The sequence below is a fragment of the Sturnus vulgaris genome, unplaced genomic scaffold, assembly GCF_052056855.1.
Source record: "Sturnus vulgaris isolate bStuVul1 unplaced genomic scaffold, bStuVul1.hap1 Scaffold_1136, whole genome shotgun sequence".
Lineage (NCBI taxonomy): Eukaryota > Metazoa > Chordata > Aves > Passeriformes > Sturnidae > Sturnus > Sturnus vulgaris.
The window spans coordinates 37,600-89,683 of NW_028276042.1; the positions used below are offsets into that span (position 1 = coordinate 37,600).

General features: G+C 54.8%; 2 protein-coding genes across 2 annotated transcripts; one reads left to right on the plus strand and one right to left on the minus strand.

The window, feature by feature from the left end:
• Window positions 1-1,300: 1,300 nt before the first annotated feature.
• LOC148219449 (cleavage and polyadenylation specificity factor subunit 1-like) lies at window positions 1,301-42,322 on the plus strand. The gene is made up of 37 exons (XM_088157575.1): window positions 1,301-1,497; window positions 1,645-1,672; window positions 6,750-6,883; window positions 9,610-9,690; window positions 10,752-10,903; window positions 10,991-11,137; window positions 11,794-11,933; window positions 15,574-15,684; window positions 16,194-16,287; window positions 17,123-17,210; window positions 17,305-17,430; window positions 18,266-18,317; window positions 19,143-19,237; window positions 19,633-19,707; window positions 20,638-20,718; window positions 22,247-22,336; window positions 22,419-22,535; window positions 23,442-23,583; window positions 24,652-24,830; window positions 25,815-25,945; window positions 27,411-27,582; window positions 28,973-29,170; window positions 30,117-30,206; window positions 30,311-30,496; window positions 31,905-32,057; window positions 32,717-32,833; window positions 33,759-33,849; window positions 34,604-34,688; window positions 35,383-35,524; window positions 36,289-36,441; window positions 37,512-37,688; window positions 38,934-39,000; window positions 40,200-40,247; window positions 40,352-40,507; window positions 40,805-40,934; window positions 41,496-41,634; window positions 42,029-42,322. The coding sequence occupies exons 1-37, from the start codon at window positions 1,354-1,356 to the stop codon at window positions 42,074-42,076; spliced, it is 4,359 nt and encodes a 1,452-aa protein (XP_088013701.1). The 5' UTR covers window positions 1,301-1,353; the 3' UTR covers window positions 42,077-42,322.
• A 3,744-nt stretch (window positions 42,323-46,066) lies between these two features.
• Window positions 46,067-49,794, minus strand: LOC148219450 (putative aarF domain-containing protein kinase 5; the record flags this gene model as incomplete). The annotated part of the gene is made up of 3 exons (XM_088157579.1): window positions 46,067-46,182; window positions 48,088-48,179; window positions 49,715-49,794. Coding segments are annotated over 3 exons (288 nt in total), but the record flags the coding sequence as incomplete, so codon positions are not given.
• Window positions 49,795-52,084: the final 2,290 nt, after the last annotated feature.

Consider the following 52,084-nt stretch of genomic DNA (forward strand, 5'->3'; position numbering starts at 1 on the left):
ACCTATGGGGTCCAGCCCAATTTAGGGGGTCCACGACCCCTCCAGACCCTCCCCATGGGGTCCAACCCCTTTTAGGGGCGTCCAGAACCCCCCGTCCCCCTCCAAACCCCCCCAAATCCCCCCAAAATGGGGGTGGGTTTTTTGGGGGGATCCTCCGGGGTCCCCGGTTCGAGTCCCGGCTCCGCTGGAGGACCCAGCGTCTCTATGGTCGGTGCGGGAGCGGCCGGAGCGGCCCCAGGAGCGCCGCTCTGGCGCCACTTCCGGCCACACTTCCGGCATCTCTGTGGCAGCGGCGGCGGCGGCGGCGGGAGCGGGCTTGGCGCGCGTGGGAGCGGTGAGGGGAGCGGGCGCGGATTTGGGGGGTTTTGGGGGGTTTTGGGGGATTTTTCGGGGGTTTAGCGGGGTTTTGGAGGATGAGGGGACGTCAAGGAGGAGATTTGAGGGGTTTGTAGGGGTGGAGGAGGCGGTGGAGGGAGATGGGGAGTTGAGGGATCTTGAGGGGAGTTTTGAGGGGTCCGTGAGGGGCAACTGGGGGAAGACTGAGGGGGGAAAGTTTGGGGGCTGGGGGGGTTGAAGGAAAATTTGGGGGGACTGAGAGGGGAGGTTTGGGGGGTAGTTTAGGAGGGTCGAGGGGTTCTTTGTGAGGAAATTTAGGGTTCATAAGGGGATAATTGAGGTTGAGGGGCTTTGAGGGGTCCGAGGGAAATTTGGGAGATCCGTGAGGGGAAAAGGGGGGGGAGACTGAGGGAAGGATGTTTGAGGGGGTCCCGTGAGGGACTCTGGGGGGGCTGAGGGGAAATTTCGGGGGTTTATGAGGAGAAAATGGGGGGAGCGAGAGGAGAGATTTGGGGGGGTCCTGTGAGGGGGTCTGAGGGGAAATTTGGGGGGTCCATGAGGGGAAAATGGGGGGAACTGAATGGGGGGATATGAGGGGGTCCCGTGAGGGGCACTGGGGGGGTCTGAGGGGAAATTTGGGGGGTCCATGAGGGAGAAATGGGGGGAGACTGAGGGGGAATCCTTTGGGGGGTCTGAGGGGAAATTTGGGGGGTCCATGAGGGGGAAAAGGGGGGGGAAACTGAGGGGGGATGTTTGAGGGGGTCCCATGAGGGGCTCTGGGGGGTCTGAGGGGAAATTTGGGGAGTCCATGAGGGGAAAATGGGATGGACTGAGGGGAGCGGTTTGGGGGGAAATTTGGGATATTCCCCCTTTTCCTCCCAATTTTCTCCAATTTTCCTTTTTTCCCCCCCATTTTCTCACCGCTCTCTCTCTCTCTCTCTCTCTCCCCAGCCCCCCACCCCCCAGAAGACCCCCCCAGGACCCCAAATTCGGGGTGATCATTTTTTGGGGGACCCCATGTACGCCGTGTACAAACAAACCCACCCCCCCACGGGGTTGGAATTTTCCCTTTATTGTCATTTTTTTTCGGCGGCCGAGAGGAACCTGGTGGTGGCCGGCACCTCCCAACTCTTCGTTTATCGCCTCAACCACGACCCCGAGGTGACCCCACAAAAAAAAAAAAAAAACCCCCACAACCCCCCCAAAAAAACCCCACAAAAAAAAACCCCCCAAATTTAGGGGAAATTTGGGGATTTTTATTGATTTTTTTCCTTATGGGAATTTTATCGATTTTTTTTTTTTTTGCAGGCACCGGGAAAAGGTGACAGGAATGGGGGTGAGTGAGGCTCTTTTTGGGATTTTTTGGGGATTTTTTTGAGGGGTTTTGGGGTTTTGTTTTTTTTTTTGAGGGGGGGTTGGGAATTTTTTTTTGGGGGGATTTTGAGTGGGGGCAGAACAAAGAATCAGGAGTGAGCAGGAAAATCCCAACCCATGGGGGATTCTCAATCTCAGGGGGCAGAGTTTTAAGAAAACCCCAAGAAAATCACAAAGAATCACCCCAAAAATCCCCCCCCAAAATCTCAAAAAACTAAAAAAAAAAAATTCCCCAAAAAGCCCAGTAAAAACTTCAAGAAATCCTCCCCAGAAAATCCCAAAAACCCTGAAAAATCCCCAAAATCCCCAAAAAAATCCCAACTAGACCTTGAGAAAAATCCCCAAAAAATCCCCTCAACCGCCCCCCAAAAAAATCTTAAATATCATCCCAGAAAAATCCTCGAAAAAACTCCCAAAATTAAAAAAAAAAAAAATTCCCCCAACCCCCCAAAATTTAAAAAAATTAAAAAAAACTTCAAAAAGCTCCTAAAAAAAATCCTCAAAACCCACAAAAAATTCCCAAAAATCCTCAAAAGACCCCAAAAAGTTCCCTAAAAAACCCCGCAAGACCCCCCCAAAAATCCCCACAAAACTCCCCCAAAAAACCCCAGATAACCACAAAAACGTCCAAGGTAATAATAATAAAAAAAACCCAACAAAAATCCTGAAAAATCCCGAAAAATCCCCAAAAAATCCCCAAAAAGTCCCGAAAAAAATACCCAAAAAATCCCCTAAAAAAACGGAAAAATTTTAAGAAAATTTCCAGAAAATTCCCAAAAAATCTCCGAAAAATCCCAAAAGATTCCCCCCAAAAATCTCCGAAAAACCCCAAAAGATCCCCCAAGAAATCCCCAAAATTTCCAAGAGAATCCCCCCAAAAATCCCAAAAAATCCACAAAAAATCAACAAAAAGCCCTGAAAAATTTAAAAAAAAATTCCAAAAAAATCCCCCAAAAAATCCCCCAAAATCCTTCAAAAATCAACAAAAAACCCTGAAAAAAATAAAAAAAAATTCCCAAAAGTAAAAAAAAAATCATCAAAATTCCCCAAAAAATCTCGGAAAAATTCCCTAAAAAAACCTGAAAAATTTTAAGAGAATTTCCAAAAAATTCCCAAAAAATCTCCGAAAATCCCCCAAAAAATCCCCCAAAAAATCCACAAAAAATCCCAAAAAATCCGCAAAAAATCAACAAAAAACCCTGAAAAATTTTAAAAAAATTTCCAAAAAATCACCAAAAAAATCCCGAAAAATCCCAAAAAATCCCCCAAAAAACCAACAAAAAATCTCCAAAGATCCCCCAAGAAATCCCAAAAAATCCCAAGAAAATCAACAAAAAACCCTGAAAAAATTTAAAAAAAATTCCAAAAAATCCCCAAAAAAATCCCCAAAAATCCTTCAAAAATCTCTGAAAAATCCCCAAAAATCCACAAAAAGTTCACAAAAATTCACAAAAAATCCACAAAAAATCAACAAAAAACCCTGCAAAAATTTAAAATATTTCCTAAAAATCACCAAAAAAATCCCAAAAAATCTCCCAAAAATTTCTGAAAAATCCCAGAAAAAATCCCCAAAAATCTCTGAAAAATCCAAAAAGATCCCCCAAGAAATAAAAAAAAAATCCCAAAAGATCTGCAAAAAATCAACAAAAAACCCTGAAAAAATTTAAAAAAAATTCCAAAATATCACCAAAAAAAATTCCCAAAAAATCTCCGAAAAATCCCCAAAAAATCTCCCAAATATTTCTGAAAAAATCCCACCAAAAAATCCCAAAATATCTCTGAAAAATCCCCTAAAAAATCCACAAAAAATCCCCAGAGATCCCCCAAAAATCCCAAAAAATCTGCAAAAAATCAACAAAAAACCCTGAAAAAATTAAAAAAAATTTCTCAAAAATCACCAAAAAAATCCACAAAAATCCTTCAAAAATCTCTGAAAAATCCCAAAAAATCCCTAAAAAAATCCACAAAAATCCCAAAAAATCCACAAAAAAATCAACAAAAAACCCTGAAAAAATTAAAAAAAAATCCAAAAAATCACCAAAAAAATCCCCAAAAATCTCCGAAAAACGCCAAAAAATCCCTAAAAAATCTCCAAAAAAACCCCAAAAATTCCCCCAAATCCCCCAAATTCCCATTTTTTTTTCCCCCAGAGGGCAAAGGGCAGCGGGAGAAGCTGGAGCTGGTGGCCTCCTTCTCGTTTTTTGGCAATGTCATGTCCCAAAAAATCCCCTAAAATCTCTGAAAAATCCCAATAAATCCCCAAAAAATTCACAAAAAATTCCACAAAAAATCCACAAAATACCCTGAAAAAATTAAAAAAAAAATTTCCAAAAAATCACCAAAAAAATTCCCCAAAAAACTCCGAAAAATCCCAATAAATCCCAAAAAATTTCTGAAAAATCTCACAAAAATTCCCAAAAAATCTCCGAAAAATCCAAAAAGATCCCCCAAGAAATCCCCAAAAAATCCGCAAGAAATCAACAAAATAAACCCTGAAAAAATTAAAAAAATGCAAAAAATCACAAAAAAATCCCCCAAAAAATCCGAAAAATCCCCCAAAAATTCCCCAGATATTTCCGAAAAATCCCACCAAAAAATCCCAAAAAATCTCTGAAAAATCCCCTAAAAAATCCACAAAAAATCCCCAAAGATCCCCCAAGAAATCCCAAAAAAATCCGCAAAAAATCAACAAAAAACCCTGAAAAAATTAAAAAAAATTTCTCAAAAATCACCAAAAAAATCCCCAAAAATCCTTCAAAAATCTCTGAAAAATCCCAAAAAATCCCAAAAAATCCCTAAAAAAATTCCCAAAAAATCCACAAAAAATCAACAAAAAACCCTGCAAAAATTTAAAATATTTCCGAAAAATCACCAAAAAAATCCCAAAAAATCTCCCAAAAATTTCTGAAAAATCCCAGAAAAAATCCCCAAAAATCTCTGAAAAATCCAAAAAGATCCCCCAAGAAATAAAAAAAAATATCCCAAAAGATCTGCAAAAAATCCACAAAAAACCCTGAAAAAATAAAAAAAAAATTCCGAAAAATCACCAAAAAAATCCCAAAAAATCTCCGAAAAATCCCCAAAAAAATCCCCCAAATATTTCCGAAAAATCCCACAAAAAAATCCCAAAATATCTCTGAAAAATCCCCCAAAAACCCACAAAAAATCCCCAAAGATCCCCCAAGAAATCCCAAAAAAATCCGCAAAAAATCCACAAAAAATTCCACAAAAAATCCACAAAATACCCTGAAAAAATTAAAAAAAAAATTTCCAAAAAATCACCAAAAAAATTCCCCAAAAAACTCCGAAAAATCCCAATAAATCCCAAAAAATTTCTGAAAAATCTCACAAAAATTCCCAAAAAATCTCCGAAAAATCCCAAAATATCCCCCAAAAAATCCCAAAAGATCCCCCAAAAATCCCAAAAAATCCGCGAAAAATCAACAAAAAACCCTGAAAAAATTTTTAAAAAATTCCGAAAAATCCCCAAAAAAATCCCCAAAAATCCTTCAAAAATCTCTGAAAAATCCCAAAAAATCCCTAAAAAAATCCACAAAAATTCCCAAAAAATCCACAAAAAATCAACAAAAAACCCTGAAAGAATTTTAAAAAAAAAAATCCAAAAAATCACCAAAAAAATCCCCAAAAATCTCCGAAAAACGCCAAAAAATCCCTAAAAAATCTCCGAAAAATCCCCAAAAATTCCCCCAAATCCCCCAAATTCCCATTTTTTTTTCCCCCAGAGGGCAAAGGGCAGCGGGAGAAGCTGGAGCTGGTGGCCTCCTTCTCGTTTTTTGGCAATGTCATGTCCCAAAAAATCCCCTAAAATCTCTGAAAAATCCCAATAAATCCCCAAAAAATTCACAAAAAAATCCACAAAAAATCCACAAAATACCTTGAAAAAATTTTTTAAAAAATTCCAAAAAATCACCAAAAAAATTCCCCAAAAAACTCCGAAAAATCCCAATAAATCCCAAAAAATTTCTGAAAAATCTCACAAAAATTCCCAAAAAATCTCTGAAAAATCCCAAAATATCCCCCAAAAAATCCCAAAAGATCCCCCAAAAATCCCAAAAAATCCGCGAAAAATCAACAAAAAACCCTGAAAAAATTTTTAAAAAATTCCGAAAAATCCCCAAAAAAATCCCCAAAAATCCTTCAAAAATCTCTGAAAAATCCCAAAAAATCCCTAAAAAAATCCACAAAAATTCCCAAAAAATCCACAAAAAATCAACAAAAAACCCTGAAAGAATTTAAAAAAAAAATCCAAAAAATCACCAAAAAAATCCCAAAAAATCTCCGAAAAACGCCAAAAAATCCCTAAAAAATCTCCGAAAAATCCCCAAAAATTCCCCCAAATCCCCCAAATTCCCATTTTTTTTTCCCCCAGAGGGCAAAGGGCAGCGGGAGAAGCTGGAGCTGGTGGCCTCCTTCTCGTTTTTTGGCCATGTCATGTCCCAAAAAATCCCCTAAAATCTCTGAAAAATCCCAATAAATCCCCAAAAAATTCACAAAAAATTCCACAAAAAATCCACAAAATACCCTGAAAAAATTAAAAAAAAAAATTTCCAAAAAATCACCAAAAAAATTCCCCAAAAAACTCCGAAAAATCCCAATAAATCCCAAAAAATTTCTGAAAAATCTCACAAAAATTCCCAAAAAATCTCTGAAAAATCCCAAAATATCCCCCAAAAATTCCCAAAAGATCCCCCAAGAAATCCCAAAAAAATCCGCGAAAAATCAACAAAAAACCCTGAAAAACTTTTTAAAAAATTCCGAAAAATCCCCAAAAAAATCCCCAAAAATCCTTCAAAAATCTCTGAAAAATCCCAAAAAATCCCTAAAAAATCCACAAAAATCCCAAAAAATCCACAAAAAAATCAACAAAAAACCCTGCAAAAATTTTAAAAAAATTCCAAAAAATCACCAAAAAAAATCCCAAAAAATCTCCGAAAAACGCCAAAAAATCCCTAAAAAATCTCCGAAAAAACCCCAAAAATTCCCCCAAATCCCCCAAATTCCCATTTTTTTTCCCCCAGAGGGCAAAGGGCAGCGGGAGAAGCTGGAGCTGGTGGCCTCCTTCTCGTTTTTTGGCAATGTCATGTCCATGGCCAGTGTCCAGCTGGCCGGGGCCAAGAGGGACGCGCTGCTGCTCAGCTTCAAGGACGCCAAGGTGGGGGATTCTGGGGTGCCAGGGGGGGAATTTGGGGGTGCCATTGATCATTTTGGGGTGCCAGGGGGGATTTTGGGGTGCCAGGGAGGGAATTTTGGGGTTCCATTGATCATTTTGGGGTTCCATTGATCGTTTTTGGGTGTCATTGATCATTTTGGGGTGACAGGGGGGATTTTGGGGTGCCATTGATCATTTTGGGGTGCCAGGGGGATTTTGGGGTGCTAGGGAGGGAATTTTGGGGTGTCAGGGAGGGATTTTGGGGTTCCATTGATCATTTTAGGGTGCCATTGATCATTTTGGGGTGCCAGGGAGGGAATTTTGGGGTGCCATTGATAATTTTGGGGTGCCAGGGGGGGATTTGGGGGTTCCATTGATCATTTTGGGGTTCCATTGATCATTTTGGGGTGCCAGGGAGGGAATTTTGGGGTGCCAGGGGGGGATTTTGGGGTGCCAGGGGGGAATTTTGGGGTGTCAGGGAGGGAATTTTGGGGTGCCGGGGGGGAATTTGGGGGTTCCATTGATCATTTTGGGGTGCCATTGATCATTTCGGGGTGCCAGGGGGGAATTTTGGGGTGTCAGGGAGGGAATTTTGGGGTTCCATTGGTCATTTTGGGGTGCCAGGGGGGGATTTTGGGGTGCCAGGGAGGGAATTTTGGGGTGTCAGGGAGGGAATTTTGGGGTGCCAGGGGGGGAATTTGGGGTGCCATTGATCATTTTGGGGTGCCAGGGGGGGATTTTGGGGTGCCAGGGAGGGAATTTTGGGGTGCCAGGGGGGGATTTTGGGGTGCCAGGGAGGGAATTTTGGGGTGCCGGGGGGGGAATTTGGGGTGCCATTGATCATTTTGGGGTGCCAGGGGGGGAATTTTGGGTTTCCATTGATCATTTTGGGGTGCCAGGGGGGAATTTTGGGGTGTCAGGGAGGGAATTTTGGGGTGCCAGGGGGAATTTTGGGGTGTCAGGGGGGAATTTTGGGGTGTCATTGATCATTTTGGGGTGCCAGGGAGGGAATTTTGGGGTGCCGGGGGGGAATTTGGGGTGCCATTGATCATTTTGGGGTGCCAGGGGGGGAATTTTGGGGTGTCAGGGAGGGAATTTTGGGGTGCCAGGGGGAATTTTGGGGTGTCAGGGGGGAATTTTGGGGTGTCAGGGAGGGAATTTTGGGGTGTCAGGGAGGGAATTTGGGGGTGCCATTGATCATTTTGGGGTGCCAGGGGGGGAATTTTGGGTTCCATTGGTCATTTTGGGGTGCCAGGGAGGGAATTTTGGGGTGCCAGGGGGGGAATTTTGGGGTTCCATTGATCATTTTGGGGTGCCAGGGGGGGATTTTGGGGTGCCAGGGGGGAATTTTGGGGTGTCAGGGAGGGAATTTGGGGGTGCCATTGATCATTTTGGGGTTCCATTGATCATTTTGGGGTGCCAGGGGGGGATTTTGGGGTGCCAGGGGGGGATTTTGGGGTTCCATTGATCATTTTGGGGTGCCAGGGGGGGATTTCGGGGTGCCAGGGAGGGAATTTTGGGGTGCCAGGGGGAATTTTGGGGTGCCAGGGGGGGAATTTGGGGGTTCCATTGATCATTTTGGGGTTCCATTGATCATTTTGGGGTTCCATTGATCATTTTGGGGTGCCGGGGGGGATTTTGGGGTGCCAGGGAGGGAATTTTGGGGTGCCAGGGGGGGATTTTGGGGTGTCAGGGAGGGAATTTTGGGGTGCCAGGGGGGAATTTGGGGTTCCATTGATCATTTTGGGGTGCCAGGGGGGATTTTGGGGTGCCAGGGAGGGAATTTTGGGGTTCCAGGGGGGGATTTTGGGGTGTGCCATTGATCATTTTAGGGTGCCATTGATCATTTTGGGGTGACAGGGGGGATTTTGGGGTTCCATTGATCATTTTGGGGTGTCATGGGGGGATTTTGGGGTGCCCGGGGGGGATTTTGGGGTGCCATTGATAATTTTGGGGTGCCATTGATAATTTTGGGGTCTCATTGATAATTTTGGGGTGCCATTGATCATTTTTGGGGTGTCATTGATCATTTTTGGGGTGCTGTTCCCACAGCTCTCGGTGGTGGAGTACGACCCCATTTTGGGTTTCCATTGATAATTTTGGGGTCTCATTGATAATTTTGGGGTTCCATTGATCACTTTGGGGTTCCATTGATAATTTTGGGGTTCCATTGATCACTTTGGGGTTCCATTGATAATTTTGGGGTTCCATTGATCACTTTGGGGTGCTGTTCATGATTTTGGGGTGTCATTGATAATTTTGGGGTTCCATTGATAATTTTGGGGTGTCATTGATCATTTTGGGGTGCCATTGATAATTTTGGGGTGTCATTGATCATTTTTGGGGTGCTGTTCCCACAGCTCTCGGTGGTGGAGTACGACCCCATTTTGGGTTTCCATTGATAATTTTGGGTTTCCATTGATAATTTTTGGATTTCCATTGATCACTTTGGGGTTCCATTGATCATTTTGGGTTTCCATTGATAATTTTGGGGTTCCATTGATCACTTTGGGGTGCTGTTCATGATTTTGGGGTGTCATTGATAATTTTGGGGTTCCATTGATAATTTTGGGGTGTCATTGATCATTTTGGGGTTCCATTGATAATTTTGGGGTGTCATTGATCATTTTGGGGTTCCATTGATAATTTTGGGGTGCCATTGATCATTTTGGGGTGCCATTGATAATTTTGGGGTGCCATTGATCATTTTTGGGGTGCTGTTCCCACAGCTCTCGGTGGTGGAGTACGACCCCGGCACTCACGACCTCAAGACTCTGTCCCTGCACTACTTCGAGGAGCCCGAGCTGAGGGTGGGGCCTGACCCCCAAAATCCCTGAATTTCACCCCAAAATGGAGTCTGGGGTTATCCTAAATCCCTGAGTTATCCCTGACCCCCAAAATCCCTGATTTTCACCCCAAAATGGGGTTTGGGGTTCCCTCAGATCCTAAAATCCCTGAATTTCACCTCAGAATGGGGTTTGGGGTTCCCTCAGATCCCTGGCCCCCAAAATCCCTGAATTTCACCCCAAAATGGGGTTTGGGGATCCCCCAGAATCCCCAAATGCCTGATTTTCTCCCAAAATGGAGTTTGGGGTTCTCCCAAATGCCTGAGTTATCCCAGAATCCCCCAAAATCCCTGAATTTCACCCCAAAATGGGGTTTGGGAATCTTCCAGATCCCTGAGTTATTGCAGAATCCCCAAAATCCTTGATTTTCACCCCAAAATGGGGTTTGGGGATCCCCCAGATCCCAAAATCCCTGAATTTCACCCCAAAATGGGGTTTGGGGTTCCCTGGAGACCCCAACCACCCCAAATCCCCATTTTTTTTTTAGGATGCCTTCGTTCAGAACGTGCACACACCCAGGTGTGGATGGGATCCTTGTGGGATCCATCCTTTTGGGATCACTCTGGGATGGATTTTGGGATTCCCCAGACCCCAGAGTTATCCCAACCACCCCAAATTTCCATTTTTTTAGGATGGCTTCGTTCAGAACCTGCACACACCCCGGGGTTTGAGTGGGACCCTTGTGGGATCCATCCCTCTGGGGTCACTCTGGGATGGATTTTGGGGTTCCCCAGAGCCCAGAGTTCCCCCAAATCCCCATTTTTTTTTAGGATGGCTTCGTCCAGAACGTGCACACACCCCGGGTCCGGGTGGGATCCATCCCTTTGGGGTCACTCTGGGATCGATTTTGGGGTTCCCTGGAGACCCCAACCACCCCAAATCCCCATTTTTTTTTTTAGGATGGCTTCGTCCAGAACGTGCACACACCCGGGTCCGGGTGGGATCCATCCCTCTGGGGTCACTCTGGGATGGATTTTGGGGTTCCCTGGAGACCCCAACCACCCCAAATCCCCATTTTTTTTTAGGATGGCTTCGTCCAGAACGTGCACACGCCGCGGGTGCGGGTGGATCCCGACGGGCGCTGCGCGGTGATGTTGATTTACGGCACCCGCCTGGTGGTGCTGCCCTTCCGGCGCGACTCCCTGGCCGACGAGCACGAGGGGCTGGTGGGAGAGGGGTGAGAGACCCCCCCAAAACCTTCCCTGAACCCCCCAAAAAATCGGGGATCTCCTCCCCTTGAACTCCACCCCCCTCATCCCCGCAGGCAGAAGTCGAGTTTCCTGCCCAGCTACATCATCGACGTCAGGGAGCTGGACGAGAAACTGCTCAACATCATCGACATGCAGTTCCTGCATGGCTACTACGAGCCCACCCTGCTCATCCTCTTCGAGCCCAACCAGACCTGGCCCGGGTCAGTGGTGGGGTTTGGGGGAGATTTGGGGGGGTTTCAGTGGGATTTGGGGGGGTTTCAGGGGGTTTTGGGGTGTCTAGAGGGAATTTGGGGGAGTTTTGGGGGGATTTGAGGTGGTTTCAGTGGGATTTGGGGGAGGTTTGGGGGGGTTTGGGGGGACATTTGGGGGATTTTGGGGGTCCAGGGACAGGGACAGGCTGGGGGACGCTGCCCAGTTTGGGGTGACAGGGACCTTTGGGGACACAGGGACAGGGTCACTCTGTCACCCCCCAGGTGACATTGGGGTGTCCCCACAGGAGGGTGGCAGTGCGACAGGACACCTGTGGGTGTCAGGGTGTGTCTGTCACCCCCCAGGTGACACAGAGGTGACGCTGATGTCCCCACAGGAGGGTGGCAGTGTGACAGGACACCTGTGGGTGTCAGGGTGTGTCTGTCACCCCCCAGGTGACCCCCAGGTGACGCTGATGTCCCCACAGGAGGGTGGCAGTGTGACAGGACACCTGTGGGTGTCAGGGTGTGTCTGTCACCCCCCAGGTGACACTGATGTCCCCACAGGAGGGTGGCAGTGCGACAGGACACCTGTGGGTGTCAGGGTGTGTCTGTCACCCCCCAGGTGACACAGAGGTGACACAGAGGTGACACTGATGTCCCCACAGGAGGGTGGCAGTGCGACAGGACACGTGCAGCATCGTGGCCATCTCGCTGAACATCCTGCAGCGCGTACACCCGGTGATCTGGTCACTGAGCTCGCTGCCCTTCGACTGTACCCAGGCTCTGCCTGTGCCCAAACCCATCGGTGAGTGACGGTGACAGTGACACAGTGACACAGTGACAGTGACACAGTGACACAGTGACACAGTGACAGTGACACAGTGACAGTGACACAGTGACAGTGACACAGTGACAGTGACACAGTGACACAGTGACACAGTGACAGTGACACAGTGACACAGTGACACAGTGACAGTGACAGCGACACAGTGACACAGTGACAGTGACACAGTGACAGTGACAGCGACACAGTGACACAGTGACAGTGACACAGTGACAGTGACACAGTGACAGTGACACAGTGACACAGTGACAGTGACACAGTGACACAGTGACAGTGACACAGTGACAGTGACAGTGACAGTGACACAGTGACAGTGACACAGTGACACAGTGACAGTGACACAGTGACACAGTGACAGTGACAGTGACACAGTGACAGTGACACAGTGACACAGTGACACAGTGACAGTGACACAGTGACAGTGACAGGGTCACTGAGCTCGCTGCCCTTCGACTGTACCCAGGCTCTGCCTGTGCCCAAACCCATCGGTGAGTGACGGTGACACAGTGACAGTGACACAGTGACAGTGACACAGTGACACAGTGACACAGTGACAGTGACAGCGACACAGTGACACAGTGACAGTGACACAGTGACAGTGACAGCGACACAGTGACACAGTGACAGTGACACAGTGACAGTGACACAGTGACAGTGACACAGTGACACAGTGACAGTGACACAGTGACACAGTGACAGTGACACAGTGACAGTGACAGTGACAGTGACACAGTGACAGTGACACAGTGACACAGTGACAGTGACACAGTGACACAGTGACAGTGACAGTGACACAGTGACAGTGACACAGTGACACAGTGACACAGTGACAGTGACACAGTGACAGTGACACAGTGACACAGTGACACAGTGACAGTGACACAGTGACAGTGACAGGGTCACTGAGCTCGCTGCCCTTCGACTGTACCCAGGCTCTGCCTGTGCCCAAACCCATCGGTGAGTGACGGTGACACAGTGACAGTGACACAGTGACAGTGACACAGTGACACAGTGACAGTGACACAGTGACACACTGACAGTGACACAGTGACAGTGACACAGTGACACAGTGACAGTGACACAGTGACAGTGACAGTGACAGTGACACAGTGACACAGTGACAGTGACACAGTGACAGTGACACAGTGACAGTGACACAGTGACAGTGACACAGTGACACAGTGACACAGTGACACAGTGACACAGTGACACAGTGACAGTGACACAGTGACAGTGACACAGTGACACAGTGACAGTGACACAGTGACACAGTGACAGTGACAGTGACACAGTGACAGTGACACAGTGACACAGTGACACAGTGACAGTGACACAGTGACAGTGACAGGGTCACTGAGCTCGCTGCCCTTCGACTGTACCCAGGCTCTGCCTGTGCCCAAACCCATCGGTGAGTGACGGTGACACAGTGACAGTGACACAGTGACAGTGACACAGTGACAGTGACACAGTGACACAGTGACACAGTGACACAGTGACAGTGACACAGTGACACAGTGACAGTGACACAGTGACACACTGACAGTGACACAGTGACAGTGACACAGTGACACAGTGACAGTGACACAGTGACACAGTGACAGTGACACAGTGACAGTGACAGTGACAGTGACACAGTGACAGTGACACAGTGACACAGTGACACAGTGACACAGTGACAGTGACACAGTGACAGTGACACAGTGACACAGTGACAGTGACACAGTGACACAGTGACAGTGACACAGTGACAGTGACAGTGACAGTGACACAGTGACACAGTGACACAGTGACAGTGACACAGTGACACAGTGACAGTGACAGTGACACAGTGACAGTGACACAGTGACACAGTGACACAGTGACAGTGACACAGTGACAGTGACAGGGTCACTGAGCTCGCTGCCCTTCGACTGTACCCAGGCTCTGCCTGTGCCCAAACCCATCGGTGAGTGACGGTGACACAGTGACAGTGACACAGTGACAGTGACACAGTGACACAGTGACACAGTGACAGTGACAGCGACACAGTGACACAGTGACAGTGACACAGTGACAGTGACACAGTGACAGTGACACAGTGACACAGTGACAGTGACACAGTGACACAGTGACAGTGACACAGTGACAGTGACACAGTGACACAGTGACAGTGACACAGTGACACAGTGACAGTGACAGTGACACAGTGACAGTGACACAGTGACACAGTGACACAGTGACAGTGACACAGTGACAGTGACAGGGTCACTGAGCTCGCTGCCCTTCGACTGTACCCAGGCTCTGCCTGTGCCCAAACCCATCGGTGAGTGACGGTGACACAGTGACAGTGACACAGTGACAGTGACACAGTGACACAGTGACAGTGACACAGTGACACAGTGACAGTGACACAGTGACAGTGACAGTGACAGTGACACAGTGACACAGTGACAGTGACACAGTGACAGTGACACAGTGACAGTGACACAGTGACAGTGACACAGTGACACAGTGACACAGTGACACAGTGACACAGTGACACAGTGACAGTGACACAGTGACAGTGACACAGTGACAGTGACACAGTGACAGTGACACAGTGACACAGTGACAGTGACACAGTGACACAGTGACACAGTGACACAGTGACAGTGACACAGTGACACAGTGACAGTGACACAGTGACACAGTGACGGTGACACAGTGACAGTGACACAGTGACAGTGACAAAGTGACAGTGACACAGTGACACAGTGACACAGTGACACAGTGACACAGTGACAGTGACACAGTGACAGTGACACAGTGACAGTGACAGTGACAGTGACACAGTGACAGTGACACAGTGACACAGTGACAGTGACACAGTGACAGTGACACAGTGACACAGTGACACAGTGACAGTGACACAGTGACAGTGACACAGTGACACAGTGACGGTGACACAGTGACGCAGTGACAGTGACACAGTGACACAGTGACAGTGACACAGTGACACAGTGACAGTGACACAGTGACAGTGACACAGTGACACAGTGACGCAGTGACAGTGACACAGTGACACAGTGACACAGTGACGGTGACACAGTGACGCAGTGACAGTGACACAGTGACACACTGACAGTGACAGTGACACAGTGACAGTGACAGTGACACAGTGACAGTGACACAGTCACACAGTGACACAGTGACAGTGACACAATTCCTCTCCCTGTCCCGGGGGATGTGCTGATGGTGACACTGTTGGTGACCCTGTCCCTGTCCCCCAGTCCCAGGGGGTGTGGTTACACTGACACTGTTGGTGACACTGTTGGTGACACTGTTGTCCCTGTCCCAGGGGGTGTTGTGATGGTGACAGTGACACTGTTGGTGACACTGTGGTGACACTGTTGTCCCTGTCCCTGTCCCAGGGGGTGTTGTGATGGTGACAGTGACACTGTGGTGACACTGTTGGTGACACTGTGGTGACACTGTTGTCCCTGTCCCAGGGGGTGTTGTGATGGTGACAGTGACACTGTGGTGACACTGTTGGTGACACTGTTGTCCCTGTCCCAGGGGGTGTTGTGATGGTGACAGTGACACTGTTGGTGACACTGTGGTGACACTGTTGTCCCTGTCCCAGGGGGTGTTGTGATCTTCGCTGTGAACTCCCTGCTGTACCTGAACCAGAGCGTGCCCCCCTACGGGGTTGCCCTCAACAGCCTCACCTGCGGCACCACCGTCTTCCCTCTGCGTGAGCACAGCCTTCGGCCTCGCCTCCTCCTCATCGTCCTCAGCCTCATCCTCCTCAGCCTCATCCCCATCTTCATCCTCATCCCTATCAGCCTCTTCCTCTGTAGTCTCATCAGCCCTGTCCTCATCTTCCTCCCCATCCTCCTTCTCCTCTTCATCCTCATCCTCATCATCCTCAACTCCCTCATCCTCATCCTCCTCATCCTCACCCTCACCAGCCTCATTCACACCGTCCCTGTCATCCCCACCTTCACCCCACTCGTCTTCATCATCTTCATCCTCTCCCTCACTTTCCTCCTTCTTCCTTCTCCTCTTTCCTCATCTTCCTCTTCCTCTTTTACTCTCCCTGTCCCTGTGTCCCTGTGTCCCTGACTGTCGCTGTCGCTGTCCCTGTGTCCCCATCCCTGTGTCCCTGTCCCTGTGTCCCTGACTGTCCCTGTCGCTGTCCCTGTGTCCCCATCCCTGTGTCCCTGTGTCCCCATCCCTGACTGTCGCTGTCGCTGTCCCCAGGCATCCAGGAGGGTGTGAGGATGACTCTGGACTGTGCCCAGGCCACCTTCATCTCCTATGACAAGATGGTCATCTCGCTCAAGGGGGGGGAGATGTGAGTCTGGGGGGGCCTGGGGGGGGTGTCCCCAGGGATTTGGGGGTGTCCCCAAGGGATTTTGGGGTGTCCTGTCCCCCCCCTGAGGTGCCGCCCCCTGTCCCAGCCCTATCCTGACCCTGATCAGGGACGGGGTGAGCTCTGTCCTGTGGGACAAGGGGGGATCCCTGGGGTTTTCTGGGGGGCTCTCCATGGATTTAGGGGTGTCCCCAAGGATTTAGGGGTGTCCCCAAGGATTTAGGGGTGTCCCCAAGGGATTTTAGGGTGTCCTGTCCCCCCTGAAGTGTCCCCTGTGTGTCCCAGCCCTGTCCTGACCCTGATCAGGGGTGGGGTGAGCTCTGTCCTGTGGGACAAGGGGGGGGTCCCTGGGGGTTTTCTGGGGGACTCTCCATGGATTTTTGGGGTGTCCCAAGGGATTTAGGGGTGTCCCCAAGGGATTTGGGGGTGTCCTGTCCCCCCCTGAGGTGCCGCCCCCCTGTCCCAGCCGTGTCCTGACCCTGATCAGGGGTGGGGTGAGCTCTGTCCTGTGGGACAAGGGGGGGGTCCCTGGGGGTCCTGGGCTTTTTGAGGGTGTCTCCAAGAATTTTGGGGTGTCCCCAAGGGATTTTAGGGTGTCCTGTCCCCCCCTGAAGTGTCCCCTGTGTGTCCCAGCCGTGTCCTGACCCTGATCAGGGACGGGATGAGCTCTGTCCTGTGGGACAAGGGGGGGGGTCTCTGAGGGTTTTCTGGGGGGCTCTCCATGGATTTTTGGGGTGTCCCAAGGGATTTAGGGGTGTCCCAAGGGATTTTGGGGTGTCCTGTCACCCCTCCCTGAGTTGTCCCCTCCCTGTCCCAGCTACGTGCTGACGCTGATCACGGACGGGATGCGCTCCGTGCGCTCCTTCCACTTCGACAAAGCGGCCGCCTCCGTCCTCACCACCTGTGTAAGCACCTGGGCACACCTGGGCACACCTTGGGGACACCCTGGGGACACCTTGGGGACACTTTGGGGACATCTGTGCCCCCCTGTGTCCCCAGATGGTCCCTCTGGAGCCCGGCTATCTCTTCCTGGGGTCCCGTCTGGGGAATTCGCTCCTGCTCAGGTACACGGAGAAGCTGCAGGAGCCCCCGGCTGGGGCGGGCAAGGAGGGGCCTGACAGACAGGTGAGAGCCCAAAGCACACCTGGAGACACCAAATCACACCTAGGGGACCCCCAAAAACCACCTGGGAACCCCAAAACTCTCCCCAAGAACCCCCAGTCCTTCCCGAGATCCCAAATCCCCATCCCAGAACCCCCGGCTGGGGCGGGCAAGGAGGGGCCTGACAGGCAGGTGAGACCCCCAAAACACACCTGGGGACCCCAAATCACACCTGGCGATCCCAAATCACACCTGGGGGACCCCAAATCACACCTGGGGAGCTCCAAAAACCACCTGGGGGGCCACAAATCCCTCCCAAGATCCCAAATCTCCATCCCAGAACCCCCGGCTGGGGCGGGCAAGGAGGGGCCTGACAGACAGGTGAGAGCCCAAACACACCTGGAGATCCCAAATCACACCTGGAGGGCCCCAAAATTCACCTGGGGGACCCCACATCATGCCTGGAGAACCCCGGAAACCACCTGGGGGGCTCCAAAATTCACCTGGGATCCCAAATCCTCTCTGAGACCCAAAGATCCCCATCCCATAACCCCCAAACTCTTCGTAGGGACCCCAAAGCCCTTCCCTGAGCCCCAAATCCTTCCTGGGGACCCCAAAATCCTTTCCCTGGGACCCCAAATTCTTCCTGGGACCCCAAACCTTTCTGGGGATCCCTCCTAGAGACCCCAAATTCCTTCCCCGAGACCCCCAAACCCTTCCTGGGGACCCCAAATCATACCTGGGGACCCCAAAAACCCCTTCCCAGGGGTCCCAAATCTCAGCCCTGACACCACCAAGGCCCTCCCAGGGACCCCAAAACCCTCCTGGGGTCCCCAAATCTGTCCCTGTCACCCCCCAGGAGGAGCCCCCGGTGAAGAAGAAACGCTCGGAGCCATCGGGGCCGTGGGCAGGTGGGGACACCTGGGGACATCCGGGGACACTGAGGGACACCTGGGGACATCTGGGGGACACCTGGGGACACTTGGGGACACATGGGGGACACCTGGGGACATCTGGGGGACACCTGGGGATATCTGGGGACACATGGGGGACACCTGGGGACACTTGGGGACATCCCTGAGGACATCTGGGGACATCTCCTGGTCACTGCAGGGATGACAAAGTGACAGAGGGGACACCTGGGGGCAGTGGGTGACAAGTGTGTCCTGTCCCCGAGGGGGTGACAGGGGGTGACAAGTGTGTCCTGTCCCCAGGGGGGTGGCACTGGGTGACAATGGGTGACCCAGGGGTGTCAGTGGGTGACAATGGGTGGCACCTGTCCCCAGGGGGGGTGACAATGGGTGACCCAGGGGTGACAGTGGGTGACAATGGGTGGCACCTGTCCCTGTCCCCAGGGGGGTGACACAGGGGTGACAATGGGTGACACCTGTCCCTGTCCCCAGGGGGGTGACAATGGGTGACAATGGGTGACACCTGTCCCTGTCCCCAGGGGGGTGACAATGGGTGACAATGGGTGACACCTGTCCCTGTCCCCAGAGGGGGTGGCAGTAGGTGACAGTGGGTGACCCAGGGGGGTGACAATGGGTGACACCTGTCCCTGTCCCCAGGGGGGTGGCAGTGGTGACAATGGGTGGCAGTGGGTGACAGTGGGTGACCCAGGGGTGACAATGGGTGACAATGGGTGACACCTGTCCCTGTCCCCAGAGGGGGTGGCAGTAGGTGACAGTGGGTGACCCAGGGGGGTGACAATGGGTGACACCTGTCCCTGTCCCCAGGGGGGAAGCCACAGGCCCAGGACGAGGTTGATGAGATCGAGGTGTACGGCAGCGAGGCGGCCTCGGGGACACAGCTGGCAACGTACTCCTTCGAGGTACTGTCACCTGTGTGTCACCTGTGTGTCACCTGTGTGTCACCTGTCACCTGTGTGTCACCTGAGTGTCACCTGTGTGTCACCTGTGTGTCACCTGTCACCTGTGTGTCACCTGAGTGTCACCTGTGTCACCCCCGTGTCACACACAGCTGGCAACGTACTCCTTCGAGGTACTGTCACCTGTGTGTCACCTGTGTGTCACCTGTGTCACCTCCCTGTTACCTCTGTCACCTCCCCGTCACCTGTGTCACTTGTCTGTCACTTGTGTCACCTCCCTGTGACCCCCAGGTGGTCACTGCTCCTTTGAGGTGCTGTCGTTGTCACCTCCCTGTCACTTCTGTCACCTGTGTGTCACCTGTGTCACGTGTCTGTGTCCCCGCTGTCCCTGTCCCCAGGTGTGTGACAGCATCCTCAACATCGGGCCCTGCGCCAACGCGGCCATGGGGGAGCCGGCCTTCCTGTCTGAGGAGGTGAGACCCCAAAACCCCCCAAAATTACCCCAAAATCCACCCCCAAATCCCCCCCAAACCCGGCCTTCCTGTCTGAGGAGGTGAGACCCCAAAACCCCCAAAATCCCCCAAAATTACCCCAAAAATGACCCCAAAATCCACCCCAAACCCGGCCTTCCTGTCTGAGGAGGTGAGACCCCAAAATCCCCCAAAATTACCCCAAAAATGACCCCAAAATCCACCCCAAAAACCTCCCCAAACCCGGCCTTCCTGTCTGAGGAGGTGAGACCCCAAAAACCCCCAAATCCACCCCAAAAATGACCCCCAAAACCCCAAAATCCCCCCCAACCCCGGCCTTCCTGTCTGAGGAGGTGAGACCCCAAAAACCCCCCAAAATTACCCCAAAATCCACCCCAAAATCCCCCCCAAACCCGGCCTTCCTGTCTGAGGAGGTGAGACCCCAAACCCCCCAAAATTACCCCAAAAATGACCCCAAAAACCCCAAAATCCCCCCCAAAACCCCCCCCAAAAACCCCAAAAATGACCCCAAAAACCCCAAAATCCACCCCAAAACCCCCCCCAAACCCGGCCTTCCTGTCTGAGGAGGTGAGACCCCAAAAACCCCCAAATTACCCCAAAATCCACCCCAAAAACCCCAAAATCCACCCCCAAAACCCCAAAATCCACCCCAAAAACCCCCCCAAAAACCCCAAAAATGACCCCAAAACCCCCAAAATCCACCCCAAACCCGAGGAGGTGAGGGACCTCAAACTCTGACCCCAAAACCATCCTGTACCCCAAACCCTGCACCCCAAAATCCTTCACCCCAAAATCCTTCACCCCAAATCCTGTACCCCAAATCCTGACCCCAAATCCTGACCCCAAACCCTGACCCCAAACCCTGCACCCCAAACCCTGCACCCCAAATCCCGACCCTTTTGTCTCCCACAGTTCCAGAACAGCCCCGAGCCCGACCTGGAGATCGTCCTGTGCTCGGGGTACGGCAAGAACGGGGCCCTGACCGTGCTGCAGGTACCCCAAAAACCCCAAAAAACACCCCAAAAACACCCCTGGGACCCCAAAACCATCCCAAAAATCATCTGTGCACCCCCAAAACATCCCTGAACCCCAAACCCTCCCTGTGCTCGGGGTACGGCAAGAACGGGGCCCTGACCGTGCTGCAGGTACCCCAAAACCATCCCTGGGACCCCAAAAACATCCCTGGGACCCCAAAACACCCCAAAAACATCCCAAAAATATCCCTGGGACCCCAAAAACACCCCAAAAACATCCATGGGACCCCAAAACACCCCTGGGACCCCAAAAACATCCCTGGGACCCCAAAAATATCCACGGGACCCCAAAACACCCCAAAACCATCCCTGGGACCCCAAAAATATCCCTGGGACCCCAAAAACATCCCTGAACCCCAAACCCTCCCTGTGCTTGGGGTACGGCAAGAACGGGGCCCTGACCGTGCTGCAGGTACCCCAAAAACATCCCTGGGACCCCAAAAACATCCCTGGGACCCCAAAAACATCCCTGGGACCCCAAAACCATCCCAAAAATCATCTGTGCACCCCCAAAACATCCCTGAACCCCAAACCCTCCCTGTGCTCGGGGTACGGCAAGAACGGGGCCCTGACCGTGCTGCAGGTACCCCAAACCCCCCTGAACCCCAAAAACCCCAAACCCCCCTGAACCCCAAAACCCCCCTGAACCCCAAAACCCCCAACCCTCCTGAACCCCAAAAACCACAAATTCCCCCCAAAACCCTGAACCCCAAACCCCCCGCACCTCCCAAGCCCCCCCGTGGGAGGTTCCCGGGGGGTCGATCCCGGTGCCAGAGCAGAGCTGGGGACAAACCAGGGTGACCCCAAAGTCTGGGGACCACCTGTACCCCCCCAGGGACACCCCAAAACTGTGGGGGGACCCCACAAACCTGCCTGTACCCCCCATAGGGACACCCCAAAACTGTGGGGGGACCCCACAAACCTGCCTGTACCCCCCATAGGGACACCCCAAAACTGTGGGGGTCCCCACAAACCTGCCTGTACCCCCCATAGGGACACCCCAAAACTGTGGGGGTCCCTGCTGACCACTGTCCTGTCCCCTGTTGTCCCTGTCCCCTGTGTCCCCTCTGTCCCCTCTGTCCCCTCTGTCCCTGTCCCCTGTGTCCCCTCTGTTCCCTGTGTCCCCTGTGACTCTGTCCCTGTCCCCTGTGTCCCCTGTGTCCCTGTCCCCTGTGTCCCTGTCCCTGCTGTCGCTGTCCCCTGTGACCCTGTGTTCCCTGTGTCCCTGTGACCCCTGTGTCCCTGTCCCTGTCCCCTGTGTCCCTGTGACCCCTGTGTCCCTGTCCCCTGTGTCCCTGTCCCCTGTCCCCTGTGACTCTGTCCCTGTCCTCTGTGTCCCCTGTGTCCCTGTCCCCTGTGTCCCCTGTGACCCCTGTGACTCTGTCCCTGTCCCCTGTGTCCCTGTGACCCCTGTGTCCCTGTCCCTGTCCCCTGTGACCCCTGTGACCCTGTCCCCTGTGTCCCTGTGACCCTGTCGCTGTCCCCAGCGCAGTATCCGGCCCCAGGTTGTCACCACGTTCGAGCTGCCCGGCTGTTACGACATGTGGACAGTGACCGCGCCCCCCCCGCGGGAACAGGTGAGTCCCTGTGTCACCTGTGTCACTGTGTCACCTTCCCTGTGTCCCCGTGTCCCCACCGAGGCTCTGTGTGTCCCCACAGCCGGAGGTGGCCCCGGGGGCCAGCGCGGAGCCCGAGGCAGCGACGGCTCCGGAAAGTTCCGAGGAGGACGGGGAACGACACGGATTCCTCATCCTGAGCAGGGAGGACTCCACCATGGTGAGGGGACATGGGGACATCATGGGGACATCACAGGGACATGGGGACATCACAGGGACACGGGTTCCTCATCCTGAGCAGGGAGGACTCCACCATGGTGAGGGGACACTGGGGACATCACGGGGACATCACAGGGACATGGGGACATCACAGGGACAGGGGTTCCTCATCCTGAGCAGGGAGGACTCCACCATGGTGAGGGGACACTGGGGACATCATGGGGACATCACAGGGACATGGGGACATCACAGGGACAGGGGTTCCTCATCCTGAGCAGGGAGGACTCCACCATGGTGAGGGGACACTGGGGACATCATGGGGACATGGGGACATCACAGGGACATCACAGGGACATCACAGGGACACGGATTCCTCATCCTGAGCAGGGAGGACTCCACCATGGTGAGGGGACACTGGGGACATCATGGGGACATGGGGACATCACAGGGACATCACAGGGACATCACAGGGACACGGGTTCCTCATCCTGAGCAGGGAGGACTCCACCATGGTGAGGGGACACTGGGGACATCATGGGGACATCACAGGGACATCACAGGGACAGGGGGACATCACAGGGACACGGGTTCCTCATCCTGAGCAGGGAGGACTCCACCATGGTGAGGGGACATCATGGGGACATCATGGGGACATCACAGGGACATGGGGACATCACAGGGACATGGGGACACAGACACTCCTTGCTCCCACCTGGTGTCCCCATGTCCCCAATGGGGACAGCACCCGTGTCCTGAGGGCTCCATGGGTGCCATGTCCTGATGTCCCCGATGTCCCCGATGTCCCCATTGTCCCCGATGTCCCCGATGTCCCCGATGTCCCCGATGTCCCCGATGTCCCCATTGTCCCCATTGTCCCCATTGTCCCCATTGTCCCCATTGTCCCCAGATCCTGCAGACAGGACAGGAGATCCTGGAGCTGGACACGAGCGGCTTCGCCACCCAGGGCCCGACCGTGTTCGCCGGGAACCTGGGCCAGGGCCAGTTCATCGTGCAGGTGTCACCTCTGGGGCTGAGGCTGCTGCAGGGCGGTGAGTGACACACCTGGGCACACCTGGGCACACCTGGGGACACACCTGGGGACACCTGGGCACACCTGGGGACACACCTGGGCCAGGGCCAGTTCATCGTGCAGGTGTCACCTCTGGGGCTGAGGCTGCTGCAGGGCGGTGAGTGACACACCTGGGACACACCTGGGCACACCTGGGACACACCTGGGGACAGGGACACACCTGGGCCAGGGCCAGTTCATCGTGCAGGTGTCACCTCTGGGGCTGAGGCTGCTGCAGGGCGGTGAGTGACACACCTGGGCACACCTGGGCACACCTGGGGACACCTGGGACACACCTGGAGACAGGGATACAAGAGGGATTGGGACACACCTGGGATACACCTGGGATACACCTGGGATACACCTGGGATCAGGGACACACCTGGGATACACCTGAGGTCACAGACACACCTGGGATACACCTGGGATCAGGGACACAACAGGAATACACCTAGGGACACCTGGGGTGACATCAGCCGGTCACATGGGAGCCCAGGTGTCCCCAGGTGTGACATCAAGGGGGTGACACCAGGGTGACACCTCTGGCTATGTCCTGAGCTGGGGAGTGACAGGTGACAGCCACAGGTGACAGCCACAGGTGACACTGGGGAGTGACACGGGGGACCCGCTGGTGAGGTGACACGGGGGGTGGCACGGGGTGACACTGTGGTGACATCCTGTGCCATTTAGTGACACAGGGTGGCCCTGGGGGTGACAAGGGTGTGACACGGGGTGTGACATAGGTGTGACCCCATGGTGACATTGGTGTGACACTGCTGTGACACTGCTGTGACATTGGTGTGACACTGGTGACAGTGATGTGATATTGGTGACACTGCTGTGACATTGGTGACATCGGTGTCCCTGCTGTCCCCTCACAGTGACACAGCTGCACTTTGTCCCGGTGGACCTGGGCTCTCCCATCGTGCACTGTGACACTGGTGTGACACTGATGACACTGATGTGACATTGGTGACACTGATGTGACACTGATGTGACACTGCTGTGACACTGGTGACACTGATGTGACCCTGCTGTCCCCTCACAGTGACACAGCTGCACTTTGTCCCGGTGGATCTGGGCTCTCCCATCGTGCACTGCGCCGTGGCCGATCCCTTCGGGGTCCTGCTCAGCGCCGAGGGTCACCTGGCCACCTTCACCCTCAAAGGGGACACCTACGGGGGCCGCGCCCCGCGCCTGGCCCTGCTGCGGCCACCTGTGTCACACGTGAGTGTCACCTGTGTCCCCAAACCCCCTCACCTGTCCCCAACCATCCCCATCCCTGCCTGGCCCTGCTGCGGCCACCTGTGTCACACGTGAGTGTCACCTGTGTCCCCAAACCCCTCACCTGTCCCCAGCCATCCCCAACCATCCCCAAACCTGCACTGCTGCGGCCACCTGTGTCACACGTGAGTGTCACCTGTGTCCCCAAACCCCCTCACCTGTCCCTATCCCTGCCTGGCCCTGCTGCGGCCACCTGTGTCACACGTGAGTGTCACCTGTGTCCCCAAACCCCCTCACCTGTCCCCAACCATCCCCATCCCTGCCTGGCCCTGCTGCGGCCACCTGTGTCACACGTGAGTGTCACCTCTGTCCCCAAACCCCCTCACCTGTCCCCAGTGTCCGCAACATCCACAATGTCCCCAATGTCCCCCAATGTCCCCTCAGTGTCCCCAAATGTCCCCCAGTGTCCCCTCAGTGTCCCCTCAGTGTCCCCCAATGTCCCCTCAGTGTCCCCAATGTCCCCCAATGTCCCCAATGTCCCCAATGTCCCCTCAGTGTCCCCAATGTCCCCCAATGTCCCCAATGTCCCCAATGTCCCCTCAGTGTCCCCAATGTCCCCAATGTCCCCTCAGTGACCCCTCAGTGACCCCTCAGTGTCCCCTCACCTGTCCCCACTGTCCCCGTGCAGCAATCCCGGGTGACAGCTCTGTGCCTGTACCGGGACGTTTCTGGAATGTCCCCAATGTCCCCTCAGTGTCCCCTCACCTGTCCCCGTGCAGCAATCCCGGGTCACAGCTCTGTGCCTGTACCGGGACGTTTCTGGAATGTCCCCAATGTCCCCTCAGTGTCCCCTCACCTGTCCCCGTGCAGCAATCCCGGGTCACAGCTCTGTGCCTGTACCGGGACGTTTCTGGAATGTCCCCAATGTCCCCTCAGTGTCCCCAATGTCCCCTCAGTGTCCCCAATGTCCCCACTGTCCCCGTGCAGCAATCCCGGGTGACAGCTCTGTGCCTGTACCGGGACGTTTCTGGAATGTTCACCACCGAGAGCCGCGCCCCCCGGGAGGAGCCCCCGCCCCGCCCCCACGCCGAGGCCGAGACGCTCATCCAGGACCTCAGGTGAGTCCCCAGGTGTCCCCGAATGTCCCCAGGGTGTCTCCAAGGTGTCCCCAGTCTCCAGGTGTGTCCGGGTTTGTCTCCATGTGTCAATCAGGGGGGGTCCTCAGGTGTTTCCAGAGCCCTAAATGCCCTCCAGGTGTATCCCAGGTGTACTCAGGTGTACCCAGGTGTATCCAGGTGTATCCCAGGTGTATCCCAGGTGTACTCAGGTGTATCCCAGGTGTACTCAGGTGTACCCAGGTGTATGCCAGGTGTATCCAGGTGTATCCCAGGTGTACTCAGGTGTATCCAGGTGTACTCAGGTGTATCCCAGGTGTACTCAGGTGTACCCAGGTGTATCCCAGGTGTCCCCAGGTGTACTCAGGTGTATCCTAGGTGTACCCAGGTGTGTCCCCAGGTGCCCCATTCCCCGTTTCCCGCAGTGACTCGGTGGACGATGAGGAGGAGATGCTCTACGGGGACTCGGGGGGGGTGTCCCAGGTGTATCCCAGGTGTATCCAGGTGTATCCCAGGTGTCCCAATCCCGTTTCCCGCAGTGACTCGGTGGACGATGAGGAGGAGATGCTCTATGGGGACTCGGGGGGGGTGTCCCAGGAGTATCCCAGGTGTTCCCAGGTGTATCCCAGGTGTACTCAGGTGTCCCCAGGTGTGTCCCAGGTGTACCCACGTGTCCCCCAGGTGCCCCATTCCCCGTTTCCCGCAGTGACTCTGTGGACGATGAGGAGGAGATGCTCTATGGGGACTCGGGGGGGGTGTCCCAGGTGTATCCCAGGTGTATCCCAGGTGTATCCAGGTGTATCCAGGTGTGTCCCCAGGTGCCCCATTCCCCGTTTCCCGCAGTGACTCTGTGGACGATGAGGAGGAGATGCTCTACGGGGACTCGGGGGGGGGGTGTCCCAGGTGTATCCCAGGTGTACCCAGGTGTCCCCAGGTGTATCCAGGTGTGTCCCAGGTGTATCCAGGTGTGTCCCCAGGTGTCCCAATCCCGTTTCCCGCAGTGACTCTGTGGACGATGAGGAGGAGATGCTCTACGGGGACTCGAGGGGGGGTGTCCCAGGTGTCCCCAGGTGTATCCCAGGTGTCCCCAGGAGTATCCCAGGTGTCCCCAGGTGTCCCAATCCCGTTTCCCGCAGTGACTCGGTGGACGATGAGGAGGAGATGCTCTACGGGGACTCGGGGGGGGTGACCCAGGAGTATCCCAGGTGTTCCCAGGTGTACTCAGGTGTCCCCAGGTGTACCCAGGTGTCCCCAGGTGCCCCATTCCCCGTTTCCCGCAGTGACTCTGTGGACGATGAGGAGGAGATGCTCTATGGGGACTCGGGGGGGGTGTCCCAGGTGTATCCCAGGTGTATCCCAGGTGTACTCAGGTGTCCCCAGGTGTATCCAGGTGTGTCCCAGGTGTACTCAGGTGTCCCCAGGTGTATCCAGGTGTGTCCCCAGGTGCCCCATTCCCCGTTTGCCGCAGTGACTCAGTGGACGATGAGGAGGAGATGCTCTACGGGGACTCGGGGGGCTCGGGGCGCTCCCCCCCCAAGGAGGAGCCGCGGCGCCCGGGCCCCCCCGAGCGGGAGGCGGCCCCGCACAGCCCCGAGCCCTCGCACTGGTGCGTGCTGGCCAGGGAGAACGGCAACATGGAGGTACTGGGAGCACTGGGAACACTGGGAGTGGCCCTGGGAGCGCTGGGAATGGGGCTGGGAGTGCTGGGAAGGGACTGGGAATGGGGCTGGGAGTGCTGGGAATGGCACTGGGAGACCTGGGAGAACTGGGAATGGGGCTGGGAGTGCTGGGAAGGGACTGGGAATGGCGCTGGGAGTGCTGGGAATGGCACTGAGAGTGCTGGGAATGGCACTGGGAGAACTGGGAATGGTGCTGGGAGTGCTGGGAAGGGACTGGGAATGGGGTTGGGAGTGCTGGGAGAACTGGGAATGGGGCTGGGAGAACTGGGAATGGTGCTGGGAGAACTGGGAATGGTGCTGGGAGAACTGGGAATGGGGCTGGGAGAACTGGGAATGGTGCTGGGAGAACTGGGAATGGGGCTGGGAGAACTGGGAATGGTGCTGGGAGAACTGGGAATGGTGCTGGGAGAACTGGGAGTGCTGGGAGAACTGGGAATGGGGCTGGGAGCAGTGGGAAAACTGGGAATGGTGCTGGGAGTGCTGGGAATGGTGCTGGGAGCACTGGGAATGGCCCTGGGAGCACTGGGAATGGTGCTGGGAGCACTGGGAACACTGGGAGGGCACTGGGAGCACTGGGAGGGCACTGGGAGCACTGGGAATGGCGCTGGGAGCACTGGGAACACTGGGAGGGCACTGGGAGCACTGGGAGGGCACTGGGAGGGCACTGGGAGCACTGGGAGGGCACTGGGAGCACTGGGAACACTGGGAGGGCACTGGGAGCACTGGGGGAACACTGGGAATGGCACTGGGAGCACTGGGACATTTGGGTTGGGGGTGTTCCCATCCCCATTCCCAATCCAATTCCCGTTGTGTTCCTGGAATTAATTCCCATTATCCCCATTATTAATCGTTATTAATCCCATTTATTAGCCCCCATTAATAATTAATCCCGGCAGATTTACCATGTCCCGAGTGGCGACCATCATTCTCATTATCCCCTTTATTAATTCTCATTATTTCCGTTATTAATTCCCAATATTTCCGTTATCAATCCCCGTTATTAATCATTATTAATCGCCGTTATTAACGCCCATTAATAATTAATCCCGGCAGATTTACCAGGTCCCCGAGTGGCGCCCATCATTCCCATTATCCCCGTTATTAATTCCCATTATTTCCGTTATCAATGCCCGTTATTACTCCGCATTATTAGCCGTTATTAATCGCCGTTATTAATCACCATTAATAATTAATCCCGGCAGATTTACCAAGTCCCCGAGTGGCGCCCATCATTCCCATTATCCCCGTTATTAATTCCCATTATTTCCGTTATCAATCCCCGTTATTACTCCGCGTTATTAGCCGTTATTAATCGCCGTTATTAATCACCATTAATAATTAATCCCGGCAGATTTACCAGGTCCCCGAGTGGCGCCTGGTGTTCCTGGTGAAGAATTTCCCCGTGGGCCAGCGGGTCCTGGTGGATTCGTCCTTTGGGCAGCCCCCGGCCGAGCCCCGCAAGGACGAGAGGGGCGAGAGGGAACTGCCCCACGTCAGGGAACTGCTGCTTGTGGGGCTGGGCCGGGCCCACAGCCGCCCCTTCCTGCTGGTACTGGGAGCACTGGGAATACTGGGAGGGCACTGGGAGGGCACTGGGAGCACTGGGAGGGCACTGGGGGCTGCCCCACGTCAGGGAACTGCTGCTTGTGGGGCTGGGCCGGGCCCACAGCCGCCCCTTCCTGCTGGTACTGGGAGCACTGGGAATACTGGGGGGGCACTGGGAGCACTGGGAATGGCACTGGGAGTGGCACTGGGAATACTGGGAGGGCACTGGGAGCACTGGGAGCACTGGGAACTGCCCCACGTCAGGGAACTGCTGCTTGTGGGGCTGGGCCGGGCCCACAGCCGCCCCTTCCTGCTGGTACTGGGAGCACTGGGAATACTGGGAGGGCACTGGGAGGGCACTGGGAGCACTGGGAGGGCACTGGGAGCACTGGGAACTGCCCCACGTCAGGGAACTGCTGCTTGTGGGGCTGGGCCGGGCCCACAGCCGCCCCTTCCTGCTGGTACTGGGAGCACTGGGAATACTGGGAGTGGCACTGGGAGGGCACTGGGAATACTGGGAGGGCACTGGGAGGGCACTGGGAGCACTGGGAGGGCACTGGGGGCACTGGGAAGGGCACTGGGAGGGCACTGGGAGCGGCACTGGGAGGGCACTGGGAGCACTGGGAAGGGCAGTGGTGGTTCTGGATGATTTAGGGTGGAATTCAGAGTTTCTGGGATGGATTTTGGGGTTCCCAGGTGGATTTTGGGGTCCCCCGACCCCATTTTGGGGTTCCCAGGTGCACGTGGAGCAGGAGCTGCTCCTGTACGAGGGGTTTGGGGTTCCCAGGTGGATTTTGGGGTTCCCAGGTGGATTTTGGGGTTCCCTGATCCCATTTTGGGGTTCCCAGGTGGATTTTGGGGTTCCCGGGGTGGATTTTGGGGTTCCCTGATCCCATTTTGGGGTTCCCAGGTGGATTTTGGGGTTCTCAGGTGGATTTTGGGGTTCCCAGGTGCACGTGGAGCAGGAGCTGCTCCTGTACGAGGCCTTTGCCCACGACTCCCAGCTGGGCCAGAGCAACCTCAAGGTTCGATTCCGCAAGGTGAGGGGGGGGGGGTCCGGGAGGAATTTTTTAGGGGGGGGGGGGTCCCACACCCCCAAAACTCCCCCCGGGACCCCCCCCTGGCCGTGCCCGTGTCCCCCCAGGTGCCCCACGGGATCAATTTTCGGGAGAAGAAACCGAAGCCGTCGAGGAAGAAGCCGGAGGGGCCGGGGGGAGCTCCCGGGGGGGCTCCCGGGGGGGCTCCGGGTGGGACCCCCGAGGAACCGGGGGGGCCCCGGGGCCGCGTGGCGCGGTTCAGACACTTCCACGACATCTATGGGTACTCGGGGGTGAGTGAGGGGCACCCCAAAAACGTGGGGGGACCCCAAATCTATGGGGGGAGAGCTGGGGAACGCCTCAAACCAGGCAGGGACCCCAAAACAGGGCAGGGACCCCAAATTTTGGGGGTCCCCGGGGCTGCGGTTCAGACACTTCCACGACATCTATGGGTACTCGGGGGTGAGTGAGGGGCACCCCAAAACCGTGGGGGGACCCCAAATCTATGGGGGGAGAGCTGGGGAACACCTCAAACCAGGCAGGGACCCCAAAACTATGGGGGGACCCTAAAACTGTGGGGGGACCCCAAAACTATGGGGGGAGAGCTGGGGGAAACCCCAAAACCAGGCAGGGAACCCAAAACAGGGCAGGGACCCCAAAACTATGGGGGGAGAGCTGGGGGAAACCCCAAAACCAGGCAGGGAACCCAAATCTATGGGGGGGGATCTAGGGAGGGACCCCAAAACTGGGCAAGGACCCCAAATCTCTGGGGGAGATCTCAAATCTATGGGAGGAGATCCTAAATCTATGGGGAGGATCCCAAATCTATGGGGGGTCTTGAGAGGGACCCCAAAACCAGGCAGGGACCCCGAATCTATGGGGGACCCCGAATCTATGGGGGGGATCCCAAATCTATGGGAGGAGATCCTAAATCTATGGGGAGGATTCCAAACCTAGAGGAGGATCCTAAATCTATGGGGGAGATCCCAAATGCATGGAGGAGAGACCCCAAAACCGGGCAGGGACCCCAAAACTATGGGGGGACCCCAAAACCGGGCAGGGACCCCAAAAACAGACAGGGATCCCAAATCTATGGGGAGAGAGCTGGGGAGGGACCCCAAAACTGGGCAGGGATGCCAAATCTCTGGGGGAGATCCTAAATCTGTGGGGAGGATCCCAAATCTATGGGGGGTCCTGAGAGGGACCCCAAAACCGGGCAGAGACCCCAAAGTTATGGGGGAGAGCTGGGGGACACCCCAAAACCAGACAGGGACCCCAAAGTTATGGGGAGGGACCCCAAACCTATCGAGGGGGACCCCAAACTGGGCAGGGACCCCAAATCTATGGGGTGAGAGCTGGGGGGGGGAATCTCCAAATCTGGGGAGGGGCCCCAAATCTATGGGGGGGGATCTGGGGAGAGACCCCAAAACCGAGCAGGGACCTGTCCCAGGTGTTCACCTGCAGCCCCTCCCCTCACTGGGTGCTGCTCTTTGGGGTTTTTGGGTGTCCCTGCCCCATTCCCAGGTGTCCCTCACCTGTCCCAGGTGTTCACCTGCAGCCCCCTCCCCTCACTGGTTGCTGCTGACAGCTCGGGGGGCTCTGAGTGCCCCATACCTGGGGGTGTCCCTGTCCCTATTCCTGCCTCCAGGTACCCCCCAGGTGTCCCTCACCTGTCCCCTCACCTGTCCCTCACCTGTCCAGGTGTTCATCTGCGGCCCCTCCCCTCACTGGATGCTGCTGACAGGTCGGGGGGCTCTGAGGCTGCACCCGATGGGCATCGACGGCCCCGTGGAATCCTTCGCACCTTTCCACAACGTCAACTGCCCCAAGGGCTTCCTGTACTTCAACCGCCAGGTGAGCGCACCTGGGCACACCTGGGGGGGCACCTGAACTGCCCCAAGGGCTTCCTGTACTTCAACCGCCAGGTGAGCACACCTGGGCACACCTGAGCACACCTGGGGAGGGTCTGAACTGCCCCAAGGGCTTCCTGTACTTCAACTGCCAGGTGAGCACACCTGGGGGGTACCTGACCCAATTTTTGGGGTCATTTCGGGTCAGGGGGAGCTCAGGATCAGTGTCCTCACCTGTCTGTACCTGTCCTGTGACACACCTGAGCCATTTTGGGGTAATTTTGGGATATTTTGGGTCAGGGTGAGCTCAGGATCAGTGTCCTCACCTGTCTGTACCTGTCCTGTGACACACCTGAGCCATTTTGGGGTAATTTTGGGATATTTTGGGTTCAGGGTGAGCTCAGGATCAGTGTCCTCACCTGTCTGTACCTGTCCTGTGACACACCTGAGCCATTTTGGGGTAATTTTGGGATATTTTGGGTCAGGGTGAGCTCAGGATCAGTGTCCTCCCCGCTTACCTGTCCTGTGACACACCTGAGCCATTTTGGGGTAATTTTGGGATTATTTTGGGTCAGGGTGAGCTCAGGATCAGTGTCCTCACCTGTACCTGTCCTGTGACACACCTGAGCCATTTTGGGGTAATTTTGGGATATTTTGGGTCAGGGTGAGCTCAGGATCAGTGTCCTCCCCGCTTACCTGTCCTACGACGCTCCCTGGCCCGTGAGGAAGATCCCCCTGCGCTGCACCGCTCACTACGTCGCCTACCACGTGGAATCCAAGGTGGGCGGGGCCGGGGACACACCTGGGCACACCTGGGACGCACCTGAGCACACCCGGGCATGCCAAGAAAACACCTGGGTACACTCAGAACATAACTGGGCACACCTGAGCACACCTGGGCATGCCAAGAAAACACCTGGGACACACCTGAGCACACCCAGGCAGGCCAAGAATACACCTGGGACACACCTGAGCACACCTGGGCATGCCAAGAACTCACCTGGGCACATCCAAGAAACACCTGGGCCCACCCAAGATGTACCTGGGCATGCCAAGAAAACACCTGGGCACACTCAGAACATACCTGGACACACCTGGGACACACCTGAGCACACCCGGGCAGGCCAAGAACGCACCTGGGCACACCTGGGATACACCTGGGCATGCCAAGAACTCACCTGGGCACATCCAAGAAACACCTGGGCCCACCCAAGATGTACCTGGGCATGCCAAGAAAACACCTGGGCACACTCAGAACATACCTGGACACACCTGGGACACACCTGAGCACACCTGGGTATGCCAAGAACATGCCTGGTCATGCCTGAGGATACCCAGGACACACCTGGGCACACCCAGGATACACTCAGAACACACCTGGGCATGCCAAGAACACACCTGGGCACAGCCATGGCACACCTAGGCATGCCAAGAACACACCTGTGCATATCCAGAACATACCTGGACGCACTCAGAACACACCTGGGCCATGCCCAGAACTCACCTGGTGTAGGCAGTGGCCGCTTGGGAAGGGCTGGGGGGATCTTGGGGGGTCCTGGGGGGTCCCAGGTGATGTTGGGGGGGGTCCTGGGGGGTCCCAGGTGATGCTGGGGGGTCCCAGGTGATGTTGGGGGGTCCTGGGGGTTCCCAGGGAGCCTTGGGGGGGGTCTCTCAGGTGTGTCCCCCCCTCCCCCCCCCCCCCCAGGTGTACGCGGTGGCCACGAGCTCCCCCCACCCCTGCACGAGAATCCCACGCATGACGGGGGAGGAGAAAGAGTTCGAGAGCATCGAGAGAGGTGAGGGGAGGGACACACCTGGGGATACCTGGGACACACCTGGGACACACCTGGGGACAGCTGGGCACACCTGGGACACACCTGGGGATACCTGGGACACAGCTGGGGACAGCTGGGACAGGTGGGGATACACCAGGGGAGACACCTGGGACACACCTGGGGATACCTGGGGACACCTGGGACAGCTGGGACACACCTGGGACACACCCGGGGATACCTGGGACACCTGGGACACATCTGGGGATACCTGGGACAGCTGGGACACACCTGAGACACACCCGGGGATACCTGGGACAGCTGGGACACACCCGGGGATACCTGGGAACACCTGGGACACACCTGGGAGACAGCTGGAGATACCTGGGACACACCTGGGGATACACCTGGGACACACCTGGGACACACCTGGGGACACCCCCAAATCCCTCTGTGTCCCCCCCAAATCTTTGTGTCCCCCCATCCCAGTATCCCCCATCCCAGTTTCTCCAGTATTCCAGTATTCCCCATCCCAGTATCCCCAGTATCCCCAGTGTTCCCAATCCCAGTATCCCCAGTGTTCCCAGTATCCCCAGTCCCAGTATAACCAGTGTTCCCAGTATCCCCAGTGTCCCCAATCCCAGTGTCCCCAGTATCCCCAGTATTCCCAGTATCCCCACTATTCCCAGTGTTCCCAATCCCAGTATCCCCAGTATCCCCAGTATCCCCAGTGTTCCCAGTATCCCCAGTCCCTGACCCGTGTCCCCCCATCCCCCAGACGAGCGTTACGTGCCCCCCCAGCAGGAGGCTTTCAGCATCCAGCTCATCTCACCTGTCAGCTGGGAGGCCATTCCCAACACCAGGTGAGACCCCAGACCCCCAAATGTACCTGGGAACCCCTGAAATGTACCTGGGAACCCCTGAAATGTACCTGGGAACCCCAAAATCCCAACCTCACCTGAGCTCACCTGGACCCCCAGGATGGTCCTGGAGAGGTCAGAGCCATCACCTGTATGGACTGGGTGTCCTTGGGGTGCCCCTGGGGTGCCCACCTGGGCTCACCTGGGCTTACCTGAGCTTACCTGTGCCCACCTGAGCCCACCTGGTCTTCTCACCTGATGCTCACCTGTGCCAGGATCACCCTGGAGGAGTGGGAACACGTCACCTGTATGGTGTGATGTGTCCTTGGGGCATCACCTGAGTCCTCTGGGGTGCCCCTGTGAACTCACCTGTGCCCACCTGTCCTTACCTGTGCCCACCTGGTCTCACCTGTCCTTACCTGTGGCAGGATTGCCCTGGAGGAGTGGAAACACGTCACCTGTGTGAAGGAATGGGGCATCACCTGAGCCCCCTGGGGTGCCTCCCTGAGCTCACCTGTGCCCACCTGTCCTTACCTGTACTCACCTGAGCTCACCTGTGCCCAAGATTTCCCTATAGGAGTTAGCACACGTCACCTGTATGATGTGATGTGTCCTTGGGGCATCACCTGAGCCCCCTGGGGTGCCCCCCTGAGCTCACCTGTTCCCACCTGAGCTCACCTGTCGTTACCTGTGGCAGGATCGCCCTGGAGGAGTGGGAACACGTCACCTGTATGAAGACGGTGTCGCTGCGCTCTGAGGAGACGGTGTCGGGCCTCAAGGGTTACGTGGCCGTGGGCACCTGCCTGATGCAGGGAGAGGAGGTCACCTGTCGGGGCAGGGTACGTACCTGGGCACACCTGGGGAGTACCTGGGCACACCTGGGGAACACCTGGACACACCTGGGAAACATCTGGGGGCACACCTGGCTGATGCAGGGAGAGGAGGTCACCTGTCGGGGCAGGGTACGTACCTGGGCACACCTGGGGCGCTTGGTCTGAGGATCCTGGAGACACCTTTGAGACACTCATGGGGCTCTAAAGTTGGCACCTGGAGGTGCCAGGACACACCTGGGGAGTGCAGGACACACCTGTGCAGCCCCTCACTCACCTGTGCCCTCACTCACCTGTGTCCTCACTCACCTGTGCCCTCACTCACCTGTTCCATCCCTCACTCACCTGTGCAGTCCCTCACTCACCTGTGCCGTCGCTCACCTGTGCAGTCCCTCACTCACCTGTGCCGTCACTCACCTGTGCCCCCCTCACTCACCTGTGCCGTCACTCACCTGTGCCCCCCTCACTCACCTGTGCCGTCACTCACCTGTGCCCCCCTCACTCACCTGTGCCCCCCTCACTCACCTGTGCCGTCGCTCACCTGTGCCCTCACTCACCTGTGTCCTCACTCACCTGTGCCGTCGCTCACCTGTGCAGTCCCTCACTCACCTGTGCCGTCGCTCACCTGTACAGTCACTCACCTGTGCAGCCCCACATTCACTTGTGTCTATCCTACACTCACCTGTGCAGTCCCTCACTCATCTATGGGGATATCTGACGACACACCTGTTCCGTCCCTCACTCACCTGTGCCGTCGCTCACCTGTGTGGCAGATCCTGATCCTGGATGTGATCGAGGTGGTTCCGGAGCCGGGGCAGCCGCTGACCAAGAACAAGTTCAAGGTTCTGTACGAGAAGGAGCAGAAGGGGCCCGTGACGGCCCTGTGCCACTGCCACGGCTACCTGGTGTCTGCCATCGGACAGAAGGTACACCTGGGCACACCTGGGCACACCTGGGCACACCTGGGTACACCTGGGTACTCACCTGGGCACACCTGGGCACACCTGGGTACACCTGGGTACTCACCTGGGCACACTGGGTACTCACCTGTGCCACTGCCACGGCTACCTGGTGTCTGCCATCGGCCAGAAGGTACACCTGGGCACACCTGGGTGCACACCTGGGCACACCTGGGTACACCTGAGTACACCTGGGCACACCTGGGTACACCTGAGTACACCTGGGCACACCTGGGTACACCTGGGTACACCTGGGCACACCTGGGTACTCACCTGGGCACACCTGGGTACACACCTGGGTACACCTGGGCACACCTGGGCACACCTGAGGGGAGCCCACGGTGCCATCGAGGCGTCCCTGTGTCCCCTCAGATCCTCCTGTGGAGCTGAAGGCCAACGAGCCAACCTTGGTGGCCACTCAACGTTCATTGGGTTTGGGTTGAGGTGGCCACCAAGGAGGTGTCAGTGGCCACCCAGGAGGCGTCAGTGGCCACCATGGTCACCTCGTGGTGTCCCCCCAGATCTTCCTGTGGAGCCTGAGGGACAACGAGCCAACCTTGGTGGCCACTCAACGTTCATTGGGTTTGGGTTGAGGTGGCCAATAGGGAGATGTCAATGGCCACCAAGGAGGTGTCAGTGGCCACCAAGGAGGTGTCAATGGCCACCATGGTGACCTTGGGGTGTCCCTGTGTCCCCTTTGATGTTGCTGTCTTGAATGATAACAAGCCAACCTTGGTGGCCACTCAACATCAGTTGAGTTTGTGTTGAGGTGGCCAATAGGGAGATGTCAGGGGCCACCAGGGAGGTGTCAGTGGCCACCAAGGGGATGTCAGGGGCCACCAAGGAGATGTCAATGGCCACCAGTGTGACCTCGGGGTGTCCCCTCAGATCCTCCTGTGGAGCTGAAGGCCAACGAGCCAACCTTGGTGGCCACTCAACGTTCATTGGGTTTGGGTTGAGGTGGCCAATAAGGAGATGACAGTGGCCACCCAGGAGGCGTCAGTGGCCACCACGGTGACCTCGGTGTGTCCCCCCAGATCTTCCTGTGGAGCCTGAAGGACAACGAGCTGACGGGGATGGCGTTCATCGACACGCAGCTCTACATCCACCAGATGATCAGCGTCAAGAGCTTCATCCTGGCCGCCGACCTCATGAAGAGCATCTCGCTGCTGCGCTACCAGGAGGAGAGCAAGACGCTGTCCCTCGTCAGCCGGGTGCGCCCTTTGGGCTACCGGACCGGCCTCGGGGCTACCAAACTCACATGGGGCTACCAAACTCACATGGGGCTACCGGACCGGCCTCGGGGCTACCAAACTCCTTATGGGGCTACCGGATCAGCCTCAGGGCTACTAAACTCTTTATGGGGCTACCGGATCGGCCTCGGGGCTACCAGACTCACATGGGGCTACTAAACCCCCATGGGGCTACCAGACTCCTCATAGGGCTACTAAACCGGCCTCGGGGCTACCAAACTCACATGGGGCTACCGAACTCCTTATGGGGCTACTAAACCCCCATGGGGCTACTAAACCGGGCTTGGGGCTACCAGACTCCTCATGGGGCTACTAAACCCCCATGGGGCTACCAAACTCCTTATGGGGCTACCAAACTCACATGGGTCTACTAAACCGGGCTTGGGGCTACCAGACTCCTCATGGGGCTACCAGACTCCTCATGGGGCTACCAGACTGGCCTCGGGCCTACCAAACTCCTCATGGGGCTACCGAACTCCTTATGGGGCTACCAAACTCCTCATGGGGCTACTAAATCCTCATGGGGCTACTAAACTCCTTATGGGGCTACCAAACTCCTTATGGGGCTACTAAACTGGGCTTGGGGCTACCAAACTCCTCATGGGGCTACCAGACTGGCCTCAGGGCTACCAAACTCACATGGGGCTACTAAACCCCCATGGGGCTACCAAATTGGCCTTGGGGCCACCAAATTCCCCACATGGCCACCAAACCCTCACGGGGCCACCTGAGCTACCCTGGGGCCCCCAAACCTGCCTTGGGCCACCAAAGTCCCCATGGGGCCTGGAGGACACCTGAGGGTTCCAGGGAACACCTGGGGGTCACCTGAGGGTCTTGGGTGTCACCTGAAGGTTCCAGGTGACACCTGAGGGACACTCGGGGCTCTTGGGGGATGCCCAGGTGCCACCCCTGGTGCCAGGGTGTTGACGGTGACAAGTGACAGGTGACAGGTGATGGTGACAAGTGACAGGTGACAGTCACAGTGACAGGTGATGGTGACAGGTGACAGGTGACATGGTGACAGGTCACAATGACAGTGACAGTGATAGTGACAGGTGACAGTGATGGTGACAGGTGACAGTCACAGTGACAGGTGACGGTGACAGGTGACAGTGACAGGTGACGGTGACAGGTGACAGTGACAGTGACACAGTGACAGGTGACAGTGACAGGTGACAGGTGACAGTGACAGGTGTGTCCCGGCAGGATGCGAAGCCGCTGGAGGTTTACAGCGTGGATTTCATGGTGGACGGCACCCAGCTGGGATTCCTGGGTACGGACACGGCCCCGGGCCGGGGGGGGATGAGTTTGGTAAAGGTTGGGTTGGGTTTGGTTGGGTTGGGTTTGGTTGGGTTTGGGTTGGGTTGGGTTGGGTTTGGGTTTGGTTGGGTTTGGTTGGGCTGGGTTTGGTTGGGTTGGGTTGGGGTTGGGGTTGGGTTGGGTTGGGTTGGGTTGGGTTTGGTTGGGTTGGGTTGGGGTTGGGGTTGGGTTGGGTTGGGTTGGGTTTGGTTGGGTTGGGTTGGGGTTGGGGTTGGGTTGGGTTGGGTTTGGGTTTGGTTGGGTTGGGTTGGGGTTGGGGTTGGGTTGGGTTGGGTTTGGGTTTGGTTGGGTTGGGTTGGGGTTGGGGTTGGGTTTGGGTTGGGTTTGGGTTGGGTTGGGGTTGGGGTTGGGTTGGGTTGGGTTTGGTTGGGTTTGGTTGGGTTGGGTTTGGTTGGGTTGGGTTGAATTTGGGTTGGGTTGGGTTGAATTTGGGTTGGGTTTGGGTTGGGTTGGGTTGGGTTGAATTTGGGTTGGGTTTGGTTTGGGTTGAGTTTAGTTGGGGTTGGTTTAGTTTGGTTTGTGTTGGGTTTGGGTGGTTTTTGTTGGGTTTGGTTCAATATTGGTGAGTTTAGTTGGGTTTGAGTTGGTTTTGGTTGAGTTTGGATTGGTTGAGTTGGGTTGGGTTTGGTTGGGTTGGGTTGGGGTTTGGTTGGGTTTGGTTGGGGTTGGTTTAGTTTGTGTTGGGTTTAGTTTGGTTTGGTTGAGTTGGGTTTGGGTTTGGTTGGGTTCACATGGATTTGGTTGGGTTTGGATGGATTTGGGATGGGTTGGGTTTAGTTGGATTTGGTTTAATTTGGGTTGGGTTTGGATGGATTTGGTTGGGTTTGGTCGAGTTTGGGTTGAATTTGGGTTGGATTTGAGTTGAATTTGTTTTGAATTTCGGTGAATTTTGGGTTGGATTTGTGCAAATTTGGGTTAAATTTGAGTGAATTCAGCTGAACTTGGGTAAATTCGGGTTGAATTTGGCTAAATTCGGATTGGATTTGTTTCCAATTTGGGGAATTTTGGGTAGAATTTGGGTAAATTCGGGTTGAATTTGAGTAAATTCGCATTGAATTTGTTTCCAATTCGGGCCATTTTGGGTTGAATTTGCATAAATTTGCATAAATTTACATCAATTTGGCTTCACTTCACCACCTCCCATCCCCGCAGTCTCCGACCGCGACCGCAACCTGCTGGTGTACATGTACCTGCCTGAAGGTGAGCGGGGCGGGGCCGGCTGAGCCCAGGTGAGCTCAGGTGAGCCCAGGTGAGCTCAGGTGAGCTCAGGTGAGCCCAGGTGAGCCGTACCTGTCCCCCCCCAGCCAAGGAGTCGTTCGGGGGGCTGCGGCTGCTGCGCCGCGCCGATTTCCACGTGGGCGCCCACGTCAACACGTTCTGGCGAACGCCGTGCCGAGGGCACGCCGAGGGACCCAACCGGCGCTCCAGCACCTGGGAGAACAAACACATCACCTGGTTCGGTGAGGGACACACCTGGGGACACACCTGGGGACAGGGACACACCTGGGAGAACAAACACATCACCTGGTTCGGTGAGGGACACACCTGGGGACACACCTGGGGACAGCTGGGGACAGGTGGGACACAGCTGGGAGAACAAACACATCACCTGGTTCGGTGAGGGACACACCTGGGGACACACCTGGGGACAGGGACACACCTGGGGACACACCTGGATTTGGGGTGTCAGGGTTTGGGGTGTCGGGGTTTGGGGTGTCGGGATTTGGGGTGTCAGTCAGGATTTGGGGTCCCCGCAGCGACGCTGGACGGGGGCCTGGGGCTGCTGCTGCCGATGCAGGAGAAAACCTACAGGAGATTGCTGATGCTGCAGAACGCGCTGAGCTCCGCCCTGCCACACCTGGCCGGCCTCAACCCGCGCGCTTTCAGGTGAGCACACACCTGGGTTACACCTGGGTTACACCTGGACACACCTGGGGTACACCTGTACACACCTGGGATACACCTAGAGTACACCTGTATACACCTGAGCTCTGCCCTGCCACACCTGGCCGGCCTCAACCCCCGTGCTTTCAGGTAATCACACACCTGGGGTACACCTGTACACACCTGAGCTCCCTTACCTGTCCACCATATCTTACTTGTCCCTCACCTGTCCCTCACCGGTTCCATCTCTCACCTGTCACATCTGTCTCACCTGTCCCATCTCTCACCTGTCCCATCCCTCACCTGTCTCACCTGTCCCATCTCTCACCTGTGTCACCTCTCACCTGTCCCTCACCTGTCTCACCTGTCCCTCACCGGTTCCATCTCTCACCTGTCCCATCTGTCTCACCTGTCCCATCCCTCACCTGTCTCACCTGTCCCATCTCTCACCTGTCTCACTTGTCCCTCACCGGTTCCATCTCTCACCTGTCCCATCTGTCTCACCTGTCCTGTCTCACCTGTCGTGTCTCACCTGTCGTGTCTCACCTGTCTCACCTGTCTCAGGTTGCTGCAGTCTGAGCGGCGCCTGTTGCAGAACGCCGTGCGCAACGTCCTGGACGGGGAACTGCTGGGCAGGTTCCTTTACCTGAGCGCCATGGAGAGGGGGGAGCTGGCCAAGAAAATCGGGACCACACCTGACATCGTGAGTCACACCTGGGACAGGTGTGGGGCTGGGACAGGTGTGGGGTGGGACAGGTGTGAGGGATAGGTGTGAGACAGAGACAGGTGTGAGACAGGGACAGATATGAGACAGGGACAGGTGTGGGGCTGGGACTGGTTTTGGCCAGGTGAGGTTTGGGACAGGTGAGATTCAGGACAAGTGAGGCTCAGGACAGGTATGAGGATTGGACAGGTGAGATTCAGGCCAGGTGAGATTTGGCACAGGTGAGATTCAAGACAAGTGAGATTCGAGACAGGTGAGATTCAGGACAGGTGAGGTTCACACAGGTGTGGGGCTGGTTTGGGCCAGGTGAGGTTTTGGACAGGTGAGATTTGGGCCAGGTGAGCTCCTGACCCCTCTCCCCTCCCCCCCACAGATCCTGGACGACCTCCTGGAGATCGATCGCGTCACCGCCCACTTCTGAGGGACCCCAAAATATCCCAAAATATCCCCAAAAGATCCCAAAATTCCACCCAAAAAAAAAAAATCCCCAAAAAAATCCCCCGAAAAATCCCCAAAATTCCCCCCAAAACTCCCAAAATGCAAAAAAAAAAAATCCAGAAAAATCCCCCAAAAAAATCCCCAAATCCAAAAAAAAATTCAAAAAATGTCCCCAAAAAATCCCCAAAATTCCCCCAAATCCCCGTTTGTAATAAAACGCTGACTCAGCTCCGTTTTTGGGTTTATTTGGGGGGATTTTGGGGTTCACAGTGGTTTGGGGTTCACAGTGAATTTAGGGGAGGGGGTCGTGGGATTTTTGGTGTTTTTTGGGATTTTTGGGTCATTTGGGGGGGGATTTTTGGTGTTTTTTGGGATTTTTGGTGGTTTTGGGGGGTTTGGGGGGGATTTTTGTGGGTTTTGGTCATTTTTAGGGGGATTTTTGGTGTTTTGGGGGCGAGGTTCAGTTGGTTTTTGGGGATTTTTTAGGGGGTTTCACTTTATTTTGGGGGGCATTTTTGGTGTTTTTGGGGATTTTTTGGGGGGGATTTTTGGGAGAAGGTTCAGTTCATTTTTTGGGATTTTTTAAGGGGGTTTCAGATTTTTAGGGGGGATTTTTGGTGGATTTGGGGATTTTTTTTTTTAGAGGGTTTCAGTTTATTTTTGGGGGGAGGTTCAGTTGATTTTTTGGGATTTTTTGGGGATTTCTGGGGGTTCCAGGTGATTTTTGGGGATATTTTTGGGGGTCTTTCAGTTTATTTTTTATGGGATTTTTAGTGGGTTTTTTTTTATTTTGGTGGTTTCCAGCTGTTGGGGGGGGGGGATGGGTATTTGGGGTTGTTTCCAGCTGTTTCTCAGGTGATTGTCAGCGTTTCCAGCTGTTTCTCGGGGAATTTTCGGGCGGTTTGGGGGTTTCCAGCTGTTTCTCAGGTGCCTTTTAGCAGTTCCAGCTGTTTTTGGGGGGCGTTTCCAGCTGTTTTACAGATGTTTCCTGGCTGGTTTGGACTCGTTTTCAGGCGCCTTTTCAGCATTTCCAACCCATTTTGGGGCTGTTTCCAGATGTTTCTCACGTGCTTCCAGCTGTTTTTTCAGGGAATTTTTGGGTTTCCAGCTGTTTCTCTGGTGCTTCCCAGCTGTTTCCAGCTGTTTCTTGGGGTACTTTGGGCGTTTCCAGCTGTTCTCAGGTGTTCCCCAGGTGTGTTTCCAGCTGGGTTTTTGGTATTTTCTGGCATTCCCAGCTGTTGCCCAGGTGTTGCCAGCTGTTCTCTGGGATTTTGGGGGGCTGGTTCCAGCTGTTTCCCAGCTGTTTCTCAGCTGATTGTCGGCATTTCCAGCTGTTTTTCAGGGAATTTGGGCAGTTTGGGGGGTTTCCAGCTGTTCCTCAGGTGTTTCTCACCTGTTCTCAGGTGATTTTTGGGGTCCCTTTGGGTTCTCCTGGACGGGTTTTGGGTCATTTCGAGCGTTTTTTGGGTATTCCAGCTGTTTCCAGCTGTTGTACAGATGTTTCCGACCCATTTTTTTTGGGGGGGGGGGGGTATTTCCGGGCATGTTCAGGTAATTTTGGGGCGTTTCCAGCTGTTTCTCGGATGATTGTCGGCACCTCCAGCTGTTTGTTCAGGGACCTTTGGGTGGTTTGGGGGCTTCCAGCTGTTTTTGGGGGGGTATTGTCGGTGGATCCAGCTGTTCTCAGGTGGATCCAGCTGTTCCTCAGGTGTGTCCAGGTGTTCCTCAGGTGCATCCAGCTGTTGCTTTGGGGAATTTGGGGCTTATCCAGCTGTTCTCAGGTGTACCCAGCTGTTATTTTGGGGCGTATCCAGCTGTTCTCAGGTGGATCCAGCTGTTCCTCAGGTGTGTCCAGGTGTTCCTCGGGTGTATCCAGCTGTTATTTGGGGGTATTTGGGGCGTATCCAGCTGTTATTTTGGGGTGTATCCAGCTGTTCTCAGGTGGATCCAGCTGTTGCTCAGGTGTATCCAGCTGTTCTCAGGTGTACCCAGCTGTTATTTTGGGGTGGATCCAGCTGTTCTCAGGTATTTCCAGCTGTTGCTCAGGTGGACCCAGCTGTTATTTTGGGGTGGATCCAGCTGTTCTCAGGTGTACCCAGCTGTTCTCAGGTGTACCCAGCTGTTGCTCAGGTGTACCCAGCTGTTGCTCAGGTGTATCCAGCTGTTCTCAGGTGTACCCAGCTGTTGCTCAGGTGTACCCAGCTGTTGCTCAGGTGTATCCAGCTGTTCTCAGGTGGATCCAGCTGTTGCTCAGGTGTACCCAGCTGTTGCTCAGGTGTATCCAGCTGTTCTCAGGTATTTCCAGCTGTTGCTCAGGTGTACCCAGCTGTTGCTCAGGTGGACCCAGCTGTTGCTCAGGTGGATCCAGGTGTTCCCAGCCGGTTTTATTTTTGGGGGGGGGGGGGGGGGGGGGGGGGGGTGTGTGGTTCCGGGGGTTTCTGGCACTTCCGGTTTCTCTGGCGCCCCCCTCAGGCTCGCAGCACCTGCCGCAGGTGTTCCCCGAGGGGCAGCGCCCCCCAGCGGCTCAGCAGCCGCAGCGCGGCCTCGGCCAAACGGAAACGCAGCCACTCCAGCCTGGGGGGAGGGGACAGGTGAGCTCACCTGGGGGGAGGGGCGCACCTGAGGGGGGTCACAGACACACCTGGGGACAGGTGAGCTCACCTGGGGGGAGGGGGCACACCTGGAGGGGGGGGGTCACAGACACACCTGGGGGAGGGGCACATCTGGGGGATTACAGACACACCTGAGCCCCTCCCCCATACCTCAGCCCCTCACCTGAGCCCTTCCCCCACACCTGAGCCCCTCCCCCCTCACCTGTGCCCCCCTTACCTGAGGGCCAGCTCGAATTTGAGGCTCTCCCAGCCCAGGTGCAGCCGCTGCCTCAGGGACCCCCCCGGGACCCCCCCCCGGAGGCGGCTCCAGCTGCGCACGGCGCTGTGGTGGGAGGGGCGGGCTCACCTGGGGCTCACCTGGAGCTCACCTGGCTGTCCCAACACCCCTCCCCCCATCCTCTCAAAAACTCACCTGGGCATCCCCAAACCACCCAAATCCTGGCCAGGGATAGCCAGAGCTCACCTGAGCACACCTGAGCACACCTGTGCACACCTGGCACACACCTGTCAACACATTTGGTCACACCTGTGGGCTTCACCTGTGAGGCCGTACCTGGCACAAGGAGCCCTCAGAGTGAGGTGGACAATGTGGACACCTGAGATTGGACACACACACCTGGCAACACCTGTATGGCACACACCTGTGTGACACACACACACACCTGTGTGACACACACACACACCTGTGTGACACACACACACCTGTGTGACACACACACACACCTGTGACACACACACACCACCTGTGTGACCACACACACACACACCTGTGTGGACACACACACACACCTGTGTGACACACACACACCTGTGTGACACACACACACCTGTGTCACACACACCACCTGTGTGACACACACACACACACACCTGTGACACACACACACCACACACCTGTGTCACACACACATCACCTGTGTGACACACACACACACCTGGGTGACACACACACACACCTGTGTGACACACACACCCACACACCTGTCACACACGCACACACACACCTGTATGACACACACACACACACCTGTCACACACACACACACACACACACCTGTGTCACACACACACACACACCTGTGTGACACACCACACCTGTATCACACACACACACACACACCTGTATGACACACACACACACCTGTGTGACACTACACACGGTCTCACCTGCGGGCCATTGATGCCGTATCTGTCGGCAGGTGCCCCCCAGGGCGCCGTGCACGCTCCTCACGGTGTTGATGTTGCGGAAGACGAGCAGGAGGGGGCGGGGCAGCGCCCGCAGCACCTGCACGATGTGCGGGAATCGCTGCGCCGCCATTGCTCTGCATGTAACCCCCCGCTCCTCCGCGCTCAGGTGACCCTCAGGTGAGCCCTGCAGGTGTGTGACCCCCGCCCAGGTGAGCTCCCTGAGGGCCCAGCAGCTGCGAGCGGCGGCCCAGAGGGCGCTGCATCAGCATCTCCGAGAAGAGGAAATAATCTGCGGAACAGGTGAGAACAGGTAAGCGCAGGTAACGCCCAGGGAACCCTCAGGTAACCCCCAGGTAACTCCCAGGTGACCCCCAGGTCATTCCCAGGTAACCCTCAGGTAACTCCAGGTACCCAGAGCTGCATCAGCATCTCTGAGAGTAGGAAATAGTCTGGGAACAGGTGAGAACAGGTAAGCGCAGGTAACGCCCAGGGAACCCTCAGGTAACCCCCAGGTAACTCCAGGTGACCCCCAGGTAACTCCAGGTGACCCCCAGGTAACCCCCAGGTAACTCCAGGTGACCCCCAGGTCATTCCCCAGGTAACCCCCAGGTAACTCCAGGTGACCCCAGGTCATTCCCAGGTAACCCCCAGGTAACTCCAGGTGACCCCCAGGTAACTCCCAGGTAACCCCAGGTAACTCCAGGTACCCAGAGCTGCATCAGCATCTCTGAGAGTAGGAAATAGTCTGGGAACAGGTGAGAACAGGTAAGCACAGGTGACCCCAGATAATCCCCAGGTGACCCCAGGTGACCCAGGTAACCCCAGGTAACTCTCAGGTGACCCCCAAGGGCCACCGGGAATTTGGGGTCCTCCCCAACCCCCCCAAATTTTGGGGTTCCCCCTCCCGCCCACACCTGGATTTGGGGGCTTTCCCATCCCCCCCCACCCCATTTTTGGGGTCCCCCCCCGGATTTTGGGGTCCCATTTTTGGGTCCCTCTCCCCATTTTTGGGGTCCCATCCCCATTTTTCGGGGTCCCTCTCCCCATTTTTGGGGTCCCCCCTCACCCTGCACCCCGAGTTCAGCCGCCCTGTCTCTCATCCCCATTTTTGGGTCCCATTTTCGGGGTCCCCATTCCCATGTTTGGGTCCCATGTTTGGGGTCCCATTCCCCATTTTTAGGTCCCATTCCCATTTTTGGGGTCCATTTTTGGGGGTCCCATCCCCATTTTTGGGGTCCCATTTTCGGGGTCCCATCCCATGTTTGGGGTCCATTTTTGGGGTCCCCCCTCACCCTGCACCCCGAGTTCAGCCGCCCTGTCTCTCATCCCCATTTTTGGGGTCCCATTTTTGGGGTCCCTTCCCCAATTTTAGGGCCCCATTTTTGGGGTCCCATTTCCCATTTTTGGGGTCCCTCTCCCCATTTTTGGAGTCCCATTTTTGGGGTCTCATCCCCATTTTTGGGGTCCCATTTTTGGGGTCCCATTCCCATTTTTGGGGTCCCCCCTCACCCTGCACCCCGAGTTCTGCCGCCCTGTCTCTCATCCCCATGTTTGGGGTCCCATCCCCATTTTTGGGGTCCCCTCTCACCCTGCACCCCGAGTTCGGCCGCCCTGTCTCTCATCCCCATTTTTGGGGTCCCATTTTTGGGGTCCCATTCCCATGTTTGGGGTCCCATCCCCATTTTTGGGGTCCCATTTTTGGGTCCCGTTCCCCATTTTTGGGGTCCCCCCTCACCCTGCACCCCGAGTTCAGCCGCCCTGTCTCTCATCCCCCATTTTTGGGGTCCCATTTTCGGGGTCCCATCCCCATGTTTGGGGTCCGTTTTTGGGGTGCCCTCACCCCTGCACCCCGAGTTCTGCCGCCCTGTCTCTCATCCCCATTTTTGGGGTCCCATCCCCATTTTTGGGGTCCCATTCCCCATTTTTGGGGTCCCCCCTCACCCTGCACCCCGAGTTCAGCCGCCCTGTCTCTCATCCCCATTTTTGGGGTCCCATTTTCGGGGTCCCATCCCCATTTTTGGGGTCCCCCCTCACCCTGCACCCCGAGTTCGGCCGCCCTGTCTCTCATCCCCATTTTCGGGGTCCCATCCCCATTTTTGGGGTCCCCCCTCACCCTGCACCCCGAGTTTCAGCCGCCCTGTCTCTCATCCCCCATTTTCGGGGTCCCATCCCCATTTTTGGGGTCCCCCCTCACCCTGCACCCCGAGTTCGGCCGCCCTGTCTCTCATCCCGCCGTGGTCCCGCAGCACGATCGCTCTCCAGAGCCCGCACAGCGACACCCGCTCCCTGCGGGGGGGGACGACACACAGGGGGATTTTGGGGACCCCCAAAACTTTTGGGGACCCCCCCTGGAATTTGGGGACCCCCCCCGGAATTTGGGAACCCCCCCCACACTCAATCCTTGCTGAGTTCTCCCCCTGGTTTTGGGGACCACCCTCTTTTTTTGGGACCCCCCCCCCCTCTTTTTTGGGATCTCCCCCCTTTTTGGGACCCCCCCTTTTTTTGGGGTTTCCCCCCCATTTTTTGGGGTCCTCCCCCCATTTTTTGGGATTTTCTCCCACTTTTTGGGGACCCCCCCCCACCTTTTTAGGACTCCCCTTTTTTGGGGATCCCCCCCTTTTTTTGGGATTCCCCCCCCCTTTTTTTGAGACCTCTCCCCATTTTTTGGGGACCCCCCCCCCCCCCCCCGCTTTTTTGGGGACCCCCAATTTTGGAATTATCCCTTTTTTTGGGATCTCCCATTTTTTTGGGGATTCCCCCCTTTTTTGGGACCCCCAATTTTGGGATCCTCCCCCCTTTTTAGGGATCCCCCCTTTTTTTGGGATCCCCCCCCCTTTTTTTGGGGGTTACCCCCTTTTTTGGTTCTTTCCCCCCCCCTCATTTTTTTGGGATTCCCCTCTTGGTTTTGGGGTCCCTCTGGGAGTTTTTGGGATTTTCCCCTTCGGGGAATTTTGGGGTCCCCCCTGAGTGTTTTGGGTTCCTCTTGGGAGTTTTGGGGTCCCCCCAGGTTTTCTGGGGTCCCCCCTCCCGGTTTTGGGGTCCCCCCTCCCAATTTTTGGGGATTCCCCCATTCTGGGATTTCCCCCTTGGTTTTGGGGTCCCTCTGGAGTTTTGGAGTTTCCCCCCCTGGAATTTTGGGGTCCCCTCCGGGTGTTTTGGGGTCCCCTCCTGGATTTGGGGTTCCCCTGAGAGTTTTGGGTCCTCCCGTGTTTTTTGGGGTTCCCCCCCCCCAATTTTTTGGGGGATTCCCCCATTCTGGGATTTCCCCCTTGGTTTGGGACTTCCCCCCCGGGTATTTTGGGGTCCCCTCGAGTATTTTGGGGTCCCCCGATTTTGGGGTCCCCCCCGATTTTGGGGTCCCCTGGGATTTTTTGGGGTCCCCCTCCCAATTTTTTGGGGATTCCCCCATTCTGGGATTTCCCCCGTGGTTTTCGGGTCCCTCTGGGAATTTTGGGGTCCCTCGGGAATTTTGGGGTCCCCCGGGAATTTTGGGGTCCCCCCGGTGTTTTTTGGGTCTCCCCGATGAATTTTGGGGTCCCCCCCGTGTGTTTTGAGGTCCCCCCGTGTTTTTTGGGGTCCCCGATGAATTTTGGGATCCCCCCGTGTTTTTTGGGGTCCCCCCGGTGTTTTTGGGGTCCCCCCCGTGTTTTTTGGGGTCCCCCGTGTTTTTGGGGTCCCCCGATGAATTTTGGGATCCCCCCGTGTTTTTCTGGGGTCCCCCCGGTGTTTTTTGGGGTCCCCCGGTGTTTTCTGGGGTCCCCCGGTGTTTTTTGGGGTCCCCGGTGTTTTTTGGGGTGCCCCCGATTTTGGGGTGCCCTCACCTCTCGCTCAGGGTCTCGTACAGGCCGTGGTCCAGCAGCACCAGCTGCGCTTTCCCATCGGGGCCTCGCTGCACCAGCAACTGCCAAAAAAACGCAATTTGGGGACCCCCCTGGGTTTGGGGGACCCCCACCCCATTCTGGGGACCCCCCTGGATTTTGGGGGACCCTCCCCTGTCATTTTTTGGGGACCCCCCCCATGAATTTTCCCCCATTTCTCTTGGAGACCCCTTTTTTTTAGGGATTCTTTTTTTGGGATTCTCCTTTTTTGGGGACCCCCCCTTTCTTTTTGGGGACCCCCCTGGGTTTGGGGACCCCCACCCCATTCTGGGGACCCCCCTGGATTTTGGGGGACCCTCCCCTGTCATTTTTTGGGGGACCCCCACCATGAGTTTTCCTCCATTCTTTCTGGGGACCCCCCCAATTTTAGGATTTTTTTCCACCCCGTTTGGGGATTTTTCTCCCCCAATTTTGGATTTTTTTCCCCCCAATTTTGGGATTTTTCTCCCCAATTTTGGGATTTTTTTCCCCCCAATTTTGGGATTTTTTTCCCCAATTTTGGGATTTTTTTCCCCCCAATTTTGGGATTTTTTTCCCCCCAGTTTTGGGATTTTTTTCTCCAATTTTGGGATTTTTCCCCCCCAATTTTGGGATTTTTCCACCCCCAATTTTGGGATTTTCCACCCCCAATTTTGGGATTTTTTCCCCCAATTTTAGGATTTTTTTCCACCCCAATTTTGGGATTTTTTTCCCCCAATTTTGGGATTTTTCCCCCAATTTTGGGATTTTTCCTCCCACAGTTTTGGAATTTCCCTCACCCCAATTTTGGGATTTTTTTTCTCCAATTTTGGGATTTTTCTCTCCCAATTTTGGGATTTCCCCCCCAACTTTAGGATTTCCCCCCCCCAATTTTGAGATTTTTTCCACCCCCAATTTTGGATTTTCCCCCCCAGTTTTGGGATTTTTTTTCTCCAATTTAGGATTTCCCCCCCCCCCCCCCATTTTTGGGATTTTTTTTCTCCAATTCTGGGATTTTTCCCCCCGATTTTGGGATTTTTTTTCTCCAATTTTGGATTTTTCTCTCCCAATTTTGGGATTTTCCCCCAAATTTTGGGATTTTTCTCCCCCCAATTTTGAGATTTTTTCCACCCCAATTTTGGGATTTTTTTTCTCCAATTTTGAGATTTTTTCCACCCCCAATTTGGGATTTTTTTTCTCCAATTTTGAGATTTTTTCCACCCCCAATTTTGGGATTTTTTTCCTCCAATTTTGGGATTTTTCCTCCACAGTTTTAGAATTTCCCTCACCCCAATTTGGGATTTTTTTCTCCCCCAATTTTGGGATTTTTTTTCTCCAATTTGGGATTTTTCCATCCCCAGTTTTGGGATTTTTCTCCCCCACTTATGGAATTTCCCCCACCCCAATTTTGGGATTTTTTTTCTCCAATTTTGAGATTTTTTCCACCCCCGATTTTGGGATTTTTCCCCCCAGTTTTGGGATTTCTCCTCCCCAATTTTGGGATTTTTTTTCTCCAATTTTGAGATTTTTTCCACCCCCAATTTTGGGATTTTTCCCCCCAATTTTGGGATTTTTCTCCCCAATTTTGGGATTTTTTTTCTCCCAATTTTGGGATTTTTTCCCCCAATTTTGGGATTTTTCTCCCCCAATTTTGGGATTTTTCCCCCCCAATTTTGGGGTTTCCCCCCCCCAATTTTGGGATTTTCTCCCCCAATTTTGGGATTTTTCCCCCCCAATTTTGGGATTTTTTCCTCCACAGTTTTAGAATTTCCCTCACCCCAATTTTGGGATTTTTTTTCTCCCCCCAATTTTGGGATTTTTTTTCTCCAATTTTGGGATTTTCTCTCCCAATTTTGGGATTTTTCTCCCCCACTTTTGGGATTTTTCTCCCCCACTTATGGAATTTCCCCCACCCTAATTTTGGGATTTTTTTTTCTCCAATTTTGAGATTTTTTCCACCCCCGATTTTGGGATTTTTCCCCCAATTTTGGGATTTTTTTCTCCAATTTTGGGATTTTTCTCCCCCACTTTTGGGATTTTTCTCCCCCACTTATGGAATTTCCCCCACCCTAATTTTGGGATTTTTTTTCTCCAATTTGAGATTTTTTCCACCCCCGATTTTGGGATTTTTCCCCAATTTTGGGATTTTTTCCTCCACAGTTTTGGAATTTCCCTCACCCCAATTTTGGGATTTTTTTTCTCCCCCAATTTTGGGATTTTTTTTCCCCCCAATTTTGGGATTTTTTTCCCCCCAGTTTTGGGATTTTTTTTCTCCAATTTTGGGATTTTTTCCCCCCCCAATTTTGGGATTTTTCCACCCCAATTTTGGGATTTTTTCCCCTAATTTTGGATTTA

Coding starts and splice junctions, on each gene's coding strand:
- LOC148219449 (XM_088157575.1), top strand. CDS start 1,354: ATGTACGCCGTGTACAAACAAACCCACCCCCCCACGGGGTTGGAATTT. Junction 25,946..27,410: donor ACGCTCATCCAGGACCTCAG/GTGAGTCCCCAG, acceptor CGTTTGCCGCAG/TGACTCAGTGGACGATGAGG. Junction 36,442..37,511: donor TGTCTGCCATCGGACAGAAG/GTACACCTGGGC, acceptor GTGTCCCCCCAG/ATCTTCCTGTGGAGCCTGAA.